The sequence below is a fragment of the Canis lupus genome, chromosome 3 (genome assembly GCF_003254725.2).
Source record: "Canis lupus dingo isolate Sandy chromosome 3, ASM325472v2, whole genome shotgun sequence".
Lineage (NCBI taxonomy): Eukaryota > Metazoa > Chordata > Mammalia > Carnivora > Canidae > Canis > Canis lupus.
In genome coordinates this window covers 43,456,643-43,528,731 of record NC_064245.1, presented here as the reverse complement: position 1 = coordinate 43,528,731, position 72,089 = coordinate 43,456,643, and positions in this window count along the sequence as shown.

Here is a 72,089-nt window from a genome sequence, read left to right as displayed (position 1 = left end):
TGAGAAAGGAGGATTTTATATCACATCTTAGTGCCCAAACCAGATATGTCACCACTTTCCACTGCGGGTGGAAATGTTCTTAGTGGACTCAGAATCTTATGACACACTTTTATTCTTACGTTAATACTGATGAGAGCTGAGGTATAAGCCAGGAACTATTTATTAGTGTCTTAATGCAGATGATATAACCCAAATAATCTCAATATTCAAACACAATTTTAGAAGCTTTAGCTCTGCTTGCCTTATTGAATAATCCTTTTTTTTTTTTTTTATCTATTTTGGTAATCTGCAGAGTTTCTACTGGTTGATGTTGATGATGACATGTCCAGTCTTCCTTGCTTATGTTTTTTGGAGTATAAATAAATAAATAAATAAATAAATAAATAAATAAATAACTAGCCTGGCCTAAGACATAGGAGATACTAGGAGCAAACAATAGGGAGGAGACATTGCTGTAATAAAGGCTTTTAAAATTTTCAGTACAGTATGTGTGTTCACCCCTTCTCCTTATACCACCTACACTTGCTTGCTCTACCTCTTCAGCCATCAAAAACAAAACAAAACACCAAAAACAACTACAAACAACAAGCTTTTGAATATTGAGTGAGAATAATACCCCAAAACCCAGAAATGGCACATGGATCTCACTTGCTTTCAGAACCTGAGAATAAATGGGTACTGAGAACAGAGCTCTGAGAATAAAATAAACCCTGCCCAAAGTCTTACTTAAGTGATTTCTCAGCCTGGGCACTCCTGACATTTGTGCTGGATAATTCTTGTTGCAGGGCTGTCCTGTGCACAGCAGAATATTTAGCAACATCTCTGCCATCTAACCCACCCCCACTACTCCTATTGAGACAACCAAAAATGTCTCCAGAAATTGCCAAATGTCCTCTGAGGAGGAAAACAGCCTTGGGTTGAGAAGCACTGCTTTAGGATCTTTTACTTTCATACTCCACTCAGAATATTGCTCATCTCTTCCCCTCTTCTCCATCCTTCTCACTTAACATCTTTTCTAGCTTCCTGTTTCTCGTCTTTCAGGTCTTAGCTGAGAAGGCAGCTCCTCTGGGAAGTCCTCCTTGACTTGGAAGGATTCAGGTGTCCCCAGACTTAGCATACATCCATTTTTATGACCTTCCACCTAAGCCCCATGGAGTTCTGGCTCTTTTGAGGACAGGAGCTGAGTCTGGCTCCCATGCACTTTTTGCTTCTCACACTTGTGCCCAACATAGTAGAAAAGGCACCCACGAGTGGATGGTGGAGGCTGGACCAGTAAAGGTGGAGGACTGAATTACAGATGTGCTTTGCATATACTAACCCCCTCCTTTTTGACCTGACAAATGCCAAAACAATCTCTCTTTTCTTAGTAAATCTGGGGCCCTTTGGGGGCCACTTTCCACAAGTGATTCCCCAGCAGCATAATGAAGACTGTTATTTTGAAGGTGACTGCCTGCTTTATTTGGCTGTTAACTTCCTGAAGAACTCATTTAGGAATTTGGGCTGATAAAAATGTCAGCTCTGCCTTGTGCCTTTCATTTCAATATGGCATATTTCCCTGGTTCCCAAACCTTGGGGAAAATTCTCCCCTAGAGAGCAGGAGGAAGCGGAAGCAGACCCCTCCTGGTGCCAATGTTTCCTGCCCTGTTCTCCAGGCAGTCTGCTTGCAGAGAAAGAACACTTGGCAGGCAGCAAGGCCTTTCTGTGGGCGTGCGCAGGAGATTTTCAACCACAATGGCAAGCTCGCACCTTGTGTCTGGCTCCTCTCCTACTTCATTAAGATTTTTCTATTCTGTTCCCTTTCTCATTCTTCTTGGGAAGTGGGCCATTTCAAAAGAAGTGCAATGACTCTAATTTTGTGCTTTCAAAAAGCACAGAAGCAAAATTTGGATACATGTGGATGCGTGGACTTCACATATCAGTAGCGTGGACTCACAAACACTTGGAAGAGAATGCTGTCTGAGCAAGATGCTCTCTCCCCACTAGCCCTGGGGCCTCTCCCTCTTCTTGGCCATGTAAATGTCTCAGCAGGGGATGTAGTAGCTTTAAAAAGACTGTAAAGACACACTGGAAATGAGAAGTTTAGGGTAAATAAGGCATAAAATAGGGAGAAAAAGATTTACTGTCTTGCTTCAGTGCCTCCCCCCACTTTGTCTGCTTACCAAAAAAAAGTCAAATGACATGTTCAGAGGAGGAACGTAAGCTGAGACAGAATCTGCTTGGTACTGGTCTTGAGTGAGTGTGATAGTTCAGTCTTCTTGGGCCCAACCTCCCTCCATTTGACAAAAATACAATGAAATGTAAGCTAATGAACCATTTCCAAATTGCAGGCAATCCAGAAGTCCCTATGTTAAGTAGCATAACTAATTAAGCAACAAAAGACCTCATCTACCCTTGAAATACAATGCAGGTTTGTGAATTGATATGTTTCTCTTAATCATTGTTAATGTCATTTATTGAGCATATATTATGTGCTAAACCTCTGAGCTAAGACGGTTATAAGCATAGCCTCATTGTATCAACTTAGTCACCTATGATTATCCCCCACTCACAGGAACAGCAGGATGAAATAGAGTGGCATTTTGCAAGAACCAGACAAACGGACTTCAACTTGATTGCTCAATTTTTTCCAATTAAACTTTAAATTCTGAGATAATTGTAGATACACATGTGGTTATATGGAATAAAAGTTAGAGATTTGTGATCTTGTATACCCTTTGCATGGTTCCCCCCACCCCATCCCATGGTAACATCTTGAAAAAATTGAGCATGATATCATAACCGGGGAATTCATATCAATACAATCCACTAATCTTATCCAGATTTTCCAGCTTTATGTGTTTTTATTTCCACCCCCCTCTGTCTGCTCTCTCACACTGAGGACTGCAGCCTTGGAGCTTACTCAGGTTTGGGTTCAAACCCACACTGCCGAGTGTGGTCCCCAGGATCTTGAGCAATTACTTAGAAGCCACAGGTCTTAGTTTCTTCATCTCTAAAATCTAGCGTGTATGTTTGTGTGTTTTAAGTATTTAGTTCTTTGCCATTTTATCATATGGGTAGGTTCATGTATCAACATCAGAGTCATGATACAGAATGCTTTCATACCCACAGAGATCTCTGTGTTACCACTTTCCTGCTTCTAACCCCTCCTTAAACCCTTGCGACCACTAACCTGTTCTCCATCTCTATAACTCTGTTGTTTTAAGAGTGTTATGTAAATGGAACCACATACTATATAACCTTTTCAGATTGGCTTTGTTCACTCAGCCTCATTCCCATAGGATTCATCCAGTTGTTGAATGTATTTATTATCTCTTCCTTTTCATTGTTGAGTAGTATTCCATGCTGTGGATGGACCACAGTTTGTTCAATCATTCACCCATGGAAGGACCCTGGGGGTGTTTCCAGTTTTTGGCTACAATAAATTAAACTGCTATGAACACTTACATATAGGTTTAACATCAACATGTGTTTTTATTTCTCTGGGATAAATACCAGGATTACGATTGCTGAACCATGTGATAATTACATGTGTAGTTCTATAAGAAAATGCCAAATGCTTTCCAGAGTGGCTTTACAAGTTTACAGTTTTACCAGCAATGTATAAATGATCTGGTTTTTCCACATCCTCACCAGCTTTGGGTGTTGCCACTATTTTTAATTTTAGTCATTCTGATAGGTCTGTAGTGATATCTCATTGTGGTTTTAACTTGAATATTCCCAATGGCAATTGATATTGAACACCGGTTTCATGTTGTCTACTTTGGCATGTAATTTTCAATTTTAAAAATGTTACCTTCTCCCTCTGTTAACTGGGATTTTTAAATAGATAACTATGTATATGAGTCAAGATGTAAGGGAATCTATAATCTGTTATTTGGCAGATGGCACTCTGAAGTAGAAAAATAGGTTGCAGTCAAATGACATTCATAGGAACCAGTACCACATGGTCTTTACTGATCTTTTGCCATGTACAAAGCTGTAATGTAAGTAAGCATTGGGAAAAGTATAAATATATATATACACACATATATATATTTATTCAAATTATATATATATACACACATATATATATATATATACACACACACACAAACACTTTGGACTCTGTAGATTATATTATATATATAATAAGGTGTATATATATACCTTTGACTATATTGTACATATAGTAAAATATTGTATATTAGCTTATATACCATAATTAATATTAAATAAATATATGATATTTATAATGTATAGTATTAATATTATTAAATACAATATACTATATTAGTTAATATATATTGTAAAATAATAATGTATATTGTACATTAATGTATATTGTTAATGTATATTGTAAAATATATACCATGCATTATATATTAGTTATATATACTATTAGAAACATAGATATAAAAACTCAAGAATATTTAGATAAAGAGAAAATTCCTGGTCTATCTTAGCTTTATGTTTAGCTTTAATTTTAATAAAAAGCTGCTTCAAAAGGCTTGTCACCCTATACAGATCTGTGGTGTAATTTAAAGGTTTTTTTTTTTTTTTTTAATTTTTCTCTATGGGGACAGTTCACTGTGGAACTCCAGCCCTTTCACTGTGTCTGGGTGGCTGGAGATGCTGGAGGTGTAGTCAGTCAATAGATTCCAGCAAGCAGTGTGTCTCTGACACAGAGGTTGTCCTAATCTGGCAGATCCCCCCACTATTTTCCTTTATTTCAAAACTGTGCTATGTTCTTGATGTTTTGGGCAATCTTCTAATTACCATCTAGAGAGCTAGGTCAATACTCTGTTGAAATCATGAGCTAAAAATAGCACCTACTTTAGTATAAGGCAAGTCACGGCATGACCTAGAGCTGGTTATTCAACACCTCTGAGCCCATTTTTCTCAACGGAGACTCAGGAATGACATTATGGATTTCATAGCATCGCTGCAAGGAGTAAATGGGATGATGATGTGCAGTATTAGACACAGGCTTCGCTTATGGTAATCACCTCCTTCCTAATAAGGTCCCAGTTTCTACTTTTTCTTACCTCTTGCTCCTAGCTTTACTTACTGTGAGCTCTGGTTCTCCACCCACAACAGTATGAGCTACACCTGTGCAGGATAACCCTACAAATTCACTCAAGCTCATGGGGAGTAAGGAGATAAGTCCCTAGTGGCCTTCACACACCAGTCAACCTTTTCCTCAAATACTTTGAAATTATTGCACAAGTTGGAGGGCATAAAACCATTATTTTGGAAGATTGATCCATCTGTCACAAACCTCTTGTTATTTTCCTTAAAACAGTGAAAAAAAAAATTAAAAACCAGCTATCTCTCTGATACATGCTACAAGATGGATTAACCCCGAAGACATTATGCTTGATGAAGTAAGCCAGACATGGAAGAACAGATACTGTACGATTCAATTCATATAAAGTCCTTAATAATAAAATTTGTAGAGTCAGAAAGTAAAATTATGGTGGCCAGGGGCTGGTGGGAAGAGGAAATAAAGAATTAGTGTTTAATGGGTATAGAGTTTCGGTTTTGTAAGATGGGAAAGATTCTGGAGATGAGATGTTGATCATCAATGTGAATGTAGTTAATGACACTGAACTGTCATTTTTTTAAAGATCTTATTTATTCATTAGAGACACAGAGAGAGAGGCAGAGACATATGCAGAGGGAGAAGCAGGGCTCCTTGCGGGGAGCCTGATGCGGGACTCAATCCCAGGACTCCAGATCATGACCTGAACCAAAGGCAGTTGCTCAACCACTGAGTACCTACGTTCCCCATGAACTGTACAATTAAAAATAATTAAAATGGTAAATTTTATGTAAGGTATATTTTACTGCAGCTTTAAAAAAATTCCAGTATAACTAACATACAGTGTTATAACTCTATACCTTCTCATCTCTCATCACAATAAATGTACTCTTAATCCCCTTTACTTATTCCACCCATCCCCACACCCCACTCCTCTGTGGCAACTACCAGTTTGTTCTCTATATTTAAGAGTCTGTTTTTTGTATGTCTCTTTTTTTCTTTGTTGTGTTTCTTAAATTCCACATTAGTGAAATCATATAGCATTTGTCTTTCGTGGACTGACTTATTTCACTTAACATTATATTATCTAGATCTATCTGTGTTGTTGCAAATGGCAAGATTTCATTCTTTCTTTATGGCTGAGTAGTATTCCAGTGTGTATGTGTGTATACATATATATGTATGTACACTATCTTCCTTATTATTAGTCAATAGACAGATGCTCAGACTGCTTCCATAGTTTGGCTATTGTAAATAATACTGCAGTAAACATGGGGGCACATGTATCTTTTTTGAACTCTTTGGGTAAATACTCAGATGTTATTGATCATATCTATTTTTACCACAACTGGTTTTTTTTTAAGATTTTATTTATTTATTTGAGAGAAAGAGAGAGTACAAGTGGGCAGAGGGATAGAGGTACCAAAAGACTTCCTGCTGAGCATGGAACCCAAAGCAGAACTCCATCCCAGGACCCTGAGATCATGACCTGAGCTGAAGTCAGATGCTTAACGGACTGAGTCACCCAGGTACCCTAATTTTTATCGCAAATTTTAAAAAATAATTAGATTTTTTTTAAATGGCTATCCCTGCTTGAATACCTGCAGTGGCCAAACCTCACTTCTTCACTAGAAAATCCAATTTAATTTTGGGTAGCACTAATTGCCATAAAATTTTCCTTGCGTTGGCCTGAAATTGTTTCTTCTGCACATTTAGCAGTGGCCTTCAGTGTTTTCCCTTTGAGATATGTAGAGCATCTTTCATACAGCAGAGTTTAAATATCCAACAGTGGGTATCCCATTTTCCCTAAGCCTCTTGTTCTAAATAAACAATCCCTTTTTTTCTTTTGCAGTGGCTCTTCCTAGAACAGATGCTTCTGACCTTGCCTTTTCATCAATCTTTGTTTATGTTTTATTTGACTTATATTCCTATTAAAACATTCTGCTTGGAACTGAACACCATTCACTTGAAATGAATGTATAATAACCTTCATGTTTCTGGGCACTGTGTTTCTATTAATGCACCCTAATATGGTATTCTACTTTTAAACTGTTGTGGTAGAGTTTCGTCTAAGTTACAATGCCATATGGCCACTGACAATATCCTCCTCTCATTATATGCCTACTCCTATATCCAGAGTCTATTTGCTGATTCTTAGTTCATTTGTCTACTCCTCCAGTGGTGGTATAAAGCTTTCTTTTTGGGCCAGATGCTGGAAATGCCTTATTCATTCTTGATATCAGAAGCTCATGGTATTCTGTGAGGTGGAAGAGGTAATGGGCAGCATGAAGCTGATGGTTATAGGAGGTAGCAGCAAGATGCAAGCATAGAGTGTGGACTAGATACAAGGATAATTTGGAGCGGCATGTGATGGGTTATGACAGAAAGAAGCGTAGGATAGGCTTCCCTGAAGGGAGTTTAGATAATTTTCTTGTCTTATTTGCTTGATCCTTCAGAGGCTAACCCTTGTCTACTTGGAACCTGCTTCTTTTCCTCCTCCCTGTTGAATATATGGATCTCACCTACTCTGAGTGATCATGTGATTAGCTAGTGGTGGCAAATTATTGCCCATACTGAAACTCAGTACACACCCAATTTTGCATAATGTAACTTCTGGTGCCACTTCTTTGTCTGGCCCTTCTGTCACATTTGTCTATTACTGGCCATTCGTCTTCAAGGAGAACAAAAAAAAATGTTGTTTTCATTTGGAGACCCTCAGGTACCCAATAGGTGATCAGAACGTGCCTGTAGGATGAATGACTAGTGGCTGAATGAACAATCTGTATGCTAATTCAAGGTAATCTAGGGAGTAATAAATTCCTTAATTTTGTTGCCTTGATCTTATCCATAGGGAGCTACTAGGTGAAGTAATGATTATGACCCTTCACAAAAAAATAACTAAAAATGGATTTCAGACCTAAATGTAAAATGTAAAACAATAAAACTATGTGAAGATAACACAGGAGAAAACATACGTGACCTTGGATATGGCCATGACTTTTTAGATAGGACACCAAAGGCATGATCCATGAAAAGAATACTTCATAGACTGAACCTCCTTAAAATTAAAACAAATAAAACCAAACACACAAAGGACTTCTGCTCTTCCAAAGATAATGTCAAGAAAATGAGCATACAATCACATACTGGGAGAAAGCATTTGCAAAAGACACATCTGATAAAGAACTCTTATTCAAATGTACAAAGAATTCTCAAAACTCAACAATGAAATAATAAACAATCTGATGATCTTAACAGACACCTTACCAAAGAAGTTACACAGATGGCAAATAAGCAGAGGAAAAAAATTCTCCATGTATATATAGATCTATCTATCTATCTATCTATCTATCTATCTATCTATCTATCATCTATCATCTATCACCATACATCATCAGGAAAATTCAAATTAAAACAACAATGACATACTACTAACACACCTATTAAAATGGAAAAATCCTGGAACACTGACAACATCCAATGCTGGCAATGATGTGAGACAACAGGAATGCTCATTCTTTGCTGGTGGGGTGCAAAATGGCACAGTCACTTTGGAAGACAGTTTCACAGTTTCTTACAAAACCAAACTTATCCTTACCACATGATCTGGCAACCACACTCCTTGATATTCACCAAGGAAGTTGAAAACTTATGTCTAGACAAAAACCTGCACACAGATGTTTATAATAGCTTCATTTATATTTACCAAAACCTAGAAGTAACCAAAATAACCTTATAGTAGTTAGATGGATAAATTGTGGCACATCCAGACAATGGAATGATATATTGTACTGAAAAAGAAATGAGTTGGGATGCCTAGGTGTCTCAGTGGTTGAGCATCTGCCTTCAGCTCAGGTCACAACCTGAGGGTCTCAGGGTCTTGGGAGGAGTTCCACATCAGGCTCCCTGTGGGGAGCCTGCTTCTCCCTCTGCCTATGTCTCTGCCTCTCTCTCTTTGATTTCATGAATAAATAAATAAAATATTAAAAAAATAAAAAGAAATAAGCTACCAATCCATGAAAAAATAACATAGAGGAAACATAAATGCATATTATTAAGTGAAAGAAGCCCATCTGAAAAGGCTACATACTATGTGATTCCAATATATCACATGAAAAAAGTTAAAACTATGGAGACAGTAAAAAGATCAGTGTTTGCTAAGGGTTAAGAAAGTGGGAAGGAAAAATATGCATAGCATAGAGGATTTTTAGGGCAGTGAAAATACTCTGTATGATACCATAATGATGAATACATATCATTATCAAAACCCATAGAATGTATAACACTAACAGTGAACCCTATATAAACTGTGGACTCTGGGAGATAATAATGTGTCAGTGTGGGTCTATCAGTTGTAACAAATGTATTGCTCTGGTGGGGAATGCTGATGATGGAGTGGAAGCTATTCATACGTGGGCGCAGGGAGGTATACGGGAAATCTCTGTAGCTTTCTGCCAATGTTTCTGTGAGCCTAGAACTACTATTTAAAAAGTCTGTAAAAAATTACAATTGTGGGTTTCTAGAGTTTGGGAACAATTATTGAATTTGAATTTTAACCAGAAACCCAAATATTCATGGTGCTTATATTCTATTAAACAGATAATAAGCCAATACTTAACACCTGTTGGTGTCAGGGGTCACCAGTGCAAAACAAAAAAGTGGGTTGGCAGTGGGGTGGGGTCAAGGGAGGATGATGAGGAAGCTAACGGTGTCAGCACTTCCTGTGAGTGGTCAAGAAGGTCCTCAGAGAATGACAAGTGAGGAAAGACCTCAGTGAAATCTCTGGCCATGTGGCAGAACAATTTAGAAAGAGCAATGTATAGATCTGCAAAATTTCTTTTAGCTTTTGCTTTTTTTTAATCATGCAAAATTTTATAGAATAAGCAGCATTTTGCTTACCTTAGAGCAAATGGATGCTCTAAAATGAAGCAAAAGAGACATAGTGCAGGAAACTGTGTCCTCACTATTCAGTATAAGGCATCGTGGAATTGCCAAGTGATTCTTTACCTTCTCTGTATTTTCCAAACTTTTAAAATATTCCTTTGCTTTTATAATGAACAAGAATTATACTTTTTTAAACAAAGTACTCTATGTAAAATGAAATTTTTCTTAACAGAAAATGTTGATCTCTACTGGCTTAGATTTGAGGGGATCACTAAACACATGGTACACTTTATCACAGAGTCAGCATGCTGGCATGCAGGTGTCCTGTTCAGTCTGGGGAAAAACCCAGGTTGACAGTAGGGCCTGCATTCTGTTAAGTTTCTTTGGAAACTTCTCAATCTTTACCCAAGCCCTGACAAAAAAAGGGTCTACAACATGATTTAAAATGTAGGGGCATCTGTCTTCAGCTCAGATAGTGATCTCAGGGTCCTGGGATAAAGCCCCACGTTGGGCTGTCTGCTCAGCGAGGAGTCTGTTTCTCCCTTTCCCTCTGTGCTCTCTCTCTGTCTCTCAAATAAATAAATAAAATCTTAAAAAAATATAATAGAGAATTGAGGGATGGTCAACCAGCCATCCAAAGCTAAAAGAAATCCAGAGAGAGAGAGGGAGAGAGAGAGAGAGAGGGAGAGGAGAGAAAGAAGAGAAAGAAAGAGGGGAGGAGGGGGAGAAAGAAAGAGAATCATTTCACTGTTTTCAGGTTAAATGAAGTAGGATACACTCCCTTCCATTCTAGAATCATTCTCTCAATGCTCATTCACAAAGTTACCTACTATACAGACGGTGGGGATAAAACAATTCTCCTTAAGTGTTCTTCACCGACATGAGTTTTATAGCTTAGCTGGGAATTGCATAGAGGATGTAAAGCTCTTGGCTTCCAAGCCTAATAGAAACGAGGTAAGAAGTGCTGGTAGCCTTGAAGGAGAATCTTTTCTCTTGACATTTTCTGAAGACTCAAGGGCTGCTTGGAGCTCAATACAAATCTGGTCTTTGAGATATTTAAGATATATCTGCAATGGTTTCAATCTAAGGGTTTCACACCACCCATCCCTGCAGGGAGGGAGGGTCAGAGGCCTCCACTAAGTTCTCTTTAGCCGTTGGGCTGCTCTTTGATTATTTGAGATTTTTATCACTGGAGTAAATTTCATTTTATATTATATTTGAAAATATAGATATTGAATTTTTTTTCTTTTAGGCTTTTAGCTTCCCAATAGACCTTTATTATATTTTTTTCTGTGTGCTGAGATTTTCCAAGTTAATACACTCACTCAGAAATGCTAAGTGTAAAGCAACAGCATGTCAATGAAGCTTAGGGGTGTTTTTAAAGAATCAGTTAGTGGTTGAGGTCTTCCTTTGGATTCAAATGAATCAATATTCATGTGCCTTCTGCCATGAAAACTGATTTTCTTCAGGACTCAGGTAAAAGGCTTTTCTTTGAACATTTAGAATATTTGAATGTTGAACACTAGCTCCTTGCCTGGTTCCTGTTGTTTGGCTAGTGCGATATTGTAGAACACATAATGATACTCTGTATGGATAAAGACAGGATATGGTTTTTCCATACTTTCAGCAAGTGGCACTTAAAGTTTTGTAGATGGAACTGGAGCCAGGGTGTCTAGAGCACCAAGCTTTCTGACAGTCTAGCTTTTAAGTGCAGCAATTGGCTTTTCATAGATGGTGACTCTTGGGACCTGTCCACTAACAGCATTGTCTGACGTTGGTGCTGTGTGTTAGGAATGTCACAGGAAGTCTAAATTAAATGGCAAGTGCCCTCATGTCTTAGGTCTGCTTTTGGGTATCTGCACAGAGATGGGCCCTCCCTGAAGGAGGAGGGAAAAAACCCCCTTGGGTAGCCAGAAGTCAATAAAGTGCAGGATCTGTACCAAATTGATTATGCCCATAGAAAGGCATTGGCTGCATATATCAATTAGAGTTTTATTAATAGGTATAGTTTGGAAGCTTAGGCTGACATTCATTTTAATGAGGGATTTATCAATCAAAAATTAGCCTATAGTCATTTACTATTGATTTCAAAGTAGGCACCTTTAATAAATTACATTAGCAAACTAGCTTTGGTACCTTAGAGGAAAGTTAGTTTTTTGAGTAAAACTATTTTTTGGATTTTGCAATTTGTATTTATATTTGCATGTTATTTATTTATTTATTTATTTATTTATTTTTTTTTTTTTTTTTTTTGCACATATATTCAAGAGACTGAGAGAGTGGACTGGAACCCATCTGGAATAATGACACATCCCAGTAGTGATGTCAACATTATGTCATAAATATATAGCATGAACCAACTTACCATACTATGTGAGCTATACTACCCATGGAGTCTTCTGGGGAAACGATTATTCATAAATGACTTATCATCCAAAACCACAAGGTAGTTTCGAATGCAGAGAAACCCCATGAGGAATCTATGTGCAACGTGAAGGAATTGATTGTAATGTGCTTTACAATCTGCAGACTTGAAAACTCAAATTCTAGATCTAAGAGTTCCTACCCTAATTGTGCACAGCAATGCCCTAATGTGTGTACAGATGTCCCTCCTCCTTACCTATCTATGCGTGACATTCTTATTTTCATATATATAAATATTTATATATTTGCATATATAATAGTCACCTATTTTATATATATATTTCCAGAAGTCAGGATCAGAGTCATTTTGTTCCTGTTTGTAGTTCTGTTGCCTGGGACAGGAGTTACACTCAAGAAGTGTTTTCTTCGAATGAATCAACTGAGATAAGGTGGGTAGGCAGCACCAGTTGTACATTCAACTAAAGCAGGTGATATTTAACAAGTTTTATGGACAAAGTCTTTATTAGCTGTAAGCAGGATGCTTTGACCAGGTGTCTCAGAGGGCAATATTGAAATAGTTAAGAATGAGAAGCTGGAACTCTGGATTTTTTTAAAAGACATGTTTGTTTGTTTGTTTGTTTGTTTGTTTGACAGAAGTAGAGGGTGGGAGGAATGTGCACAAGCATGGGGAGCAGCAGGCAGAGGGAGAGAGAGCAGGCTCCCTGCTGGGCAGGGAGCCCAAACTGGGGCTTGATCCCAGGACCCCAAGATCATGACCTGAGCTGAAGGCAGACTGGCTGGGAACTCTGACTTTGAAGCTTATCTGCTCTGTAGCCTTGGGCAAGTTGCTGTATCTTTGATTTTTGCTTTCTCCATTCATTACAATGGGTTTTATTAATGGGATGGCATTTGGAGTTCTGCAACTATTAAATGAGCACGTATCTACAGAATGTTCCCCAAATGCTTTGCACCAAGTAATAGCATCACAAATGGTAGCTATTATTATTGTTGTTGTTGATTTTTTTCAATATTGACGTTTTAGGCTATTTTACTCACAGTTATTTTATGCTAAAATGCAAATTGAGGCAATTGTTAACACAGAAATGGAGGTAATTCACTACTGCCTTTGCCCATGAGATGTTTAATGACCACCAGTTAGGAGTTCTGCCTTCCTTATATGAGACTTTCACACGCTTCATTTGCAAAATAGGTGCTTACATACACAAGATTTCCCTTTAAAAGTATTTCGTGGCTCAGCTGCTGTTCTTCTGATTAACCAACTCCCTCTTTAAAGACTTGAAGCCATGAAGTTTATTTTTTGTGACATTCACTCGAGTATAGACACAAAAATTGCCAGTGGTTTACAGCAGGCTTTTACGTCCATTCCACCATGCAAACTTGCAGATGTTGTTTGCATGAAAGACACAGTTGTAGGGAGAAGGTAATATTGACAGATAACATCTGCTGTAAGGGACACTTATGAAGAGTGTTGTTATGCCAATTCCATTGTTTTTCTGTAATTTGCTACAAGGTTGGGGCCTTACTCATGAGTATTTAACTCAAATTAGAAAATAATTTTTGGTAAGCTTTATTCTCTTAAACTTGTCTTTCTGGGGTTTAATGCATGCAAGCAGCTAAGCAATCAATAAATCTAAAACTCTAGTATCTTCTAAGTACTTAAAAACCTTTGAAAGATTTCTAATTATACCTAGGAATAAAACCCAAACTCTGTTTATGTTCTATACAGTTCTGTGTGATCAGACACTAGTTACTGCTTTCTTTTCCTTTTTTTAAAATGTTTTATTTATTTATTTATTCATGAGAGACACAGAGAGAGAGGCAGAGATATTGGCAGAGGGAGAAGAAGACTCCCTGCAAGGAGCCCGATGAAGGACTTGATCCCAGGACCCCAGGATCACGACCTGAGCCAAAGGCAGATGCTCAACCACTGAGCCACCCAGGTTCCTCCTACTGCTTTCTTTTTTTGATATACATGCCATCTTTCTTTTCCTCCTCTGCTCCTCTGGCTGGGTGTTTTTGTTTGTTTGTATTTTAATTGAGATATAATTGATATATAACATTATGCAGGTTTAAGGTGTACAACATATTTATTTTATATTTATGTTGTGATACATGGCCACATAGTGTTAGTTGACACCTCTATTGCATTACATGATTATCATTTCTGCCAGTGATAGGAAGAATTGACATAGCTCATTTCCCATCATAGAGGTTTATATTTAGTTTTTATCTGTCTGCATCACTCCAGATTTTCACACGGCTTGTTCCTTCTTATCATTCATGTCCTGACTTAAAAAATAACTTTTTGGATTTTGTATGGATTTCTCCATACAATAAAGTAGTATGCCTCGAATCCAATTTGTAACACATCTCCCTTCATTTTAATCATTGTTCTTAGCAATATTGGAAGCTGTAAATATACAGTTATGTGCTTATGTATTGCAATATGTTTTAAATTATTTATCTGCCTCCCTGATCAAAACTTTAGGTTTCCAAGACCAGGGTTCTTCTCTGCCTTCTTCTCTGATGCCTATCTTGTGCATAGAATCATATTTGTTGGCCAAGTGAATAATCATGTGGATGCTAGTTACTTTGGGGGATACAGAGAAGTTTCAAAGGGGATTTGATCTTCTTAGAAGCCTTCTCTCTAATAAAAGAGTTAAGCCACGGGTGTATGAGAAGATAATTTAACAAGCCAGTATAATTAAGTGATGAAAGCCATAAATACTGGGAGATCTGAATGTGGAGAAATCACTTTATGCTGATCAAGGGTGGATTGATAGTGGAGGTGGGCTTTAAGCTGGGCCATCCTCATAATTCAGTTCTCTATTACACAATCATAAGTGTAAGTCATTTCACTTTAATTGCAACCTACGTATATTCAGTGCAGCCCGCATGAATCAAAGGAAGAAAATATAGGTTGATTTTTATTTTTTGTGTTGCTGGCTTCATAGATGGCACATAAATGAGAACATCTTCCAAATGCACTGCTGCCCACCTTTGAGCTTTAACACATGCCTCTTGCTCCTTACCACACATACTCCAGATGGATTGTTTCTCCACCCCACCGTTTAAAAAAAAAAAAAAACTTTTATTTATTTATGAGAGAGAGAGAGAAAGGGAGGGGAGGGAAGGGGCAGAAGGAGAGGGAGAAAGAATCTGAAGCAGACTGCACTGAGTATGGGGCCTGATGTGGGGCTCAATCCTTCAACCCTGAGATTACGACCTGAGCTGAAACCAAGGGTCAGAAGTTCAACCAACTGTGCCACCTAGGTGCCCCTCCTCCACCCTACCTTCAATTCTCTAGAAAGTGCTCTGTTCATCCTCTCCTTTGGATCTTCATTCAGGCTTTTCACTGGCCCTATACTCTCTTCCAGCTGTGACATTTCATGTGTCCAAGGCCTTCCTATTGTTCACATCACAGTTTACAAATCCACTGTGCAGAAGGCCTTTCCAGATGGGCCTGGGTCTCCTGCCCATTCCTTACCCTTCCCTGTATCCTGCCCCATGCCACTCCTTGTCACTTCATGTAGAATGATTGTGTTTCCCCCAGTCTCTAGACCACATGAGGATGAGGATTCTGTTCCCATCACCCCCCATTGCTTGCCTCCACTGCCACATCACTGTGCTAGCAAGTGCCTAGCACATCAAAGGAGTTAAGCAAATGTTTCCTGAATGGGTGCATGAATGTGGAGGAAACATAGAAAGCAGGAGTCCTTAAGTGGGACTTTGGAATGCTGAGCTTACCTTGAAACCTTTTTGAAACCATCTTGACACCAATCATAGAGTCTCTGTTAATGGAAGCCAACATAAAAATGCCAACACTACCTTATTTACAAGGTGCTTTGTTCACTAGAGCTATTAAAGAGCCTTTTGGATGGGAAGTTACATATAAGTATAGGTATTATGCCAGAGACCGCTTACTGTAAGGCTGCCAGACCAAAGAGGCAGACACTGTACTCTGGAGACCTTCACCCAACAGGATTATTAAAAGAATCTGTAAGGGTTAATAGATGGGTGGTAGCTCATTAAAACCAACTCTAAATGCTTTGACCACAGACTTATAATATGGACCATCCAGGGAGTCTGATGAAGTCTAAAATGCATCCCTCATGCCACATTATTAGGCTTACGAAGAGGGTGGACACTTGGAATAGCAGGTAATAGCAAAAATACCTAATGTTCACTGAGGCTCTCTCCCATTGGCCAGACAGTAGTCTGGGTGCGGTGCTTTATACACATCATTGCCAATCCTTACAGAAAACTCCCAAGGTTTACATTTTATCATCTCCACTTACAGTTAAGGAAACTGAGGCTCAGAAAGACTTTGTGGCCACAGGAAACAATCTACTAGAGACTGCTTTTTCCCCTTAGGCATTGACAATTGACAGAGTCCAAATTGCTTCCAGGGTGCTTCTTATAAGAAAATTTTGTTGGCTGGCGGGGCATATTCATCTCATTCCCTGGAACCTAGGATATGATGCATGGTAGAATGTGATTTCACCTCATGACCTGTTGGGCTATGTGCAGATTCCTTAACCTTTCTGTAAGAAGGGGATTATGATGGGATATATCTCAGAAGCTTGATAGTTAAGAATTCGAAGAGTTGAGACATAAACATGGCAAATGGACCATATCTGGATCTTCATAAGCACACGAGAGACCTTGATTATCATCCTAAGGCATTTGGGGTTTGCTGATCTTCACTCATTCTTTTGGTCCACGAGCACTGATTGAGAACCACTCCATGCCTGGTAGTGTTCTGGTCCTCTAGAACCTGGTGACTTGCTGCATTTCAAGATCTGTGCTCATGCTTCTGTCTACTTTTTGCAAACATTTTTAAGCTGGATAGTGTAATATTTTAGCAAATTGACAAACATCTGGCTTTCATCTAAGTATTTTATATTTTGAAAATAATTAATTTTCTTTTCTCCCTTAACTCCTGCCTTTGGAAGTTTGTTGGCCTTGCTTGAAGGCTGCTTGGGCTCCTCTGGCAGAAATAATGCTTCAGGGAAAACAGTCTTTTCACCAGTCTCTCTAAACTTGGCAAATGTTGGTTTCAGGTATGCTGTCCTAGTTTTGACAGACAATTGTTTGCAGACAAATTACTTCTCTTCTAATATTGCATCTGGGTGCAATATATTTGAAGATGCATGAAACCTCTACCAGATATTTCTATTTTAATTAAAAATTGACTCAGTAAGTTACTATGATGTAAAGCCGTGGGGTGAAAGGATTTCCCTTCTCCCAGGCATGAGGGAAGCAAGCACTAGCCTACTCTTCCTCTTGCTCCATTATACTCTAAGATGCCTTGTTAAGTAACTCAGATGCTATTTTCCACCAACAAAGTCACACACAAGTGAATGGGAGTGATGTAGCTTTCTCAGAACAGATGGGGATCTAAATCTGTACTGTAATAGATAGGATTTATTCTAGACACATTAGAAAAGGAAACTGGAAGGCTGGGGAGAAAGACCCAGCTCTGCTTCATCTTCCTGAGCTTGGAGAACAGTGTTCACCTGGTGCCCCATGCCCACCCTCAGGGATCTGCAGCCACTGAAACCAGGGTTCCCACTTCCTTATTTAGCCTTTCAGAAAAAAGCCAATGCAGGAGAAACGCTTTGGTGTTCAGTGGATTTCCAAGACTGAAAAGGCTGGGGATGGATCCTCACTACAAGGTTATAAAGAGGATATAGCCGAGGCAGAGAAGATGCTATAGTGAGACAGGGCTCTGTATGCAGGGAGCTGAGTTGACAGGGGAAGTGACTTGAGCATCAGGCTGAAACACTGTACTGAAAAGAAGGAACCTCAGATACGCAGAGCTCTGTTGTACTTCTGCTCTGGGTCTGTGACTTTATATGCGTTACACATTGAATATTCTCCACTCCTTGCACTACCTGGGTATTTGGTACTCCCTCTGAGGCACAGACGGGCGTCCTGACAGAGTTCTTACTGGCAGTCCAAAACAATGTACCCCTATAGAAGGAAACAGGGACGACTTGTGGAGGGGAGAGTAGTTTGAGCAGCAGAGGACCATGACCCGAGTGAAAAAATAGTTATAATTTAAGGAATCATTCTCAAGATCTTGTCCACAAAACCAGGACAAAAAAACTAGTCATTAGTTCATTTTCATTTGTTTAAATGTTTTCAGAAGAGGCTAAATATGGTTAATATAAGGTTTGATATATTTGCTTATTAATAAATGAATCCCCAACAAAACTCTAGCTTAATGTGTTACAAGAATCCACAGGGATATAAGAAGGTCAGGACATGATTTAGTTAGATGGGACTAGATTCGTTTTTATGTCACATTCCCTCTATATTGGTATATTACTTTTATGCTAGATTTCTGAGTCCACACCAATCGATAGAATTAGCCCCTGCTTTCCCTTTGTGCCTTCATTTAAACATCAAGGTGAAATTCAAAGGCTCGTTCAGACTACTTGGGTCATTCAAAAGAGCACTGGTCTTCTGGGAATTGTCTTTGTTTCTCCATCTCTGTATTGGCTTTTGCTACCCAGATTTGGGTTGTGTGCTGCCCTCCTCCACCCATGTCGCCCTGCCCACACCCATTCAGGAACTGAGCACAGCACCTGCAGTCTTGTGGTTATGGAACAAGGTGAGAGGATAGAAAACAGGTTTTATTTATTTTTTTATTTTTTTCTGAGTTCTTTAATTGCAGTCCTGGGCAGGAACTCTCGAGAATGACCAGGGATTTTATAAAACCTTGTAGCCTCATTCAACAACAGACTACTAATTAGTTCATTTATTTGGGTACTAAACTCATCTAAGAAGAGGAGTAGAACCTAATTAGAGAAATCTCAGAGGATATTAAACCTCAGTTCTTTAAACTTACATTTTTTTAAACTGCAGATCCACAAAAGCATACATGCTTGCACACATGCACTTACACACACACATACTGAAATCAGCATCTATATGAGCAGTATACACAAGTATTTGATTAGAGCTGTTAATTAGAAAAGACATCAGTGACTGGTATAAAAAAAGACAAAAGTAGCAAAACGTATTCACAAAAGTAACATGAACCATAATCAAACCATGAATTTATTTTCCCTTCGATGTAAACATCATTGAAAGAAATGGTAAAAATTAGGGGATATTCAAAATAAAAAAATACAGAGAAAGAGAGAAAGCTGTTTTGGTGAGCTTTTCTTCCATCATCAGACTTTTTTTTATATATATATATATATTTTATGGAATTTTGTGGGGAGCTCTAATCGTGTTTAGGCTGATGCTTGTGTTCTGTAATCTTTTCATTTACTTGTGTATTAGATATTTTCCCCATGGCAAGTATATTCCAGACATTCTACTGGGCACTTGGGGGATACCCAGGAGCAGAGCTGAATCCTATCATTCCAGCAGCAGCTGTATGTCAGCTCATTCAACAAATGGTCAGTGATTATTTGCAACTGTAAATATTAATGAGGGAAGACCCTTTTAACAAAAAAGAAATAGAACTGTTACATATAAATATGCATATATTTATATTTAATATGCATTAAATTCATATTTAATATATAAACATTTTCAAATATATTTATATCATATATACTTATATATTTATATTTGTAATATATACACACTTATAGAGAATATATTTATTCTTTTTTATATATTTCATTCTGTTATCAAATATTCTACTCAATTATAGTCTAATTAACATTCTATTATATATAAAATGCATATTATATTGAAAAATAATATGCTATTTAATACAATAAAGTATCATATATATAAAAATTAATATATATTTGCAGAAGGGAACTACCAGAAAGAAGGGAGAGAGGCCACCTGGGTGGCCAGTGGTTGAGCATCTGCCTTTGGTTCAGATTGTGATCCCGGGATCCTGGGATCAAGTCCCGCATCATGCTTCCCACGGGGGGCCTGTTTCTCCCTCTGCCTACGTCTCTGCCTCTCTCTCTGTGTCTCTCATGAATAAATAAATAAAATCTTTAAAAAAGAGAGAGAGATGTGGACACTGAGGGAATCAGGGAATCTTTGCTAAGGAGGTGGCTTATGATCAGGGTCAGCAGGGATAAGTGAGAAAATGTCAGGAAAAGGAGAAGGGAGATCAATTTTATGAAAAGGGGGAAAAGATGGCAAATGATAAGGTTAGTGGGAATTAAAAATGCTTTGCTCTGCTGACAGCAGTGTTTGAGACAGGGATTGACTAAGGCCATAATAATAGAGAGAACAACAATGATAACAATGATTGTTAGTATTTTCTAAGATTGATCCATGGGATTTTATTAATAGATGCTGCAGGTCCACCAAATCCTTTTAAAAATCTTTTGCAGAAAAAGAGTGTTTAATGTGACGAGGTCCAAATCCAGTTTTTCCTCATGTGGTTCATGCTTTGAAATCAAGTCTAGGAATTCATTCTGAAGTTTTCTGCCATTTTTTCCCCTAAAACCTCTATTGTTTTCTATTTTATTGCAACCTCTTAATCTAGGGTGGTTTGTTGTTAGTTTTTCAGTGTAGCTCACTCAAAACTTCAGGATTTTTCTTATCTATTTGATTCCATTTGGCACCATATGTTAGTATACCATTTGCTATATTAATAGTGTTTTGAGACAGTTCTATTTGCAGATTTCTTTGAATCTCATTTTTGCCTTTCTCTTCTCTCTCCCTCTTTCTGTCTTTTCCAATACTTACTGAGTGGAAACACTGTTGGTTATTGTATTGGGTGTATGACGAGTGTCCAACTCTTGATTTCAGCTCAGGTAGCTCAGGTCATGATCTCAGGGTAATGGGATTGAGCCCCAAGTCTGTCTCTGTGCCCAGTGGGGAATCTGCTTCTCTTTCTCTCCCTCTGCCACTCTCCCTACTCTCTCTCAAATAAATAAATAAATCTTAAAAAACAAAACAAACAAACAAAAACTAGCAAGTGGTGAAGGCAAGAAACAAATTCATACAGTCTGACTTCCTTACCCTGTACTGAATTGGGATGCATAGCTATCTACAATAAGACAAATTACACATATCAGTCAAATGTGTATATAAAGCATTACTGCACCAAATATGAACAGAAGAGGCTGATCATAAGGTATTATCACCTTAGTGATTTTTCAGATTACTTTTTCTTCCTGTTTACTAAAGTTGATTGCAGCCACAGGAAGACACAGAGACATAGGGAAGGTATGTGAAGATGGAAGAGGGATTGGAAGGACACATCTCCAAGCCAAGGAAGGCCAAGAACGGCTGGCTGTCACCAGAAGCTAGGAGTGAGGAATGGAATAAACACTCAGGGGAACCCTGGGTGGCGCAGCAGTTTAGCGCCTGCCTTTGGCCCAGGGCGCGATCCTGGAGACCCGGGATCGAATCCCACGTCGGGCTCCCGGTGCATGGAGCCTGCTTCTCCCTCTGCCTGTGTCTCTGCCTCTCTCTCTCTCTATGTGTGACTATAATAAATAAAAATTAAAAAAAAAAAAAAAACACTCAGAAAGAACCAAACAACTAACACCTTGATTTCAGACTTTCAGCCCAAGAACTGTGAGACAATGTATTTCTGTTTTTTGTGTTTTTTTGTTTTGTTTTGTTTTGTTTTGTTTTGTTTTGTTTTGTTTTGTTTTAAGCCACCTAGTTGGGCAGCCCCGGTAGCTCAGTGGTTTAGCGCCGCCTTCAGCCCAGGGTGTGATCCTGGAGACCCAGGATGGAGTCCCATGTTGGACTCCCTGCACGGAGCCTGCTTCTCCCTCTACCTGTGTCTCTGCCTCTCTCTCTGTGTCTCTCAAGAATAAATAGATTAAATCTTAAAAAAATAAATAAAAGCTACCAAGTCTGTTTTAATTTATTATGGCAGCCCTCAGCAGCTAAGCCATGGTTAGGTCTTTTTTCCCTTTATTATACATTACATCATATACAATATCACTGATTTGCATTATGGGTTTTTAAATATGAATTTCCTTTACTGGGTGTCAGCTCTGAAAAGCAAGTAGGTAATAAGCAGGAGCAAAGGCACATTTTGGATATTAAATAGTATCTTGATAAATCTGAACATCTTTTTGAGTTAGTTTAAAGGCTGCTCTAGACCTGTGTATGAAATGGCACATGCTAAATTCATCAGCTGCTCACACTGTTAATCAAAGAGGGGGCCAGGGATCATAATCATCAGCTGCACAGGGAAGATCCATTCCCCTTCCCCACATCCTGAGAACGGACTTCCTGGCCTACAGCCAAAGCCAATGTTAAGATGTGAATGGTATTTTTTTTTTTTTTTTGCCCATGTGGAAAGAATTATTATTTCTGATTATAAGAAGCAAGGCCCACTTTCTGCAAGAAATTCAGAAATAATACAATAAATACATATAAAAGAAAGTAAAAATCACCTGTAATCCCACCATCCAGAGATACTAAAGTCAAATGTGTATACACATATACTAGGTGTGGTGGAGAATAAGATCATTCCATATATATAAGTACATATACATGTATATGTATTACAGGGATTGTTCTCTGCAATAAACTAAATTTAGATCATTTTGTTTTAATGTCTGTATGGCATGCCAATGGATGGATATAGCATAATTCATTTAACTATTCCTCTGTTGATGAATATTTAAGTTGCTCTAATAATTTTTGATACTTTGAACCATATGTTAATCAATGTTATGCTGATATATTTGTAAATCTAATTACTTCCTTAGAATCTATATTTTTGTAGGGAGCTGCAAAAGTTTTAGGGTCCCTCATTAAATGACAGGTATGCTATACAAGAGATGAAATGTTAATTCTAAAGGACATGGGCTGTATTTAATCTGTTTCTCAAACCAGAATGGCTTCATTAGGTCTGCCTCACTCTAGAGGGTATTATTCATGAGCACTGAACTCTTCAGGGATAAGTAATAATAGAAAAATCGTATAGCTCAACTATAGCATGTGCAATGAGTGAGTGATTTTGCAAATGTTCACACAGTGTAGACATAATGAGTAGGTGTGTGTGTGTGTGTGTGTGTGTGTGTGTGTGTCTGCCTGTCTAGTGGAAGGTCCAGGTGGCTGAGGAGTAACTGTACTAAGGTCAGTGTGGATGGGATCAAGTGTGAACATACCAGGATGGAATTGAAAGACATGACACATCTGACACAGATCAGTAAGAGTCATAGGGATGGAAGTGAGAGGGAGCAATCATGGAGGGGGTATCATGGCTTGGATACATACATGGTTCAGCCACCATGTCTTTCCTTCTGAGAAACCTTCCTCAACCACAACATTGGTTTCCAAAGTGGTTGTAAAATTTATTTTGCCACCAGAAGTATATGAGAGTTCCAATTTCTTCAACTTTTTAGCAGCACTTGTTCTAATAGGTATATAACAGTTTCTTGTGGTTTTAATTTGCACCTCCCTAGTGACTAGCGATGTTGAGCATTTTTTCAAGGGCTTATGTGCTATCTTTATGTCTTCTTTGATGAAATGTTTGTCCAAATCATTTGCCCATTTTATTGGGTTGGGGTTGTTTGTTTCCTTATTATGGTATTTTGAGAGTTCCTTATATATTTGGATATGTTTTTTTATCAGATATATAAATTGCAAATATCATCTAAAAGTATAAGTTTTTTTCATTCTTTTTTAAATTTTTTATTGGAGTTCAATTTGCATAACACCCAGTGCTCATCCCGCCAAGTGCCCCCCTCAGTGCCCATCACCCAGTCACCCCAAACCCCTGCCCACCTCCCTTTTCACTACCCCTTGTTCATTTCCCAGAGTTAGGTGTCTCTCATGTTTTGTCACCCTCATTGATATTTTCACTCATTTTCTTTCTTTTCCCTTTATTCCCTTTCACTAATTTTTACATTCTCCAAATGAATGAGACCATATAATGTTTATCCTTTTCCAATTGACTTATTTCACTCAGCATAATACCCTCCAGTTCCATCCACATCGAAGCAAATGGTGGGTATTTGTCGTTTCTAATGGCTGAGGAATATTCCATTGTATTCATTCTCTTAATAATTTTTTGAGAAGCTGAGGTTTGTACTTTTAACGAAGTTTAACTTTTTTTTTTATTTAATGGATAGGGCTTTAAGTGTTGTATGTAAAATATTTTTTACCAAACTTACGATTAACTCCAGAATTTTCTTAGTCTTACTCTATAAATGTTATAGCTTCATGTTTCACCTTTTTATGTATGGCCCATTTTGAGTTAATTTTTATATATGGTATAAGGTATGCATTGAAGTATTTTTTGTTATTTGCTATTTTATTTTTTTTATTTTTCTCTCAGCTATGCAATTGTTCTGACACCATTTACTGAAAAGACTCTTTTCGCCAATGAATTGCTTTTGTGTGTTAGTCAAAAATTAGTTGTTCATATATGTGTGGATTCATATATGGACTCTCTACTCTTTTCCACAAATCTATTTATCAATCTTGACATCAACATTACATTGTCTTGATAGTTAGCTACAGTTTTTAAACTTTCTTCTTCTTTTTTAAAGCTGTCATGGCTATTGAAGATCCTTTGAATTTCATAAGTATTTTAGAATCGACTTGTCAGTTTCTACAAAATAAATGGCATTTTCAGGGCATCTGGGTGGCTCAGCCAGTTAAGCATCTGCCTTGGGCTCACATCATGATCCCAAGGTCCTGGGATCGAGTTCCATGTCAGGCTCCCTGTTCAGCCAGGGAACCTGCTTCTTCCTCTTCCTCTGTCCCTCCCCTGCTTGTGTTCTGTCTCTCTCAAGAGCTCTCTCTCTCAAATAAATGAATAAATAAAATCTTTTTAAAAACGGCATTTTCATTTAGACTGTTTGGAGCCCAAGATAACTTAGGGAGATAAATGAAATGTGGCATATTCACACAATGGAATATCATTCAGCTATAAAATGGAATGGGGCACTGTGACATGCATAATGGGGATAAGCCTTGAAAAGGTACTAAGTGCAATGTTATATGATTGGAGGGAAGAAAGGAGTGATTGCAAATGAGCAGAGTTTCTTTTGGTGGGTTGCAATATTTAGAAATTAGATTGTGATGATGGTGGTAAAATCTATAAATATACTAAAACCATTTAATTGTACAATGTAATGGGTAGATGGTGTATACATGAATTCTATCTCCATAAAACGCTTTTTGTTAAAAAGACCAATTTGAGGAGTATTGACATCTTAACAATCTTGAGTCTTTGACTCATGAACGCAGTGTATATTTTGTTTCATTTAGGTCTTCTTTAGTTTCTCGCAGCAATATTTTGTGATTTTTAGGTCTTATCCATATTTTTTTTCTTTCAGATTGCTTCCCAAATATTTTATATTTTGATAATATTTTAAATTATATTTTTTATTTCTTTTTCTTTTCTTTCTTTTTTTTTTTTCTTTTTGCAAACACACAAGGGTTTATTTACAAGCTTGAGCTTGGGTCAAAGTGTACCCAACACAGTGGAGCAGGGACTTAGACCCTGAGGTGGGTTTCAGCTTAGTTTTAAGGGCTGGTCTAGGGGACCTCCAGAAGGGGTGGAGCAATTCCTCAAGTTCTGTTTACATTCTGATATGGGGCTTTCAAGGGCATTGAGCTCTGTTCTTATTGTAATAGGGGCTTCCTGCCACTGGCTTGGGCTCTGTTCTTATTTTAATATGGGGCTTTCTAGGAGGATAAGCTATAAGCTGTTTTTTTTTTCTCCTGTAACTGAAGTAATGTAAATTTCAGCTCTAATTCACAGGGCCCTGGGATAGCTGTATTTGTGTTAACGCTGAACTTAAAGTGGAATGGCCTTAATTTTCTCGGCCTCCACATTTCCCCCTCTCAGAGGAACCTAAGGAAGGACCCAATCATGGGTCCAGGTTGCTCTCAGAGTGAGCCAGGGGGAATGATTAAACCAGGGTTTTAACCAACCTTGTTGCTCCCATTTACATTCCAGCGAAGAACCAACATCCTACGTTTAAGGCAGCACATAAACCCCCCCCCCCCCACCCTTTGTTGTAAGAAGACTAAGTCTCATCCCTTTCTATTTTGAAGGACAACCTCAGACTAGGGAGTCTTGGAGGTGGGAAATAAGTGAGCACGGCGCAGTCAGGCTCCGCCAATACCCCATGCTCTCGTCTCCCTAACCCAGACTGGGACCCCCCTCTGCATGACTGTCAAGAAATTTTGGCACAGGTGCACGGAGTCAGAGCTGACCTCCAGGACCAGCCACTGCCCAATGCGGACGCCACCCGGTACACGGACGGCAGCAGTTTCGTCTGAGAAGGAATCGATACACGGGGGCGGCTGTAACCATGGAAATGGAGACCCCGGGGGGCACCGCCGCTGCCGGACACCCCCAACTATACTGCTGCTGACGTACACTGGATCAAACGCTTGCCTGTGACCCAGCGCTTGCGTGGCTGGGGGAGGGCCGCGGACTCCAGCATCATCCCGCCAGAGGAACTGGGACGGCGAGTCCTATCCAAAATGCATCGGGGCACTCACCTGGGAACGAGGAAGATGGGAGACCTCATAGGACATGCAAAGCTCACTATTAAAGACTCTGGAGCAAAAATGGAGCAGATTGTGGTGAGCTGCCACCCATGCCAGTTAACTAAGGCCACCGCCCACGGATCTAACCGGGCACCCGGCGCGGGGTGGGGCGGGGGGGGGGGCGCCCAGGAGCCTACTGGGAAGTGGACTTCACTGAGGGAAAACCTGGAAAATACGGGTACAAGTATTTACTAGTGTTTGTAGATACTTTTTCAGGATGGACAGAGGCATTTCCCACCAAACGTGAAACGGCACAGACCGTGACCAAGAAACTGCTGGAAGACATCGCACCGAGGTATGGTTTTCCTGTTAGGATTGGGTGAGACAACGGCCCAGGATTCGTCTCTAAGGTAACACGGGGAGTGGCCCTAGTACTTGGGGCAGATTGGAAATTACATTGTGCACATAGGCCCCAGAGCTTAGGACAGGTAGAGAGGATGAGCAGAACATTAAAGGAGACCTTAACTAAATTAGCCCTGGAGACTGGTGGGGACTGGGTGACTCTCCTCCCCTTCGCCCTATATAGAGTGAGGAACTCCCCATATAAGATGGGAGTGACCCCCTACGAGATCATGTTCGGTCTTCCTCCACCTGTTATCCCCAACTTAAAACCTAAGGTGCTTGCTGAATTTAATGATCACCGACTTCTTTTCTCCCTCCAAATGTTAGAACGAACCCATGAGCAGGTGTAGCCTAAGCTGAGGGTCCTCTACGAGACTCGGCCACCCCTGGACCCCCATCGATATTGGCCAGGTGACTGGGTGTACGTGCGGAGATACCAACACCAGACACTTCAACCTCGCTGGAAGGGAACCTTACATCCTTACATCGTGATCCTGACCACTCCCACCACTCTCAAGGTCGACGGGATTACTCCCTGGGTCCACTACACCCACGTACGGCCAGCTGACCCACACGCCGTTCTCAAGGACTTTGTTCCAGAATGGAAAAGCCAACTGGACAAGGACAATCCCCTATTTTTTATTTCAAATGTTGGTGTTCAAATTTTGGTTGCTAGTGTGTAGACATATAATTGATTTTTCTATATTGATTTTGCATGCCATGCCTTTGTCTAATGCACTTATTAATTCTAGCAATTTCTGGTAGATTCTATAGAAACAGACAATCTCATGATCTTCAAATAAATCTCTCTTGCTAACACATATTTCTAATGATGACTATGTCCTGGATCCCTATCTTGCTACCTCTTTTTGCTTCACTGTGATATCACTGAGAATGATTCCCAGATGTTGACTACCAATGGAGGCTGTTCTGAACATTGGGCATTATACTTTCCTAATTGCCATGGATTTAGGAAAAATGAATTCCCAGATCAAGTAGTTGATTCCATTCATGAGCAATTAACCAACTCTGTAAGAACATTTAGTTCTCAAGTCCTGAAGTCTCCATGTCTTACCCACGTCGTTATTTTCTGATGGATCTAACATCTTACTCTGATAGAGAAACACAGCCAAAGTTCATACTAGGATTTTCTTGTGAAAGTTTTTTCTTTTTTCCACCTGGGAAAATGTGGGCCATTATATATAAAATAGGATAAATTTCCAATATTTCACAAAACTGGTTGATTGCAAATAAAAATACAAATTTCTGCTTTATCTTGAAAAGTGGGGATCCCTGAGTAGCTCAGCAGCTTACGGCCTGCCTTTGACCCAGGGCATGATCCTGGAGTGCTGGAATCGAGTTCCACATCAGGCTCCCTGCATGGAGCCTGTTTCTCCCTCAGCCTGTGTCTCTGCCTCTCTCTCTCTCTATGTCTCCCTTGAATAAATAAATAAAATCTTTAAAAAATAAAAAAAAGAAAAGAAAAGTGGAAGGCTCTACAACACTGGGTATGTGTTATCCCATATATATTATCTCACTTTATCAAGATAAATGCTACTCCTGAGTCACTCTACTGATTTAGGTCGTTTACCTGGCTCTTCTGTGCCAGATTTCAAAATTCAAATTCCAAATTTCAAATTCCACTTTAGGCTGGTGGATTTGCCTAGCAAGACATTTCAGTGCACTCATTCATTTGTCTATCATTACTTATTAAGTATAGTGATTATATGCCAAACACTATGATAGTTGTTCTTTAAAGACAATGATATAACACACTCCCAACTCCCAGAGATCTCCCAGTTTAGAAGAACTGAGATGCTGTTGTGTAGCTGCATTTCAGCACATGTTCCTAAATGAAGATAGAACAGGGTGTGGCGTTCATAAAGTGCTTTCCAGAGGAAGTAACATTTGTTCGGAGTCTCCAGAGTATACAGAATTGCCAGGTAGAGAAGGAGGAGGGAGTGGTGTGCTAGGTGTAGGGAATAGCATGTGGGAGGGCACTGTGGCATGAACAGAAAAAAGGTTTTGCACTGTATAATGAAGTCACTGTGCTTGGGACTAAACAATGGAGAGGAATTGAAGCTAGAGATAACAGCCCCCAAACAGAAGGGCCTATGAGAAGAAAATATGGCTTACTGTTCAATAGCTTGCCCCCAGTAAGCACAAATAACTTACTTAATCCAAGTCCAAGTGGACTCTCCAACCAGAAAGTTGCTCCCTGGATGCTCTAGAGAATCCACAAGACCCTTCTCCACCACTCTATGCCTCTTCTGAAGATTTCTGTCATAACGTAGTGTGGATGTGGCTGTGTGTTCAGGTGTTAGTCACACATTCCAAATTCACTTTATTTTTTCACAAGCTGATTTGTTTTCCTTTTGTAGAAATGATTCTCTTATAACCTCTTTATGTAAGTTAAAGGTATGGAATTCTTAGGACGAAAGCAATGTTTTGATACCTCAGTAACCCTGTGAAATAGTTGAACTTGCAAACTTCATATTTTAAACATGGCGTTCCAACAGTGAGATATCTTTCAATGCTTAATTGGTACTGGTTTCATCATCAGTGAAGTCATTTCCCACCTTATTCCCTTCAAACTCAAAATTTCTTGGCAATATCCAAGTGAAATACAATGCCCATTAACCCTCATTAACCCGGTAGCATCTTCTGTTAAGGGGTGCTGTTTCCCAGTCCGATGAGAAGGACTTCAGTGGTGATTATACAATTTCTGTTGGAAAGTCTCATATAAAATGTGAGATGGGGCAGAGACAGACACAGGAAGGGAAAAGAAGTATCAAAGGCAGTGGGAATGATAACGTTGCAACAAATGTGAATCTATCATTGTTTACCTTCAGGAAAAGAGGAAAACTGTTCTTATCATTCTTCTTTAATTGCTTGGTTGACCTCAGGGAGGAAAAAGAAAGAGAGAGAGAAGTCTAAGTTACATGCACAACATTGCTTATGACCATGTTCATGCCCTGCCCCCAGTTTCCTTGTGGCTGAGTACCCATGTGGTTTCTGCATTTCTGAGCAGAGAGAGGCAGAGTTGCTTTAATAGCCCTTGAGAAAGTGCTTCAGGAGGTATTTGCAGAGAGCAGGGTGCCAGGCCACAGCCTTGTCTCCTCGACATGCCCCAGATATTGAACCTTCCAGTAACTACAATTACAACCCCAACCACAAAATGTAGATTTACAGATTGTTTTCAGCAACACCCATTCAAATTTACTTATATTTACACTAGAAAAATTAGGGTAAGTGCTATTGTGACCAGAGACACAGACCAGGATCAATAACCAACCAATTCTTGGCTAATAAAGCACTTCTCTAAGGTCTACGGTTGCTCGATTCTGACTTTGAGGTTGGCCTCTAATGCCTTACCCATTGACTTTTCCCGTAAATATGTCTAATCGAGGCCATGTAGGATTCTAAAGAGAAATGATATACTCAGTTTGGTAAGAATTGCTAATTAACCAAGTATGTAAAACCTGTAGCTGCTCTGGTTCATAGTATTTCTCTTGTGGTGAAAATTTATACATGAAAAGGAACTAAAAGTAAAATCTCAATTTCCATTTTTCAGGTGTGTACATGCTTGTGTGCACGCTTTGATTCTCCCTCTTCCAAACCCTAATGGTTCCAAAATCACCTTTAAAAATGGAAATAAAAAAAATGTCTGTAGTAGTATTTCCTAAATCATAAAAACTTTAACCAGGAAAATAATGTGCAGGATAGTTTCACTTTACACAGAAATTCTTTAATCATGCTTAACCTCAGTTTATATGAAGTTCTCTTTTTCACAGCCACAAAAGATTACACTTCATATTAGAAAGGTCAAGAGAGATTAATTTGGTTGCTTGTACACTTGAATCATTAATTTTGTTCTGGTAACAGAGCAGGGCATTTAATCAAACCTAAAGGAAACAAAATAATGAATGACAGGAGAGAGAAAACAGGGAGAGACCTCGAGAGGCTTTCTGAGTATACATTTCCAGTTGGGAGTGTCAAGCCATGATGTCTACTCACGCATGGGCTTTCTGAAAAAGCCAACACTGCTTGGAGAGCTTGCTCAGTCTATCAAGAATATCCTTATCCTTAATATCTCTGTTCCTTAGGCCAGAGGAAATAGTTCCTGCACTTGGTTGATTACAGTCTGGGGCAATGGGGTAAAGGTTGTGATTTCAATGACCAGAGGGCCTGTTAGTGTGGCTCTGTTCTGAGTTCATAAACCTGCCCCATTCCCACTTGTCAGACCTTAGATTACAGGGAGAAGGAAGAGTAGTATGACTCTTTTAGGATAAAGCTATCACTGGCACTAGGGGAGAATGTATATAGAAATGCATGCCTGGAAGACTAACACCCAGTTTTATTGGCACCCCAGGACTCTCTTTTTCCATCATATTTCTTGCTGTCTTCCAATTTTCATGGAAAGGGCATATCACAGCATGTGGGTTAAAAAAAGAAAGACTTGGTTTATTTAGGTAGAAACCAAATATAAGTTATGCCTGGGGTCGTGGTATGAAGACTCTTGGGTGGTTTGAACCATGATAATGGCCAAAGGATAGATTCCATAATCTATGTGTACCTTTTCCTGGTTGGACCAATCTGGCATTGTTAGACAATTATATTCTAAATGTGGTAAAATCATCTTTAATACATCTTTATAAAGCAAACCAACACAATATGTTCACAACTAATTATTCATTTGATCCTGGGTGAACTTGAGAGAAGAATTATTTTTATTACGATATTACAGATGAAGAAATTGCAAGCTTCCATTCTTAATGAGTTCATAGTCAAATTGAGGTAACACTGAGTCATATTAATTTATGAGAAGAACTGCCATACGGGTGTTCGGACAGGTGTTAAGGGAGCACTGCTTCAACCAGGGTCAAATTTAAGGGGTACACTGATGGAACAGAAGTCCTTTAGAGAAATAGGGAGCCCTCCATTATGAGGTGTCATTGATGAGTCCTCAGACATTTGATCCTGAAAATTAAAAACTTCTCTGCATTAAAGAACCATTAAAAAAAATCAAAAGGATAAGTCAGAAACCAGAAAGATTTCCAATCCATATAATGGGCAAAGATTAGAATTTAAAATATGTAAAGAACTCCTACAAATAAAAGGAAAAGATAAATATACCTAATTAATAAATAGACAAAAGATCTGACTAGGAATTTTAGAGCAAACACATTACTATTAAATATGTGAAATGTTCATCTTAGCTTTACCAGTAGTCATGTAAATGTTAATCAAGACCACAAAGAGATATCATTTTATATCACTACATTGGGCAAAAATCAAATTGAAATAAAAGTCGAAATAAAACACTTACATACTGCTAGTGGGAGTATTAATTAGTACAACTACCTTGAAAACAATATAGAATTATCTTGTAAGGTTAAACATTCACATATCCTGAGATCTAGCATAAGTGCCTCATGGAGATATGTGCATGAATCTTTATAGCAGCATGGCTCACAAGAGCAAAATCCTGGACACAACCCAAATGCCCATCAACAGGAGACTGGATAAATAATTTGTGGTATAGTAAAAATGATGATATATTTTCAGTAGCATGAATAAACTATAACTACAAGTAGCAACATGAATGTATTTTAGAAATATAATTCTGTAAATAAAATATCGAACAAATAGGAACACACAGAAGACTTCATAGAGTAGGATACTTTTATAGTAAATCTCAAAATTAATGAAAGGCAATGAATCAAGGTATTTTTCAAGAACAATTCACAAGTGATAAATGCATTCCAAATAAGTCAAGAAAAAATAAACACAAATTTGGGGATGATGAGCACTTATGGAAGAAGCATGGGTTGGAGCACATCAATGCGAGGTATTGGTCATAAAATCTCATTGGCAATCATATTAGAATCTCATACATTGACTGGGTAGGAAGAGTGTAAAATTAAATTATAATTATGACTTTCTTTTCTAAATTATTTTTCAAAATGAATCAAAATGCTGTTTGCAAAAAATAATGAAAACCAAAAAATAGGCAAGGTATATCCTTTCACCATGGGAAAGTAACTCTGGAAAATATATTAAATAGAAATCAGCTAAACTCCCTAAAAACCATGATTTTTGAATTGATTGAAGAGCACAAGAGTGAAACCCTCAACACCAGGCTTTTCATAAGCCAATAATGCTATAATGACATAGTCAAACTTAATACATGTGGCAAAAAATAGTGTTAAATGATAAATTTACAATCACCTTGGGTGCTGTATAGATATAAATCCAACTACTCCTTTTATTTAAATAATTATTAAATTTTTCCCTAAGGTTATCTGCAGCTGAATATAGTAAATATTGAAGGAGAAAACAATGGATGATACATAGGAAGAAGTAAAATGTATTAGTACAAAATCTAGCTCTTTAGGGAACAACAAAAAATAATTCCAAATAAATTCAATAAAAAAGACTGAAAGCAAACAAACACTTAGATGACTAGAAAGAGAAAAGGATAAACTGAAACAAAATTAACATTAGTCAGAGGTGATTTATTACTACTGCTTTAGGACCAAACTGCCTTTATACTCTTTTCTTGCTCTTCTTGATAAGCAATTAGAAGGAACATGCAGTGGCTGCTCTAGTCTTTATTTTCATCTTTTTATTGATTTGATTACAAGATAATGTAGCTAAAGGCACCTTATTCTTTGGATAGTCATTGGAATACTGGGAGGTATTATGAATATTTAAAGACCTGATTGTGAGTCATTTCCCGGTGATGGACAATCCCCATGGCACAGAGCACTGGGGCAGTCAAAGTGAAGAAGCAGAGGAAGGAAGGAGGTTGTAGCACCTGCCTTCAAGAAGCTGACTAGCTCAGGGCTCTTCCCACAATGTTATTCCCAGTCAAATCTTGTCTCTGGCAGATTGATTCTCCTGGTAAGATGAGAAGGGAGAACCAGGAAAGAAAAAATGGAAGTTCCTGATGGCCAGTGACTGGGGCTTTTGGAGAGCCAGAGTCCCCTCCTTTCCCACTTCCAAAGCTGGAATGACAGAGTAATCTATAGTCAGGGAGTTTCAAGATAATTTATTAAATTATCACTTGATAATCATAACAGATACTTTAAAAAACGAAGATAAAAAAACAAAGAGCAAGTTATAATGAATCCATGTATCCATGTAAATAAAGGCTATAGAAAAAACAATTTAGCAATAATTATCTCTGGATAATTATAATTTTCTTCTTTTCTGATCTTCCAAATCTCTGCCATAGAAATTTCTGAAGTTTATGTCTGGAAAAATAATTCCAACACTATTTAATTGTCTCATTGATTTTTCATTTGTATAAATTATTTAATTTTTTTCAGCCACACCTTCCCAGGACCTGGCTCTCCCATTTACAGTGTGTACATGTGACCAAAACCCTGTAACCTCTGATTAGAGGAGGATTTGGGCTTAAGAAAATATCCTCAGCCAAGGGTGTTGGCCATAGAAATGAGGGAGAGGGAGGATGGGAGAGAAATAATAGCATCACTTATAGCTGTGTTCATATGAGCAGAGTGAACAAGGGTACAATTGCCCAGTGAAATTTATTGCCATAAGGATGGGATCTGTAGAGTCAAAGACTGAACAAATTGAGTGTTTTGTTCTTGTTGCTATCTTCTGAAGCAGTGATCCCCAAATTTATCTCCATATTAGAATCACCTGGGACCTCCCTCGAATGTTTTCTTCCTTTTGCTCGCTACATGCCACCTAATCTCCTGAATAAAAGACAGAAACAAACAAACTAAAACAAACATGATGTTGCCTTTTTTCCTTTTGTTTTAAGATAGATTTGTTTGTTTGTTTGTTTACTTATCTATTTATTTAAGAGAGAGAGAGAGTATGAGAGAGAGAGTGAGAGAAGGGAAAGGCAGAGGGAGAAGCAGATTCTCTGCTGAGCAGGGACCCCAACGTGGGACTGGATCCCAGGACCCTAGGATCATGACCTGAGCCAAAGGCAAATGCTTAACTAACTAAGCCACTCAGGCACCCTGATGTTGCCTTTTTTCCCAAAGGCAAGATATATTCTTGTGTGGCTCTGGCATGTTCTCACTTCCTCTTTCTTCTTCTCTATGCCATAGTCCAGGTGTGGAGACCACAGCCCCGGCTCACCATTTAAGGGGCACAGAAACACCTTCCATCATCAGCCCCCAGCCCAACCCATACTTCATGCTCTATGGAGAGTCATAAAAAGGCAGATGATTCATGCTCACATCCACTGTCTGCAGTTGTGGGAATAGAAATTATGTTAAAAAGATAAATCCAGAAAAAGTCACAATTATTTTGTTTTGTTTTGCTTTGTAAGAGCTGCATTTTTTCAATGTAGTCTATCTTATCATTGGCAGATTCATTAATATGTTTGAATCAGTAATGAAAAATGAGAAGAAGTAGAACCTAAGCACTCTTTCACATACCAACTGTGTGCCCATGAACAACTTAAATTTTGTCTTTAAAAAATTGGCCTACTAATAGCTAGGGTTTGGCATGGCAAAGTTATGAGAAAATAGCCCTTGTGGTAGAAATACCATTCCCAAGGCAACACTTGACCTGAAAGGTGAAGAACTCAATATCTACACAGAAGTGAGGACAAGTTTTGACCACCAGTGATGTGTAAAACTCTGAGAAGGGTATGAGGATGACAATTGTACATTGTCATTTACCTAGGATAACTGGTTTACCTCCAAAAACTAGTTTGCACCTTTTGTCCCAGCATCCAATTGGCTTATCACTTGCCCATCCCTGATAGGGATTTCATTTTTATAGTATTATTTTTCATCACGGCACTATGGTCATGACCCAGGCTGTGTGAGATACACTTGCACTGAATGAAGTTCTTGCTCTCATAGGTAGTCAAATCTGAAAGATAATTGAAAACTTTCTTCTGACACTAACAGCTAACACCTTCTTTTCAGGGACAAGATACAGGAAGCTCCCTGATAAAATAAAATGCACTGGGCATGGGCAGCTGGAGACAGCTAAGGCCTTGTAACCGTAAGTTCTGGAGGAGAAACATTCAACACTACTGACCCCATCACCTTTTGACAATACATGATGCCTCAAAAATTCTAGTTGATAAGGCTCTATGGGAAATTTGAAAAATTATACGTTAGTTATGTAGGAAGTCTATGTGAAAAGAGGAACTAAGAAATACTGCGATAAAGCATAGTAGTTTGAATTCTCACAATTGTGGCTTTATCATTTAGAGTATGGTAGACATTTACAACTATTTCTTTTTTTTTAATTTTTATTTATTTATGATAGTCACACACAGAGAGAGAGAGAGAGGCAGAGACACAGGCAGAGGGAGAAGCAGGCTCCATGCACTGGGAGCCCGACGTGGGATTCGATCCTGGGTCTCCAGGATCGTGCCCTGGGCCAAAGGCAGGCGCTAAACCGCTGCGCCACCCAGGGATCCCTACAACTATTTCTTTATTGTATTATGGATATTATCCTTTCTTTGGACAATAGACCCTTGCAAGAACCAATGGATTTAAAAACAGGAAGTAGATATTGAAGAAAAAATCAGGTTCATGTTTCTGAATTTCTGTTGGAAACCTGGTGATACAAAACCTGGTGATACACTGATGAATAATTGATTTGACAGAGTGTCAATGTTTGTCATCCCTCATGGGGGCCATGGGGACTGCATGAAAACCAGAAGACACAAATCTGCTCCAAAACATCAACATCCAACCTAAACAGTTGGTAGTGATATTAAGAAGATACCCAAAGATGCCCAAAGATGGCCCAAAGATGATGCCCAAAGATGATGATTTAATAAATGCATCTACAGAAGTTAAGTTTATGGATCATTCTGCGGCATGTGACTTTCATTTGAACCAAGTAACTACTCTCCACTGAATTTGCTCATTTTCAATTACAGGGTATGTAATCAAGACTCTTGTACACATACAAAAATTCAAGAGAGAGAGTTGTTAATGTGTCAGCCCCATTAGTAAAGGAGGAAAATAGCAATTAATGAAAGTATACCAGTTTTGTATCAGTGTTGTAAGATGTTTTAAGTAGAAGTTAGTTAATTCCAATAATAGTTTATTTTTTAAACCAATTTTTAGAGTCAAAATGAAGCTTTTGAAATATATTTTATCAGAGATGAAACATTTGATACTACTATGAATGTTATAGTTTATTCAGCCAGGAAATTCAACAAAGGAGACAAACTTCTTGTTGTTTTGGGCTGACAAAATACGTACAAATTTGGGGCAATGTGATATAGTAAAAGCAATATTCTACTAATTAAATATGTGAGGGAATGTACTTATTGAATTATGTATGATACATATAAGGCTTAAAATTCATCAAAACAACACTTTCATAATATCCCAAAAAAGCAGCTATTCTTAGAATTAACAAATATTTTTACATGTAACACAAAGTAAGTGAACTACAATTTCTGAATATGGGACAAAATTGGTGTTGAATTTTTTTTTAAAAAAGCACTTTCTATGATAGTATGTGATTTTTCTCTTTGCTGCCTCCATGTCCTGGGTTTTAACATGTTTGAAATTCAGAGAAAGTTAGTTGTAATATAAGTGATGAACAAAGATAATATTTTTAGAGAAGCTTTGTTTGCATTTTGTTCAATATCGGTTGAAACCGTTAATCAAAAATTCAATAAATAGAGCACCCCAATCTTTATTAATAACAAAGTGAAAGGAAAACAATGGTGATAGGGTAGGATTACCCACAAAAGCAAGGGTGAAACTGAACAAAATAAGCAATGGGAGCTGAAAAAGACATGGTTTAATTTTGAAATCTGTAACTATACTTTGGAATACCTTGATTTGGGGAAAGCATTTCCAATTCAGTTCTTATATTCAATTGAATCCATTTCTATTCTGTGTTGAAATGGAATGGAATTGAAAAGGACTATCATTTCACAGTATCTAAATTTGGTAAAACATTCAAAAGAATCATAAATGGAGACAATTTATTTGATGAGAAATGTCTTTGAAAAATAGTTCTAAAACTGAGAAGGGAAGCAAGATGACAGTGTCTGTAAAAATATTTTAGCCTAACTATTTACATATTTTCATACAAAACAAATTAGAAATGAAAATTTTCCTCCTCTAACAGAATTTGCTCTTAACTTACCAGGTACATCTGCACCTGTAAGAAAATACTTCTTAATTAAAAATGGCATGTTCTGTATAGGAGCAATGATAGAATGTGTCAACAATTAAAATTATTAACATACAGTTCAGCTTTGTAGAAGACTGGAGGCAATTTTATGAAAAAGTTAAAAATAATAGAACAATATATAAAACACATTTTATTTAAAAAAATCCACCACTGAAATGATATTGGAGACAGCTAAAAATCAGAATAAAAAATCTGCACATGTAACAAGAATAATTACTGTTTGCTATTTTTAATGTGCAGATAATTAATTTAATACATTTTTAATGTTTTTTTAAATAATAAATTTATTTTTTATTGGTGTTCAATTTGCCAACATACAGAATAACACCCAGTGCTCATCCCATCAAGCGCCCCCCTCAGTGCCCATCACCCATTCACCCCCACCCCCCGCCCTCCTCCCTTTCCACCACCCCTAGTTCGTTTTTAAAATATACACAGCTCAGTATTGTTTTCATATTTCAACATATTTTTTTCAAGTAGTTTCTGAATAGGAATCTATGAAAGACCCACCAATATGGTGAAGCCAATCATTGCCAACTAATAAATATTAAAATATATCATTTAAATTATGTTTGACATTTCCCTGATACTCAAAGCTCTCCTTCTAGGACACTGGAGCAAGTACATGGTCATCCTATGCTTTGAGGTTTCCCGAGGACCTCCATCTAGCTCAGTGGGTTGGGCATGCATACTGGAGGTATTGAAATAGCCAGGTAAGGCCACAGTGGGAAAGACAGAGAATGATTAGTTACTAAGAGAATGATTCAGACGGTGAGCTAGAAGCTCACAGCAAGAGTGGTCACTCTTGCCTGGAGTAGATTTGGAATGTTCTACAGAGGTTTATCTTGAGTTAGGACAAGGAAGTGTTGGGGGTCTGAAGAAACCCAGGAAAACAGGACACAGTTGGAGAGAGAGAGCTTTGTGAATAACCACAGTAATAATGGTAGTCAGGCCACTAACTAGGACATGGAGGAAGAAAATCATCCGGACACATTCGGAAAGAAAACATGTGCAGGTTGTTGACCCCTTTTGAAGGCAAGCTTTTAAAAAAAAATCAACTCCGTGATATTTAGGATATTCCAAGTAATGTTCTAAATGAATCTCCAAATTAATTAGTGAGATGTTGCATATTTTTCTTAACAAATGTTACTATTTTCCAGAACATTTCAGATATACGTAAGAAAGTTTGAGAAGAAAAAAAAAAGTTTGAGAGGGATCAGGAAGATAAAAAAAAAAAAAAAAATCTTTCAATTTTACCCAAGCATGCTGATAACTCAGTTATGCTGATTTCCAGCAGGGCAATTTAGGGAATTCTGATTTATCGAAATATAGATGTGCTGTTCTTTTTTTTTTTTTTAAGAGATTTTATTTATTTATTAATGAGAGACACAGAGAGAGAGAGAGGCAGAGCCATAGGCAGAGGGAGAAGCAGGCTCCACGCAAGGATCCCGATGTGGGACACAATCTTGGGACTCCGGGATCACGCCCTGAGCCGAAGACAGATGCTCAATCGCTGAGCCACCCAGGCGTCTCAGATGTGCTGTTCTGTACACATTAATTCCAATAACTAATTGTATGCACATATCCATGTCTTTTGCAGATTATATTTTTTCTTTAACTTTTTAAGGGGTTTTTTGTTTGTTTGTTTTTGTTTTATAAGTCTCACTTAGGATTTGTGAGGAAGTAGTATGGACCCATTGAAAAGAACCAGAGACTTAAAGCTTTTGTTTGCAGTTCTAACAAAGTCTCAGTTTTCCCCATCTGTAAAGTGGGGATTAGTTAACCTCACTCAGCCACACAGTAATCTTCTGTTAAAATCTATTACATATTAGACACTGAATGCAGCAGAGTTCAAAGAAAAGTCATATGGAACAGACACAGCATTACAGGTGGCTGGTGCAATGTGGCCTGTGTTATGGCAGACGTTGGTTTAAGGAACTCCAGGAGGTAATAGAAAGCTTTATTGGAAAAAGAGAAGTAACATGTGAACTGACTCTTGAAGTTTGAGTTGGATTTCGGCAGAAATATAAGGGGAGTGTTTCTATGAAGATGACAAAGCATATACAAAACATGGAAATGCAACAATATTCTAGATTGTTGTGTGCTCTAAAATATATCAGCTGGCAAATCGTAGGGGAAAGTACAGTCTTCTTCATTATATTAGTCATTTAGATAGAGACATGCCTTAATGCACTTTTGGCTGCCTGTTTTTCGGGAGTTGCAATGTGGGAGTACACTTTCAGTACCATGTTTCGGCAAAGATTGCCCCTCACTCATCCCGATCTCGGTGCAGTCGAAGATGGTACCTGACCTATGAATTTCCTTACTGTGCAGATGCTGTATAAAATGCGGCTGATCACCTCACAAGGCTAGGGCACCTCCTCCACTGAATCATTTAAAAATACAATGAATGTCTCTTTTGTCAGGAATTTCCCAGTCTTGCTTGAAGTGGAGAACAGAACAGGAGGCCTCCTGAGATTCCCACCAATTCCATGCTCCCAAACTGAGAGGCAAAATGCAAATTAATTAAGACGAAATTTTTGAAAAAATGTTATGCTGTCAAAATCTTTTTACAAAATATCCTTGCTAATTTGTCCTCAGTCCTCTTTAATATATCTCTGTCTTAATCTGGGCTACTAAAACAAAAACACCCCAGACTGGGTGGCTTAAACAGCACATATATATTTCTCAGAGTTCTGGTGGCTGAAAGGCTCAGGTCTTCTCCCTGTGTCCTTGAATGGTGGAAAGAGAAGAGAGCTCTCTAAGACCTCTTTTATAAGGGCATGAATCCCATTGATGAGGCCCCACCTCCTAATAGCACCTCGTCCAGAATTAGCTTTCAACAAATGAATTTGAGGGAATGCACACATTCAGTTTATAGCAATCTCTATTACCCCAAGATTGTATAAAATGTGCCTTAGCTCCACTTATCATGAAGACCCTCTCCTCGTCTAACCCTAGCACCCCTCAGTACAAGAAGACTTGGCTTCAATCAGGCTAATTTATCATTTACCTTCCGTTCCATTTCCCTGCCTTCGTATCAATCTCCCCATTTCAAATGGACTTTGCTTTCCTTTTTTTTTTTTAAACCTTCTTAGGACTCCACTCAAATCCCATCAATATTATAGGAGTTAAACCAATATAATCTCTCTGAGATTATACTTTTACTTTCAGTACACATTGCACTGTGTCAAGAAAAACAGTTCTTTTGAACGCAACCAGTTCTTCCCAGAATGTATATTACTACAAATAGGCTATTTTTTCATTTTTGATTGATTTGTCTTCCCTTGGCCAGGGAATACAACCAAGATTGGATAATTCACCACTTAGGGAGGGTGGCAACATTTTGAATTTTTAGCATTTGTTTGTTCACCGAGTACTTTTAAATCCTGAATTATTTACAGGCTAAGGGGATTATCCTGCATAAATATTACATACAACATTGACAATAGGACTCGCACTTTCCTCATACAATCATTCCTTTTGGCAGGAGGTGGACATAATGCTTGGACCTTAAAGAGCCACTGTGGTTTTTAAAAGGTCATATTTGGCCAGCCATAATTTATTCTGTGTGTCTTTCAGGAACAGATAAGAGTGATTCAGTTGACAGAACCTGATTATTTTTTCCCATAAAAGATTTCACAGATCTTCATAAGGAGATATAATTTCCAAATTGCCCAGATGTGGAAGAAAAAAAAATCAATATCATGGATTGGAAAACGAAAGTAACAAATTTGAGAAACTAAACCAGATCAGAAGATAATGACCAAACAGAAGTAAATATATACCCAATTCTCAGTTCAAATGTCTTAAGGGTTTGAAAAATATGCGATATTTTTCCCTACCTTTGTGTTCATAAACTAATAACCTGAGGAAGTAGAATTTTAATTAATAAGACATTTAAGGATAACGTGATACTGAACAGCTTTATTTTTTCATATATTTGATCTAACTCAATTATTTTAAGATAGAAAATTAATATTCTTTTCCTTCCACTGAAAATAGTTTAGAATAACAAAGAAAATTTTTTCTGAGAAATGAAATTAAGTTGGCTCTTATTTACTCTATTATATATGTATATTCAATCTTTTTGCTTTTCTTTGCTACTCACATTTCAGTTTTCCCAGACCTTGATTTAGTGTCTCTAAAGCATATTAGGGAGGCTTTTGGCTTGTTGAAAACGCAGGAGTTTTCCTAAACCTCTTTCTAGAAGTTTATGTAATCCATCTTTTGAGCATTTCCTGGCTTTGAAAATATGGGGATATTTATACTATGTTATCTTTATGAAGACCAAGAGTTATATTTATGGTTTCAGTTAATAATATTTCTTTTACATTCCCAAATAACTCAGATTGCCTTTAAAAAATGAAAATACAGTACAAATACAGAAAATCTCATACTCATATTGAATAAATGACTGGATTTTCACAAACTGGGCATAGGTATGTAACCAGTACCCATCTGGGGAATAGCTGGACTGCTATGGAAATATCATAATAAATGTGATCACTTTGATATGCTGAAATATCTGAATCTGAGGAGATCAGGAAACAGTGAGTAAATTTATTAAATATGGTGAATTAGTATATTTAAGGATTCAGAGTCAGATTTTTCATTAAACACCATATGTGAAATAAGAACGTGCATTATTTTTCATGCATTATTGTTAAAGGCAGTTATGCAATTGCTTTCAGCCCAATGTCTCCAAATAATAGAATCAGAGCTTTATAGAAGCTTTTCTAAATGGGTATACTCACCTCTGATTTTCATTTAGAACACTGAAGTACAGCCAGGATCAGGTTTTGTAGATGAAGAACCAGAATAGATTCTTAGCACCACATATGGTTTCAAATATGTCCGTGGATGTTGCCATCCTTATGTTAAACCCATGGAGGTCCTTAACCTCCTACTGTTAACTCTAACACCCCTAAGGAGTTTGAAAGTTCTGTTGGTTAGGCAGTCCATTTGTTACTCAGATTTATTTCCACCAAATCTGGGAGGCAAAGGCAATTTATTTGAGTGTCCTTTCTACTCTCATTTCCCTTCAACTTGGACAAGATGGCTGTTATCAGCTTTCCTAGAACCCATGGGTTCCCACGAGGAACTTTGGTTTGAGGAAGGACCTAAACTTCTTTTGCCACTGCCTCTAGGCTGACCTTGCACAGTGCACTCAGGCTCATTCTGACCTTTCTCTGGGCAAGACAGCATTGCTTTGCTTTTCCAACTGTTTTGAAATTGATGTTCAATTCAGAGGCCTGAATATATAGTGATAATGGTGGTGATGATACCATTCTATGACCAAAATCTTTTTGAATGTTTGCTTTAGCCAATAAAAATGAAGGGGCATCACGTTATAGTTCCCAAAGGCCAGGATCAAACCCCAGCAACCTCAGGAAACCTGCCTTCTCTAGGAACTGAATACCAAGAATGTGTTTTTTAATTCCCTTTAAAATAACTTTATTCTGATGGCAAAAAATTTTTTTTCGTTGTACAAATTCAAATGATAAAAAGGTAACTATTGTTACCACTTTGGTAACTCTTGTTAACCATCCTTCCAAACATTTCTCTAAGTGTGTCTACACCTGTGTGCATATGTCCTTTATATGAGTAGGATCATGCTATGCATTTGTTTTGTAATTTGCCTTTCCCCTCAACAATACTTATTTATTTATTTTTAAAATTTTATTTATTCATGAGTGACCAGAGAGAAAGAGAGAGAGAGGCAGAGACACAGGCAGAGGGAGAAGCAGGCTTCATGCAGGGAGCCCGATGTGGGACGCCCTGGGCTGAAGGTGGCGCTAAACCACTGAGCCACCCGGGCTGCCCACCTCAACAATATTTAATGGAATTCCCTCTCTGTTAATAAATATGGCTGCATATTTTTGTTATAGGATCTACATTTGGTGTGTGTACCACGTTTGACTAAATGCTTTATAAAAGAGTATCCATTCACTCTTTTTTAAAAATATTTTATTTATTTATTTTGAGAGAGAGAGAAAAATTGCAGGCAGGAGCAGGGGGGAAGAGCAGAGGAAGATGGAGAGGGAGAAGTAGACTCTCTGCTGAACAGGGAGCCTGATGCAGGACTCAATCCCAGGACCCTGGGATCATGACCTGAGCCAAAGGCAGACACTGAACCAACTGAGCCACCCAGGCACCATAAAGGAGTATCCATTTTTCTTATGAATAATCTGTAATAAGTCTTGTGCAGTTATCTTTTCCAGTTTGTATGACTATATCTTAATTTAAAATATTAAGGTGGGCTAGAAGGGTTAGGGCATCTATGCATATGATATTGGATACACGTTGTCAAACTGCCCTCTAGGAAGATTGTTCTATTTGTCTCATGTACACTTCAAGTGAAAGCACATGTTTCCACACATACAAAGCAAACAGTGAATTTTAATAACGCTCTAAGTCTTCGTCTCTATCACTGAAAAAATAGTATTGTGTTCTTGCTTGAATGTCAATGAGGTTGAACATATTTGTATCTCTTCATTCATAAATTGCCCCTTTACCCATCTTCCTCTTGGACCCTTCTTTTTCCTCTATTGTTATTTATTACACATATCATTCAAATTTTGTGGCTTGTGCATAAATTTTTATTTTGTTTTATTTTGTTATAAAGAAGTCTTTGCTTTGGTTTTAATTTGAAGTAGTCAAATGTATCAGTGGTTTCTTTTTGTGTTTTTTGGTATTTATAATATACTTCAGAAGGTCTGGTCCACCATATTAGTAAACTTGAAACTTTTGCTTTTAATCAAATTCTGCCTGAAATTATTTGTTATTTTTTTATTTTTTATTTTCCTCATGGCCCCAAGTAGATCACTGATCAAGGAATTGATATTGTTTCCTCTCCTCTGAGTATTTTGTTATATTGTTTCTTCATTGCCTATCTTTTACTCTGAAACTCCTATTTCATAGTGATGGGAGCAGATGGGTAGAGCTTCAATTTTCATAGTAATGGAAACTTTATTATTTTTCAATTCTCTAAGTCAGACTTTAGTCAGGTCTATTTTTATAAAACCTATCCAGTGAATTTTGGCAGGAAGGGCATACTTTGTTTCTAAGATTTCTTGTCATTTGCTGACTTTAGCCACTCCTTCTTGCTTTACATCTGCAGGACCTAAACTGAGAAGATGGTCCAGGACTGGAAAAGAGTAGGGTAAATGACATCTCTACAGGGAGGGTCAACCCAGTGGTGTCTGGATATGGGACTCCAAGAAGAGAGGGCACTCTAGTTTCTTGTCCAAGTTCAGTGAGAGCTCTGGCTTTTCACATGTGTACAGGACCCAGGCTCACTAGGTTTGGATTCTGTAGAGTGTGGCTTAGGGCCTGATGATCTGTAGGATGCAATAAAAGGTAGTATTTGGAAAACACTAGAAAAGTACAGGGAAGAATGATGCAGAGGAGGGATACTTCCTATCTGGAAGTGGAAGTGTTTTAATAAGGTGGGTATTTTGGGAAGATAAGGAAATGATATTTTAGAAGGAGACAGAAAACATATGGAGATGGAAACCTAGGAGAAATGTTTGTGAATAATGATGATGGTAGTGGTGATAGTGGCAGGGGGTGGGTAGTGATAACTACTCTTATTTACCAAACATATGCCACATGCCAGCATGGAGAACCAAATATTTGTCATATGCCCAGGGCATAAGTAGATATTTATATCTGATTCTAGTCTCACATCATTCCTGGTAGACATTATTTTTCTCATGTATTGATAAAATAAAACCAAGGGTTAGAAAGCAAACACATATAAGAAAGATGAGATTCAAACTTAGCTCTTCCTAGTGCCAATGTCTCTTGACTGCTACTGTATTTTCTCAAGTCACTCAGCATATCTGGAAAAAAGCAAAAGATGCCAGGGTATGGTTTCATCGGGAATCTAGCTTGGGGGAAGAATAGTAAAGGGCTTTGTAGGCGATGCTGAGGCATGGGGATTTTATTTTTCAGGCACTGGGGAGTCCCTACAGGTTCTTGAGCAGAGAAATGTTATACACATGTATTACCAGACTCTCTCTCTCTCTCTCTCTCTCTCTCTATATATATATATATATATATGTTAGCAGATTGGTTTTGGTATAATGGAAAACAGGCAGGCCTATTAGAATTTGTCGCGTGGCTGACAGAGAAATCGTGAGGTTTAAGGTTGGACTAGTGATAGCAGAAAGAGAGGTAAGGAAATTGGATGCAAGAAGTCAGTGGAGAAGTTGGAAGGCTTGACTGTTTGGGGTGTCATAGAGAAGCAAAAGTGACCTAGAGCCTAGGATAGGTTTGGGAATTCTGTGTAATAGCTATTGCCACATTGAGAAGGGTCCAGAAGGGTCACTGGCCTGAGCACTTTTAGGTTGACTGTCTGTCAATATCTGTAAAGTCTACCTTGCTAGGCTTAGTAGACATATTCAATGTGCAATTTTCTAGAACATTCACATGCAGTGATTCCTTAGCAAGTAAAACAGGTAAAAAGCTCAAAATGGGGTTTTATACCTCAACAGATTGCATACAAATGGAACATACCTTAACATAATAAGGCCATATATGATAAACCCACAGCTAACTCAATGATGGAAAATTGAAAGCTTTTCCTCTATGATCAGGAACAAGGCAAGGGTGCCCACTCTCACCACTCTTTTTTTTTTAATTTTTTAAATTTTTTGTATATTTTTTATCAGAGTTCAATTTGCCAACATATAGTATAACACCCAGTGCTCATCCCGCCAAGTGCCCCCCCCCCAGTGCCCGTCACCCAGTCACCCCATCCCCCCCGCCCACCTCCCTTTCTACCACCCCTTGTTCATTACCCAGAGTTAGGAGTCTCTCATGTTCTGTCACCCTCTCTGATATTTTCCACTCATTTTCTCTCCTTTCCCCTTTAATCCCTTTCACTATTTTTTATATTCCCCAAATGAATGAAACCATATGTTTGTCCTTCTCCAACTGACTTACTTCACTCAGTGTAATACCCTCCAATTCTATCCACGTTGAAGCAAATGGTGGGTCTTTGTCATTTCTAATGGCTGAGTAACTCTCACCACTCTTATTCAATATAGTACCGGAAGCCCTAGCCAGAGCAATTAGATAAGACAAAGAAGTAAAAGGCATACAATTTGGGAAGGAAGAAGAAAAATTGTCATTATTTGCAGATGACACGATTTTATGTAGAAAATCCCAAAGACTCAACCAAAAAACTGTGAGAACTAATCAATGAATTCAATAAATTTACAGGTTATAAAATCAACATATGAAAATTGGTTACATTTCCATACTGTAACTATGATGCATCTGAAAAAAGAATAAAGAAAACCATTCCATCCATGAGTATCAAAAACAATGAAATACCTGGGAACAAATTTAACCAAGGAAGTGAAAGATCGGTACAATGAAAACTACAGGGCTCTGTTGAATACAGAGAGACAAAATGAAGAAGACACACAGAAATGGAAATATATTCTGGTTCCATAGATCTGGAGAATTAATATTGTTAGCATGTCCATACTGCCCAAAGCTATCTATAGATTTAATGCAAATCCTATCAACATTCCAATGGCATTTTTCACAGACAGAAAAAGCAACCTTCAAATTTGTTTAAAACCACAAAGATCCCAAATAGCTAAAGCAATCATGAGAAAGTTCAAAGCCAGAGGCTTTGACCTCAAACTATACTATAAAGCAGTAATAGTTAAAACAATAGGATGTATCATATATATATTTCAATTAAATAATAACAAGAAACCTCCCAAAAAATTCACAAGGTTATAGAGTGTTTGTGTAATAAATTAGTATATTTTTCTCTCTCTAAGGTATAATTTTACCCTAATTGTATAGCTCATGTGCTGTGGTTCTTTTTTTTTTTTTTTTTTTTTAAGATTTAGTTATTTATTATTTGAGAGAGACAGAGTAAGAGTGCACACATGTGTGCACTACTGGGAGGAGGGGCAGAGGGAGAGAATCTTCAAGCAGACTCCTCTCTAGTGGGGAGCCCATAGGGAGCTCGATCTCATGAGGTGAAACCAAGAGTTACAGGCTTAACCAACTTAGCCTCTCAGGAGAACTTGCTGTGGTTCTTTACGGGACCACTGTGCTGATGATCTGTTTGGTATATTCCAGTAAAATATGGGGGAATATGAGTATTTTACCTCTCTATGCAGGTCCCTCAAAAGACGTTGGTTGTGGATTTCTTAAATATAACTCTTGACACAATAAAATGTCATCAAGCTCAACAATACCTACTGCATTCAAAAACCCTAGGGACCAGCCAGACACTCAATCCACGTTCTGTTTTTATCTTTTTTGTATATTGCAGCTGGCTAGCAATTCCTCTCCTCCTTTAATTCTGGCAAGATGGTTATAAAAGCTGAGAAATAGAAATGGCCAGTTGTGGCTTATTGGAGAAGTCAATGCAGGAGCACATGCATAGGCATACAGTAGAAGGGAAGAACACAATTATGCGACTACTTTATTACCAAGGAGAGGATGACAATGGACAACGGCTGGGTGGCAAGAAAAACCAACCAACCGAAAGCCATCTCTGGTGAATCTGGGCTCTTTGGTTTCTTCTCCTCTCTCTTGTCTGCTGCAGGTCAGGCTTCCAGCCAATCGTGGTTATGAGACTTTGTCCGTCAGTCCCTCACTCGCATACACCATCCACACTGACATGGTTGGTACTCACGGGAATGGTTTTTGACAGCAGTAGAGTAAGATGCACCTAGAAATTCAGCTCTCATTGGCATTTTCTTATCAGGATTTTTCCCCACTCTCCTGAATGTGGGTTGCCAATCTGAGGATCGTGTGGTTTTCAGGTAAAGTGAAGTAAAGCTTTCATAAAGGTGACCCATATATGCAGCAGAACACTTTCTTGAGATATTAAGGACTTTGAACTGGATTTTGCCCCTGTAAAATTGGTAATGCTTGCAACTACGCAGAGATCTTTTACCACAATAAACAAAGCAATTAATGTGCCTTTAATTTGCACCTAACCAAACAGAAAGGGTGCCTTTATTCTATGTGACATGTAGACGAATTTTTCTTTAAAAACAAAGTTTCATGCTGTGACTACAATTAGTGTAATTGTCAGCTCTTCTCTAAAAACAAATATGTATTAAGAGAAACGCCAGCATTGTGCCCTCCTCTGGTGTGAAAATGAGACAATCAAAATCTATTGTAATTACCTCAGTGATATTATAATTAGCAACGATTAAGTAATTCCATGCTGCTTTTTTCCTCTTGGCTACAATTAAAAAAGTATATATCTTTCTGCTGCACATTACTGCTGATCATTTTACCTCAATACATGTCTGGTAAGTGGATAAATTAGAAGTAATTTTAAAGCACAACTCCGTTAAAACATATATCTTTCTATTTAACTGCCTTAACCCTATAGATGCATCTGTGCTCCTTGCTGCTTGGTGAAAAAAGTGCTCTACCCCTGGTTTCTTTACCCCTGCACTGTACCCATCCCCCCTTCAGAAATCAAACATTTACATTTTTTTTTTAAAGATTTCATTTATTTAACAGAAAGAGTGAGCACAAGCAGGGGGAGTGGCAAAGGGAGAGGAAGAAGCAGACTCCCACTGAGCTGGGAGCCCCCGGGTCCTCTATCCCAGGACCCTGGGATCATAACCCAAACGGAAGGCAGATTCTTAACTGACTGAGCCACCCAGGTGCCTCAAACATATTTTTAAATAGACAGTTCTAGAAAATGGATTTTTTGTTTGCTCCTTAATTACAGATATCCAAATGATATGATTAATCATTCAGTTCTTGCCAGGCAGACCCACCTAGCTCCAAATCCTTGAGCTGGGCAATAACTAGTTTTTAAAATAAATTGATGAAAAGCCAAACAGCTGTATCATCATAGCAAGTAAAGGCCTTGGATAGATGGGTTAGGAGAAAAAGTGAATCAGGACATAATTACAAATTTGTCTTTTATTTATCACACATACCGTTCCTATTTAATTTCTCATGGATACTTGCATGCCATCTCTTCCTACATGGAATTTATGGAGAAAAAGGAATTCATGAGAAAATAAAGATTTGATTACAATTTGAAGCTTGATTTGCTCTGTGAGGCAAGAGGTGGTTAATGATCTGGGCTTATAATTTCAAACATTTAAAACATTAGACCCTGGTGCCCATATATCTTATTACCAGGGTTTCTGGTTTTCTCTATGATTTTTGATTAACAGAGACAATTGCCCGAAGTTTCATTTTCCTTGAAACATTTATAACAACCTTGCTTACAATAACCAGAAAAGACAAACTCTACCTTATGACGGAAACACATTTCCCCCTGTTTTACATTGCTACTGCTAACCAGTTCCTTGGATATCTTGGTTAATTTTTTTTCCTCCAAATTACATATGTATAATTTTTATAACAGCAGCATCTACAACAAACCTTTTGGATATCCAAGCATACTGACAAGACAGATCCTGTGCAGCAGTTTTCCCTCCAGATCACAGTGAGCAATCATGAGGTTTTAGGCATGGCCAGTGATTTTGCTAAGCATTTGCCATTCCCTGAGGCTGAGGGCAGAAAGAAGAGAAGAAAGAAGATTCATTTTCACTGTTTCACAGGGAAGATAACTGAAGCAGGAATACACATTGATTCAGTAAAGAAAGAAGCATGTAGGCCTTTCCAGAATGCTCTTCTCAGGCGACAGGGGATTTATAAAAGGAGGGGAAATGGAGGGAGGGCAGTGGGAAGTGGGGGAGGTGCCCTCATGGAGCTCCAAAGGGGCCACACCCACTTGTGAAACCATTCATCCTAAGGCACCATTGATTTACACAAGATGCCATTTTGAAAAGGAAAACTAATTTTTAAGGCTTGAGGGCACAATGGAGATACAAAATAATGTGTGCAGATATGCGAAGTTGTACAAAAAAATTGTATGCAGTTGTTTTGTAGGAGTTCCAGCCCTTGGACCCTTTCTACAGGGCCAGTTTCATAGGTGTTGCTCGTCTGCACTCCCATGGAAGGGGACCATGTTTGTTCTGCAGTAGCTGTCTTGAAATTCTTAATTAATTTTTTGAAAAAAGGGCCAGATGCTTTCATTTTGCCTTAGGTACAAATTATGAAGCCCATGGTGACTTCCTACTTCTCTGCCCCTGGGGCAGCAGAATCAAGTTCAGTGGTCAGTAGCCACACTGCCTTCCATCTGGAGGTGGTTTGAGTGACAGAACTATGGTGCTATATTCACCTCCCCAGATTATATGGACATGCTAGATTTCCATATTTCAGATACACCAGAAGGATATTTTTGCAGGGATCAGAGTATGTGTAAATGAAGAATTTTACTTACTCTAAACACTGTTTTACACTATTTTTTTTCAGGCATTCTACTTGTGCACACAGGCTGATTAAACAAAAGTTAAAGAGCCCCATGGAGTGCTATAGTCACACACACACACGTACACACACACCCCAGCTGTGAACAGAGTTTCTTCGGTCCCAGACACTGCAATCTCTCCCATAACACTAATGACGAGCTTGTTTAACTCTCATAGTGATATAAAGCGCCATTCCCATTAATATCCATCGTCACTTGTTGATGGCATGTGGGAATTGGAAAGCCCCGCACTCACTCGGGGACACCCATCAGTGCCTCTGTGTATGAAGTGGCGCCCTCAGGTGTGAGCTGCTGGGACGCTTGACTGGCTCTGAATGCCTTGTCACCCCGCACAGGTCCTTTAGTGTGAGGTTTGTTTAATACTTCTTATTTATTAGCAAGTTGACAGCTATTTTAGTTCACTGAATATTGCTTTGCTGGAAGAAATGAAGTCAGAGCACGGGAAAGAAGACAACTCTGCCTTCTAGTGTTTTTGCGGGAACGTGAGAGGAGAGGAAAGGCCCTGGTCCTGCCAGGACAGGACACACAAAGGGTGCCTAATTGGTGTGGTGGAATTTAGTGTATCTGGATCCAGACATTAGGGGTTATGGAGTGAACACATCAGGCACCATCTTTCTGAAACTTCCAGGAAGTATTTCTCCTCCTTCCAGAACTTTCTGATGCCTTCTTTTCACTTCAGGAATTCCCAGGGAATGTCCGTATTCCCAGGTTCTGTATCCATTCACCTCTCTCTCTCTCCGCAAAAACCTATCTGGCTTCTCTTCTCTGTGCTTTGTTAGGAGGTAAGAACACTAGGCAACGCTCAACTATATTGAACTGAAGCATCTCATCTGGGGACTCAAGAGTTTACTGAAACAGTAGTTGTTTTGTCGTTCTAAAGTAAATACAGATGATTGAAGTCTTCTCTCCTCCATGACACAGGTTTTCTTTGCTTTCTTTGCTCTGGTCTGTGTGTCTGTGTCCTCTCAGTATTCATAAGTTGAAACCTAACCCCCGGGAGATGGTAATAGGAGTTGAACTTTGAGGGAATGACTAGGTCATAGGATAAAGCACTCATGAATGGGATTAGTGCCCCTGGAAAACAGACCCCAGGGAACTTCCTCACCCCTTCCGCCATTGGGGACAGAGTGAGATAAGGTCTCCTGGGAGGAAACAGATCTCACCAGACAGGAAATCTGCTGGTGCCATAATCTTGAACTTCCCAACCCCCAGAAGTGTGAGATACAGGTATTTTTGTTTATAAACCAAACACTTTTGTATGATTTTGTTATAACAGCCCAAGTTTTACATATAATATGATCAAGGACTGCCTAGATTTTAATCCCAACTTTACCTTTTATTGCCATGTATGCCTTAGGTGTCCTCAATGATAGAGATGATGATGATGATAGTCATCTCATTGGGATGATTTGGAAACAACTTAGTTAATGCGCATAAACATTTGAATGGTGCCTGTCACATGGATATTGTTCAATAAATATCAGCTACTAATGTTGTCCCAAGTTATTATTTTTTTCTTGGTTTTGTACTGTTTTGCTATTCAAACATCATTTTGTCTTGGTAAATTCAGCCTACTACTTAGCTCATTACTACTTTTTGGATACTGATTGTCACACAATCCCTTAGTTATCTGAACCCCAGCTTTGGTTAACCCGAAATTTGAGTTAGTGTTAAGTGTATTTTTTTCATTCCCCTTAAATTCTTATGTTTTTGCATGTGCTCACCTTATTAAGTTATTAATAGCTTAATAATCATTAACATTGCTTTTTGCTGTTGTCACTGAGTTTCATTTATCTACCTATAAGCCTCCAGACTGCAGAGAACCTGGAAAATTCTTTGTCTTACCTTCCCCACTTGAGGCATGTTTCATATGGTTAAGTTTTCATTAAATTTATGTAGAACTAATGGACATAAATCCACTTTTATTTTTCCAAGTCATTCATTCATTCTTGAATTTATTTATCCCTTTTTTAAAAGATTTTATTTATTTATATTAGAAAGAGAGAGAGAGAGCTTGTACAAGTAGAGGGAGAAGCAGAAGGGGAGGGCAATAGAGGGGGAAAGAATCTCAAGCAGATTTTAGGCAGAGCACAGACATCTATGTGGGCTCGATCTCACAACCCTGAGATCATGAACTGCGCCGAAATCAAGATTCAGATGCTTGACCGACTGAACCACCCAGCTACCCCTGAATTTATTATTCTAAGATATATCCCATGAGAAAATTTTGAGGTGTTGCCCATTTATGTGGTTATTTAATCTGGAAGAGAGACCCAAACATGAGAAAGTACGTTATTAAAATGTTCACCATCTTATCCTTCCAGCAGATACAGAACATATCTTATAATTTAAAGTATCTCAGCTCAATCATAATAGGTATTCAGTAAATACTGGTTGAATAACACATAAGCATTAATAAAAATTAGTGTTTATTTCACAAAATAGGATGAAAAGGTGAAAACATTCAGATGAATTTGTAAATATTTCAGTATTCATGCTCTGTACATGCAACACTAGCCTTGTGATGAAAGACTATTTCTTGTTTATGTGACCGTGAAGAATCTTTCTCATGTTGCATTCTACCTTCAACCTATTTGAACTGGCTTCCTTACTTCACCATTCTCCCAAATTACTCTTTCCAGACTCACCAATGAACACAAACTCTTCATTTCATACTCCACTCACTTTATAACATCTCCTGGTCTCTCTCATTTCAGTAAATGTCACCAATGTCTATGCAATCGCTCAAGTCCAAATTCTAGAAAGTCATCCATTTTTCTTCTTGGTCTTTCACTTCAGCCCATCAGAAAGTCCTTTTTTGCTCAAATTCTGAAGCACATTCCTAATATACCTACTCCTCCTCACTTCCCCTGTACCCTTTTCTGACCGCAACCACCTTTCATTGGTTCTCCCAACAGTAGCCTTTCATTTTATCTCTGCTTCTACCCTCATCTGCCATAGGACAGCAGCAAATGCAATGACTGACTGGAGTCAGTCCTCTTAACACTCTTTAGCAAGGACTTGTCCATCGTAGAATAGAGTCCAGAGTCCACAGCCTGGCCTTCCTGGACTTCTGCTGACCTTCTTGAGCTTTACTTTTTCTGCTCCTCAACACCCCCAATGTACCCATTACTCTTGAGACAGAGATTCTATGCCCAAGTATTTCTCAACCCCAACTTCCTATCACTTCCCTCTTCATGCCATCCTTCACATTCACAGGGACAGCCCAGCTGCCCTTCATGTCACATGTACCTCTTTCATGTTTTCCTTGTCACTTCTCGACAGCTTATCATTCCTTCCTTTGAACCTCTTCCCGCCTCTGCATGTGTGTCTTTCATGATGCTCATTAAACTCCATCATGGTTACTTCTTTCCTTTTCTTATAATCTAAAGTATCCCAGCTCAATCATAATAGGTATTCGGTAAATACTGGTTGAATAAAAATTAGTGTTTATTTCACAAAATAGGAAAACATTCAGATGAATTTGTAAATATTTCTACTTGGAGTTGCTTGAGAAAGGCACTGTGTCCCATTCATCTGAATAGGCAGTGGCTGGGACATCTGGGTGACTCAGCAGTTGAGCACCTGCCTTTGGCTCAGGGCTGATCCCAGGATCCGGGGTCGTGTCCCACATTGGGTTCCTCTCAGGAAGCCTGCTTCTCTCTCTCTCTCTGCCTGTGTCTCTGCCCCCCCCCCATGAATAATAAATAAATAAAATCTTTTAAAAAATGAATAGGCAGTGACATATGTCCTGTAGCTTCCACATAGGAAATGTTCAGTAGGGCTTGCTCTTTTTCTTTGTTTCCCTGGTTTAGTGGGGGGGGGGGGGGGGGGCGGGGTGCATAGTTTACTGGTGGTCATAGCATCAAATTAAATGTGTATTTGCAAGGAAAATTATCACTTGAGTTTTTGGCAATAGCAGCTGTATGTGTTATGAATATGAAAATATTTCAGAATTAAATAGTATTCATCCCAATGTTCACTTAAAACTCCCAATTTTCCCACTTACCACCTTTTAGATACTGTCTTGCTCTCATCACAGTCTGTCCCCAGACCCTATCATTCCACCCTAATCCACGGCTACTTACAGATCAGTTATCCTGAATGACTCACAGTCTCCTTTCTAACGTTTGTGGTTTTTTTCATTTTCATTTTTAATTGAAGTATAGTTGATGTACAATGTTAAATCAGTTTCAGGTGTAAAACTCTGTGATTTGACAATTCTGTATATTCCTTAGTGCTTACCATGATGCATGTAGTTACTTCCATCTGTCACTATGCAAGATTATTACTATATTGACTATATTCCCTATGCTGTACTTTCCATCACTCTGACTTATTCATTTATAACTGGAAGTTTGTACCTCTTAATCTTTGCTCACTGTATTCCCTCTTTCTATATTGACTATATTCCCTATGCTATACTTTTCATCCTTGTGACTTATCTGTTTTAAAATTGGAAGTTTGTTCATGCAATTCCCTCATTCTGAAATGTCTAGTCTTCCCTTCTCTGATTGAACTTTCCTCTTTTTACAAAGTATATCACAGTTGCAATTTCCCCTGTGGAGCCTCTCCATTTGTTACTGGACAAACTTAACCACTCTGTCCGCAGTAAGCCTTTCTGGCATCTATCTACCTATATTGTAAGCTTGTAAGCCTGTAAGCCCGGTCCTGTCTGAGGTAGCTGTGCTTGACCACTGGATGATGGGCTCCAAGGGCAAGACTGTCCTATTTCATGTGTGGGTCACTGGAACCTGGAGCATTGCCTTTGCAAATTATGCTTCATCTTCACCTGTCATGGAATTCATGTTTGGGCTGGTCAGTGGGCTCACTTTGGCCTTGCCATCGCTCCAGAGATGTCAGTGGGTTGGCTTCTATCTTCCAATGGATCTTAACTTTCACTCTAAGCAATTTTTTAAATGAATTATTTCTCCCTAGCTCCAGTTAGTCATCATGGTCCTCAAAACCTTTCCTTAGAGTGTGAGCAGAGTAACTCTGAACAAATTCTCATTATAAATTGAAAAGAGAAAGAAAGAAGGAAGGAAGGAAGGAAGGAAGGAAGGAAGGAAGGAAGGAAGGAAGGAAGAAAGGAGAAGAAGAAGAAGAAGAAGAAGAAGAAGAAGAAGAAGAAGAAGAAGAAGAAGAAGAAAGAAAGAGAGAGAGAAAGAAAGAAGGAGAAAGAAAGAAAGAAGGAAAGAAAGAAGAAAGAAAGAAAGAAAGAAAGAAAGAAAGAAAGAAAGAAAGAAAGAAAGAAAGAAACAAGAAACGCAAAGAGAAAGAGAGGGGGAGGGAGGGAGTAAGGGAAGGAGGAAAAAGGAAGGAAGAAAAGAAGGGAGGAAGGAAGGGGAGAGACAGAAAAATCGAAATGTAAGGGCAGACAACAATTGTGTCACCTCTAGATCTTACTTGCTTGGTAACAGTACATTTACGACCCTTTATAGTTTAGTACTTGAAATATTCAGGCTGAATGACCTTGAGTTAAATTTAAACGGATTTTCCTATATGGGATGAAGTTGAAGGCTTGACTGTAATTTGTAATAATAAGGTATTTGGTTGCAATTCTTGGGACTTTGCACTGGCATCTTTATTATTATTTAAACTGAATTCTGTAATCTGAGTGAAATACTTTCTAACACTTATATAAATGTGTAAGATAAATATCAGTTTGGCTGGTACTCATTTCACTCAAAAGAAGAAAAAAGAACAAAGAGAGGTATAAGTAAAAGTGCGAAAATTATTCCAATGTGTCATTGCTACCTAGATTTCGGACAAACTCTTCCTGTGTCTGTGAGAACACAAAATACAGTTGGAAGTAATAATCAGAAAAATAAGTCCCTTGTGATTAAGATAAGAAAACTTTATTAAGTGGCCCAGGTTTTGCTGCTTTTTTTTGTTCATAAGAAAGAGTAATCCCATTAAAAGTAATGGCTGGAGATTGCTCACTCCAAGGACTGCGAATCAGTTAAGTTTGTTCTGGGTGTAATGAGGCTTCTGCTTTCTCTGCTTCCTTATAAGTTGATGACATGGGTTGAGGAGAGAGTTGCTATGAATTTAATTCTGACACTCAAAACTTAAAAAAATTAATCTTAAATATCTTCAGGTATAGGGATGCATGCGATTAAACATGGAGTTAAATGGCCCTCAGGCCATTTTAAAAGTATTTTATTTATTATTCATGAATGACACAGAGAGAGGCAGAGACACAGGCAGAGGGAGAAGTAGACACCTTACAGGGACCCTGATGTGAGACTCGATCCTGGAACTCCGGGATCATGCCCTGAGCCAAAGGCAGACACTCAGCCACTGAACCACCCAGGTATCCTTTGGCCCTCATGCTTTAAGGAATAGTTTCTAAATTCAAATGACTACAGGTTTTATGACATGACCTCCTTTAATTTTCTCCATGAGGTTGAGTTTTCATATTTCCCCAAGTGAAGATACAGTGTTTAACCTACTAATCCAAAGTCATATCAACAGGCATTTGTTAAACAGGTTTTTGGATCCAGCTTTTGGCAGGCTCCAGAGCCCACGTTTCAGTATTAGAAACAACCAGAAATTCTTGATGACCAAGTTTTAGGGAGATGGTATAGGATCACACCCACTGCTATGGGTTTAATAGTGCCTTTTACCTGTTTGAATTCATATACTGAAGTCTTTAACCTCCAGGACATCTAATAGTGACCTTCTGTGCAAAGAGGGTCATTGCAGATGTAGTTAGGGTAAGGTCATACCGAAGTGGGGGGGGGGACCCTGACCCATATGACTTGTGTCCTTATAAGAAGAGGTAATTTGAACATCGACAAACACACAGGGAGAACGCTATATGAAGATGAAGGCAGAGGTGAGGCTGATGTTTCAAGAGGTCAGAAGCACCAAATATGGCCAACAAACCATCAGCGGCCAGAGAGAGGCCTGGAACAGGTTCTCCCTCACAGCTCCCAGAAGGAACTCACACTTCCAACACCTTGATCTCAGATGTCCCGCCTCCAGAACTGTGAAACAATAATTCTTCATCATTTACACCACTCGTTTGTGCTACGCTCTTACAGCAGCCCCAGAAAATTAATATACCAGATAATAATACTTTGTGACAAAAACAGTGATATTAGAAACTAGCCAGACTGATATTCAATTACATCTCAGAAACAAATTCTGGGAATTATATGCTTATTTTATATGTAACTGTAGAAACAGATATGCCTTTGTACGGAAAAAAAAATGATGTCTGTTATAAAAAATATTTTCAGTGAAAAATTATCTTTATGATTCTATCCTGATAGACTCCAGAATAGCTTTATCTCAAACACATTCTAAATAGAATATATAGCTCCCAATTAGAAATCCTCCCTTTCATATTGTTGTGCAGACTGTCCATAGCCCTGACCTTACAGATTTCCCAAAATAGGTTATTCTGCAAGGAAGAGACTGGGGAATTCAAGTCTCTTTTTTTGCTAATAAGACTTATGAGTAATAACCATAGTTCTCAGTTCAAAAGTTGTTAGCCAAATCCGCCTACAGCATAAATCAATGTGAATAGCGTGGAAGAAAAAAGGAAAGGAAAAAAAATAGCAACGTTTTCTTGTTCTGGCTCTCAGAGTGGGCACACACTTGTTTTTTCCTTCTTTCTTTTACCCCAGGACCATATTGTGTTTCTTCTAATCAAGTTTTATGTTGCAAATTGTTTTTCAATCTTTAAAGAAACTCAACTGAAGGAGAATATTCTTTCTACTTTCAAGCCTTGAAGCACATATACTTCCCTCGTTAGTTAAAAAATACAAAGTGTAAATAGGAGTGTCTCATGACTATAGGTTTGCAATTACTGGTATGGTGCACAGGGTATTTGTACCTCTCTCTGTGATAACACCTCCTGTATTGCACTGCAAATTTACTTACTGTCTGCATCACCATTATCAGCTCCACAACAGCAAGGACCATACATTTTGTTTATATATATATATATATATATATATATATATATATTTTTTTTTTTTTTTTTTTTACTTTTGGGGGTGTGGCCCTGGATTAACGGCCTCAGCATCAACTGGGAACTTGTTGGAAATACCGAATCTTGGGCTCTGTCTCAAGCCTACCGGTTCACAAGACTCCAAGGGATTCCTATGCAAGGAGCATACTTTGAGAGCACTGCTCTGATTCCATACCCAGTTGTTGTCATATGCAAAGTGTTCACTAAGCATTTATTGTGCAACTTAATTTATATGTCAATGGACCTAAGGTATATAACCTGTTGGTGTAGGCTCACTGGGAAAGCTTTATCTTACTCTTCTCTGCATTTTAGAAAGCTCAGGTAGCATCTTGATGCCATCTTAAGTGCTTGAGAAATGAAAAGAAACAGAGAGAACTTGAACTTCTTTGAGAATGGAGGTGCATCCCCAGGGTTGTATGAACACTCCCCATCCCCCACTGCCACCACACACTGGTGTGACTTTCAAGCCTGCTGACTGGGACCCTACAGAGCTCTTGCCACAAAGGCCTGTGCTTATTTCTCTTTTTCATCCATGGGCCCGGGCTGGTGGAGACTGGCCACAGGAATCATCACTCATGACCCAGATGAGGTAGAGATAATCCCCATTCCCCTAGCATGGGGAATAAAGGTAGTGTTTCTCTTTTAAATCCTTCAGTGTGTGCCAGCTACCTCCAGAGATGGGTAGCAATAACTTTCCCCAATCTGGACCATCCTGATCTTGAATTTTCACTCCTCTTTCCATTTCCAGCCACCACCTCTGTTCCATCTACTTCACATTGCTTACAGAAGCTCCAGCACTCTGTGGCCCTCCAGACCTCTCCAGCTGCTCCAGGTCAACTTCTATACCTGCTAGGGGGACTGTTCTAATATCACTTCCTAGGGCAGGATTTACTGGTTGTTTTTTAATGCCCCACAACATGTGGTACCTCTTTAGCCATTACTCAAGGATTTGACAACTCTCTTACCTGCCTTCCTTCCCTATTGAACTCTTTGAAGGAAGCTGTTACGTCGTATTTATGTCTTGGTCATTTGGGAGCCATTCAATCAATGTGTGTTGATAAACGAGTCAATCAATGCTTCTCTCAACTGTCTTTCCTGAAGTCAGTGTCATCTGCTGCTTCTTTGACCATGGCTGCTGCCACTACCACTACTTTACAACTCTAGTGATAAAAATAGCTGAGCCTTCCCTTAATGGCAGGGACTATGTAACATTCATATCTTCACCTTTGTACCTAGTAGAGAATCTGGGGCATAGAAGATGCTCAATAAAGGTTCATTGAATTTACATTGTAAAATAATAATGTAAAAAAATTAATTGAATAAAATGGGTGACATGTAGGCTTCCATAGGCACAGTCCATACCACAACCCAATGAAAGAAATGTAATTATTTTCATGTTCTTTTAGAGATTTACTTTACCAGTTGTTTGTTTTGTTTGGTTTCATTTTTACAAAATATAATAATTAGTAAAGTGCTTTAAGCAGGCTATTTAATTGAATTGCACCCCCTTCTATCATATCTGATTATCCCACATATGTTCCTTTATCTCAGTGGTCACCAGCCATTCTAAATGTAAACATGGACACACATGATAGATGTTTCATGGTATGTTTGCTACGAAATCAATCTTTCTCTTCTTTCCTGGGACTTAAATCAATAGATATGATCATGTGAGGATATACAGCTATACAAATGCTTAAGAAACTCAATCTATTCATTGATAGAGCAAAAATTTTATGTTATTTCTTCAAAGATGTATTTGTATTTGTGATTAAGAAAGTAAAGAAAACAAGATTATGAAGAAAAATCCTATTCACTGCATGTCCAATAAAAGATAGCTTGCCAGAAGTGATGATGCTGGGCTGTTATGCTTTAATTTGGAATGAAATGTGGGACAGTCAAATGAGATTTTTTTCCCTACCAATTAGAAAAAAATTAACCTTGTGTTGATGGAGAACATATTTGTTCTGTTTCCTTTTTGTTACACATGCTGGGAACTCCAATGGAGATGAAATTGCACTGCCTTGAAATTCTATCATGGGAAGAATTTACCCACTCCCCATATTTTGACTTGCAAAAAAAAAAAAAAATGTTAAGCCAGTATCTGACCAAGGCTCTGATCTTTTCTAGGATTATAATAATCTCAGTACAACAGACAATGTTATGACTGAGGATGGCAACGTTTTATTTCTGATACTTGGGAAAGTATTATATTGAAATGGGAGAAAAAGAATTAAACTAGTCTGGGCAGCCCTGGTGGTGCAGAGGTTTAGCGCCTCCTGCATCCTGCAGCCTGGGGTGTGATCCTGGAGACCCGGGATCGAGTCCCACATCGGGCTTCCAGCATGGGGCCTGCTTCTCCCTCTGCCTCTCTCTCGCGCTCTCTGAATGAATAAATAAATAAATCTTTAAAAAAAATTAAACTAGTCATAAGGCAAAGTTTCACCGATGGCAGCATTCAGTGATAGAGAAGGTGAATAGGGTCATTACCCAGCTTGAGACCTTTTTGAGAATCTACATTATTGTCTCCATTATTTACATTTTTACCTGTACTAAAAGAAGACATGGACACTGAAGTGTCTCATTCCATTGTGATTTTATGAACACTTTGAAAATATTATCATTAAAGTGAAAAGAATCAATTGTTCATTATAAATCATGTTGTTAGGTCACTAAAAAGTAGATTCCTAATTGTTTCTGGAGACTAATAAAGAATGGATATGTTCTAAAGAGGAAAATAAAACTTTTTAAGAATATTTGCAGAATTGGTGATCTCATTTATGTTCTGGCTTTTATTCTGTTTGATATTTGTCAGAACCCAGAGAAAAATGTCAGCAAAAAAAACCATACATTTGGAGAAGTAGAAAAACCATTCTTTGGGTAACTACTGCCATATACGATTTTTTAAAATTCTTCACATTACTATTATTTTTCATTCTCCACATTTTTATATTGTTTTAGGGAATCTACATCATTGATCTACCTATACCAAAGTATTGTTTTATAAGAAGTTAGGAGAGAAAAAGCAGATTCTTCTATGGGAACTGATCATAAGGATTTATTTAAATCTGTGTTCTTCAATGAGGGATACACATACATCAGGGGTGCCAAGAAGATCTATTGAAGTGCAGGAAAATACATCCAAATGTGTGATTATTTTCATTCAATAAAAAAGAAAATTAAAGGTTATTAATATTTTCTATGTGGATTAGCACCAGGGTTCTTACCATTTATCAATATGTCAGATATTCACTCACGAGGCAAGGTAGGTCTTTAGGAGGAACTCTGACTTGGATTCATTTTTAGCATACCATGAGATACTGCAATTTGTATGCTCTTGGTTATGTTCATGTGTAACGTACATAAATTTGGCTTTAGCTAACATAACTAACTTTTATAAAATAGACAAGTGTTTTAAAAAGCAATTCCTAAAAGAAACACATCTGATACTGAAAAATAATAATGTAAATGTACAAGAAAATGACCTCAAAAGACACAGTTTGAGGTAAGGACGAGATGTATTTTGAAAAAAGAACACTAGGAAAAGTTTTCACTGTTATATAATGTGTACCAAATGTTTGTCAAATGATTAGTGTACATATATGAATTTTCATATGTGCACACCTCCCACATAGACACAAAATCTTGGAAACATAATTTTTCTAAGTGCCTGAAAACATTCAAATTACAGTCTCAGTGGGTTTAAGCCCGTTTATTAAGCATAATTAATTGTAACACCTTTTGATAAATCTGCACGAAGAACTGCTTGACAAGAGAGAGAATACATCTGTTGGATTTTAATACCAACTTTTGTATAATTGGTGAATGATATTGACAGAATGTGGCAAGCTTCGGTGAGATTTTTTTTTTCAACTATGACAACCATTGTACCTGATTAATTAGAATAAACTGAACTTGGAGAGAGACCTTCAAATTTCTGCAGACTTTGGAAGAGAAAGACTATTTCTGTTTTAGATATTCTGTTAGTAATCTTAGTGCTAAATAACTTTTAGTAAGTTATTTAGACTGTTAATAAACAAAATTAATTCTCTGTCTAATGCTTTTTTTTCTCTTAGTCCTCTATTGGTTCTATTGTTTTCATTACATGCATATAGTCCTGCAGTTTTGTAATCTATAAAAAAATTTCTATGCATATGTTGAAATCTGCAAACTGGTGAATAAGTCTGAGTTCTTAGGCCACCAGAAAGTCTCATTGGCATCAGTATCTGACTCTTCCTTGGTCTTGTCTCTCCTTATGTGATAGCATGTGATTACACCTTCATGGAATTGTGGCAAATTACTGTAAAAGATGATTTATTGACAGCATTAACAAAAAGGTTAATATGAAAGCATTTGGTCCTGGAAGAGTATCATGATTGTGTGTGCGTGTGTGTAGATTTATGCTATTAATTTGCTTAGGGAATAGTATATTATCAATACAAAATATTATAAAACTAGACTGATTTGGATTAATTAGGAAGAAAAGCCTATCTGCTTTAATAATTACATCAGAGTTACAAAATTTATTTTCAAAGCAAGGCAGGGTCTGCTATTTTCCAATACACATAATGCCTTCTCTGGAAAGAGGGGCAGCTTTCATGATCCTCAGTTTGCATATACAAATAATTCCATTATTATATGCAAATACATGCCTCTCAAGTGTTTGAAATTTTCCCCTTAAATAAATATTCTTCCCTACTCTTTTGTGTACATTTATAATTTGTCCAGCGAATTATTTTAGGCAAAGATTTGTTTCAGTCCAACCTCTGTCTTATTTATTATAAATTCTAGATTAGCAAGGTACGGATTACTTAGACTTTGTGGAACTTTTTTCTTTAGTCCAATAATTGGAGGATTGAAATCTTGACTTTCTGTTTCCAAGAATCTCCGTCTCCTTCAAGAATGTGGCCTCTTTTTCCATACCCATTACTCTTACCATTATAAAAGTGCAGAACTCCAGTTTTTTTTTATTTTTCAACTAAACTGTCTCTTTTTTCACCTTAGTAGATTGGTAGCCATGAAGTCACGAAGTGTAGATCTTAAAAGGTCTCTGACAGCAATAGGTGTTGAATAAGCGTTAAACAAGAGCATTGGGAGTCTTTGTCATCATTCTAGGAGCAGCATTGATTGATGTGAGCAGGGCTCAGTATTGGTTTTAGATAAACAAGATAAAGGCAAAGATCAAGAGTAACTGTTGAGGCTAAGGTTTAGAAAAGGTGATTTAAGGAAAAATGCCAACAAAATAACAAGGAAATTTGTTATCTCATGACTGCCTTTCCTTATGATCAGGATCACATCAAACAACTTATGCATTGAGCTATCTGCTTCACATTGGTGGTCCAATCCTGCACGTGTGTGGTGTGCATTTACCTTCCCCATAAGATAGAAGGAGGAAAACATATTCACACCCCTGAGAGGGTTGTGGGATGTACAGGAAACCAAGCAAGCTATGGGCTGGGTGGCCCAGCTGATTAAGCATCTGATTTCAGCTCAAGTCATGATCTCAGAGTCCTGGGAATAAGCCCCATATTGGATTCCCTACTCAGTTTGGAGTCTGCTTCTCTCTTGCTCTGCCACTCCCTCTGCTTGTGCACACACACTCTCTCTGTCAAATAAATAAATAAAATCTTTAAAAAATAATTTTCCCCCACTGGTTATAAAGCTAGCAGGTCCCTGGAAAGAAGGTAAGTTCATCTCTGTGACAGTCCATGGGAAGAGGTATTAGAATCACTGACAAATCATTGCTAGGATACATAAAGAAGCTCTTAGTTCATACATCAGAGTATTCATATTACAAAAACCTTTATTTGTATTTGGTATAATTTGACCTGTCACAGTACAATTTGTGGCCCTCCATGCCTCTTTTTGGAGAAGAGGTAAATGGAAGTAGGATCACTCAATTTATTTTTTTTTTTTTTTAAAATACCCAACCCTCCTAGTCAGGTTTTTTTTTTTTTTTTTTTTTTTTTTTAAATTTTTATTTATTTATGATAGTCACAGAGAGAGAGAGAGAGAGAGAGGCAGAGACACAGTCAGAGGGAGAAGCAGGCTCCATGTACCAGGAGCCCGATGTGGGATTCGATCCCTGGTCTCCAGGATCACGCCCTGGGCCAAAGGCAGGCGCCAAACCGCTGCGCCACCCAGGGATCCCAGGATCACTCAATTTAAAAAAATGGCTCAAAGTGGCTAAGTTTGCAGTCAGCCCAAGACCGGAAAAATCATTCTTCACTTTTAGATGCTCATCCCAACTTTCCCTAGATGTTTGATACAATGAATGATTGGTCCTTTACCTGGGGAAGCCTGCCCTGGGATGGCTGATAAAACATCCCAGGTTTGGTGAGGCCATCATCTCTGTTCAGATGCATTCTTAACTACAACACTGCTGAGTATCATCCCTTGGACCTGTATCTGCAGGAAATTGTCTTCCCATCAAACATCATGAATACACCTAAGTGTGTGGACTATCCCACTGGCAGCAGAAACACATTTGGCTTCCCATCTCTTCCTCCACCAAACTTGAGTGTGATCTCACTTCACTCTTATTTGGAGCACACACTTACCCTTGAAATTTCTAGTCGGAAAATACAGTCTACAAGTCAAAAAGTAACCACATGCATTTTAAACATTATATAGTAGGCATGAAATACCACTACTGATTGACAGGAATATGGTTAAATTCCAGATTAATATTTATTTATAGTACATCTTGTCTTTCATACTGTTAAACTGAGTAAAGTTAATCAGCAAGAAATGTCATCTTCTTGAAGCTGGGGAATAAAGCCCAAGTCAGTGCTGATGTTTCCATCCCTGAATGCTTTTAAAAAATTCTGAAGAGAAAGCAGTCAATATCCTGCCCTATTTATTCCCTTTGGCATTTTCCCCAGTGCCTTCACCTTCTGACCTAACTTTCTGCCCTTCTTCCTTCATGCTACCAGGATTCCACTGAGACTTCTTCACAAACCAAGTACTAACATCCACTGGAGCCTAAAATAGTGGTTTGTTGGAATTCAGTGTTTTGCTTCTCTACCAAACTAAATAAAAAGGTCAGTTCAAAATTACTGAATGTGCTGTAGAGTTATGTCAAAAATTAAATTTGGAGGCTTCTTAAAATGTTACATTTAGAGTCACTTTTACTCTATATTCATGATTCAATGTATGTGTTGGTAAGGTACACAGGCTGTAGCTCTCATAGGATTTGACCTAGGAAATAACATACAGTAATAGCTTTGTGGGTTTTAGACTCAGATTTGTATTTAAATCATGGTGTTATACAACTGATAAATGTGTGATCTTGAGCAAATCATGTATGCTCTTTAAACCTTAGATCTCTTACTTATAAAATGAGGGTAACATACTTTCCTGGTAGAGTTGATGTGAAGATTAATTAGTATACATAGTGTAAAACAATCAGCATATTTCCTGGCACTGAGTACAATTATTTTGAGGCCCTGGGAAAGTACCTTTGGAGAAGATCAGAAATAGTCCTTCTAGTCATTGATGCATTCATAGCTCTATCCATTCATTCTTTTATGCATATGTCCATATATTCCAACATTCACCCAATAAAAACATTTTATTGTAAATATCGTAAGCCTAGCCCTTCATGGTACCAGGACAAAAATATCTAGAAGAGTTCTGTGAACTTAATTGTGTCCCACAAAATTCATATGTTGAAGGTCTAAACCCCTCAGCATGACTATATTTGAGTTATAGTTTTCAGGAGATTACTAAGGTTAAATAAGGACATAAGGATGGAGTGCTAATCTCTCCCTCCCCCCCTCTCTCTCCCCCCCATCTCCTTTCCCAGTGTATGCATTCACAACAAGATAGACATACAGACTGAGAGAATGGAAAGGAGAAGTAAATAAGCCTTTACATTTATAAATAAATAAAGTCATGTAAATAAATAAAGTCAGTCTTCTATCTCACACCTTATATAAAATTAATACAAAATGGATTGTAGACATAAATGTAAGAGCCAAAATGATAAAACTCTTAAAATAAAGCATGTGAGAAAATCTTTGAATCAGTGAATAGGTGATAGTTTCATACATAAGATGTCAAATAACAAGCAACAACAAATTTAGATAATTTGACTTCATGAAAATTAAAGACTTCTGTGCTTCAAAGACATTATCAAGAAAGTGAACAGATAATTTAATAGGGGAATATTTGAAAATTATTATATCTGAAAAGGGACTTCTATTAAAAAATACAAAGAACATACAAATCATCACTAAAAAACCAATAAGAAAATTTAAAAATGGGCAAAGAATTTGAATAACTATTCCTTCAAGGAAGTTATACAAATGTTAAATGCATGAAAAAAATCTTCAATCTTTGTTGGCATTAGGGAAATATAAATCAAAACCAAAATGAGATAGTATTATACACTTTTAAGATAGCTATAATAAAAAGTGAGACAACAACAAGTGTTGGCATGGATGTGGAGGAATTGGAACTCTCCAACATTGCTGGTGAGACTGCAAAACTGGAACCACTCTCAAAAACAATCTGACAGTTCCTCAAAATGTTAAACATTGAGTTACCATAGAATGTAGCAATCCACTCTTTAGTATAAAAACAAGAGAATGAAAAACATATACCCATGCATATGTAAATTTTTTAAAAAGTAAATTAGTAGGGGGTGCCTTAGTGGTTCAGTCAGTTAAATGTCTGACCTTAATTTTGGCTCAGGTCATGATCTCAGGGTCGTGAGATGGAGTCCCATGTCAGGCTCTGGAGGGGTGTGGAGCCTGCTTAAGATTCTCTCTCTTCCTTTTCCTTTAATCTTCACTCACCCTCTCTCTCTCTGTGAGAAAAAAAGAAAAAGAAAGAAAGAAAGAGAAAGAAAGAAAGAAAGAAAGAAAGAAAGAAAGAAAGAAAGAAAAGAAGAAGGAAGGGCAGCCCAGATGGCTCAGCAGTTTAGCACCATCTTTGGCCCAGGGCATGATCCTAGAGACCCAGGATCGAGTCCCATGTCGGGCTCCCTGCATGGAGCCTGCTTCTCCCTCTGCCTCTTTCTCTCTCTCTCTCTGTCTGTCTCCCCTGAATAAATAAGTAAAATCTTAAAAAAAAAAAAAGAAGGAAAGCGAAAGAAAGAGAAAGAAAGAAAGAAAAAAGAAAGAAATACAAAACATATATGAGTCAAACTTAAGGAAACTAAAGACACAGATGAGATCTCAAAAGAAAGAATAAGGAAACAAACCCTCACCTATGGGAAAAAATAACTCAGATAATCCTTAGCTTCTCATCAGAAATCATAGAAGCCAATAAGTAGTGCCATAATATTTTTTAAGGGGTGAAAGAAAGTAACACTCAATTCATATTTCTATAAATAAAATATTCTTCAGTAATGAAAGGGAAATCAGACATTCTCAGCTGAAGGAAAACTAAGAAAAACTGTTGCCAGCAGACCTACTCTTAAATAATTAGCAAAAGAGAGTTCTCTACATAGAAAATAAATGAAATAAAACCAAACAATCTTCGAACATCAGTGTATTAGTCAGGTTTCCACCAGTGATATAGAACCTGTAGGAGATGTAATAGATATATCTCTAGGAATTGGATTACATTACTTTGAGGAATGGCAAGGCTAGTCTGAAATTCACAGGGCAGGAAAATCTTAGGCAGGAGCTCATATTGCTGTCATAGTTACAATTTCGTTTTCTTCAGAACTATCCCAATTCTACTCCTAAGACCTTTCAACTAATTGGATAAGGCTCACCCATATTATTAGAGATAATCTCCTTCCCTTAAAGTCAACTAAATGGAGATAATCATAATATCTGCAAAAATACCTTCACAGCAGCAACTAGATTCATGTTTGAATAACTGGGGATGATAGTTTAGCCAAGTTGACACATAAAATTGAGCATCACAGTTGACAATTTGTCAACTTGGCACAAATACACATCTTCTGAAACCATTCTTAGTCTACTAATAGAGATAACAGAATCATACTTCCACCTAACATGACAGGACTATCCTGTGTACATCTGAAAATGCACTAACTCCTTCTTCAGAAGAAGATTCAAAGTCCTTGGAGGTTTCTCACTCTTCTCTTTGATATCATATAATTTAATTACTGAGATGTAAAGTTAACTATTATTAAACCATTCTCTGTCAGGTAACAATAGGAGAAGAAAACAGAGATTCACTCTCCTTGCCACCATAGCCATTTTGTTTATGAGCCCATAGGATAATAACAAGAGTGGATGGGGAAAGAGGTTGACTGGAATCCCCAGAGTAGATTGTCTTATATATTTGATTGTTAAACTAACGTCACTCTTTAGTGAACATTCACAATCATGATCTTTTTAGAGTCTCAACCATCCAACCAAACCACTGACCACAGATCATGTATCAGTATAGGCTCATACCCCTGCCCATTTCTTTTTTTGCAAGCAAAATATACAACCAGGTACAATGATCCAAGTACTTCCTACCAGGTGGATTGTTCTTCACTATCATCTTTGAGAGATGTCCCAGAATGGTGCAATAGTGCTGTAGCTTCCAACTTCAGCATAAGGACCTTCATTTCTAGTAGAGAACTATTAGTAAATCAGGCCTAAAATTTATCTTCCTCAGTCAACTGATTGTAAGGAATGGCTCACAAAGCCATACATATAGCAGAGAGAGAAGATAATGCAGCAAAAGTAGCTTTCCTGAATATTTGGACCACTTTCTCATGAAACTTACATATGGCTTTAAGGCCTAGTTGAGTTCAGTCTCATATTCCACTTCCATTTCATAACAGAGTGCTATTGTGCATACCAAAATTTATGGCTTGATGGATCAGACAACAACCAGTTTATGGTAGATAGCTGAAGCCACAATAAAGTGGGCTATGGCTAAAATTTTAGTATATGTGGGCCAATGCGAACACTAAAATTTTAATTAATACTAAGGACTAGTAGCAAGTCAAAAGCTGTTTCTCCAAAGGAGATTATTTATCTTAAATGGAAAGCAAGATTTTGATCCAAATCCTAGGGGCTTCCTGTAATTCACCTTAATTGTAGCCTATGAAGGTTCCAAACAGATTTCTGTGTGCCACTGTCAGTTCAGATCTGCTGGATCTCATGGTCCCAGGTGTCAAAGTATCATGGACAACATCCTGGACCTATTGAAGAGCCTTTTCTTGTTCCTCTGAGCCCCACTGAGAACTAGCATATTTGGAAATAACTTGGTAAATGGACTGGAGGAGCACACATACCCAAATGAAAAAGATGTTGCTTCCAAACTCCAAAAGTACCCACTATATATGGTGCCTCTTTTTTTAGTTGTAAGGATTACGCCCAACTGTTTTCACCTTACAAGGGATATCTTGACGTTGTCCAGGCCACAGAAGCCTTAGAAATTTCAGTGAGGTTAAAAGGCCCCTGCATTTTTATCAGGTTTTTTCCCATCCTCTGGCACACAAATGCCTTAGGAATATAGTTAGAGAAATTGTTACTTTTTGCTCAGTATTTCCAGTTATCTTAATTTCTTCAATGTAATGGATCAGTGTGATGCCTCAGAGAAGGGAAAGGTGAGCACACTAAATTATAGCAAGACTAGAGAGTTGATGTACCCCTGAGAGAGAATGAGTAGAGAAATCAAATAAAGGGAAGGTGTATTATTGGCTTTGCCAGATGAAAGCAAATTGCTCTTGATGGTCTATTCCAACAAGTATTGAAAAAGAAAAAAAAAGCATTTGCCAGATTAATAGCTGAATACCGGCGGCTACCCGGCTACCGAAGGATGTGTTTGTTTGCTCAAGCAACAAAATTACATCTAGAAACAGCAACTGTAACTGTAGTTACCACCTAGTTACTTTCACAATAATCCACTGTCATTCTCCAAGTTCCATTTGTTTTCTGCTTAAGCCAAATAGGTGAGTTTGAATGAAGATGTGGTGGGATTTACCACACCACATCTTTTAAATCCTCAGTGGAAGCATTCATCTCTGTAACCCCTCCAGAAATGCAGTATTGATTTTAGTTTGTTATTTTTCTAGGTAGAGGCAGTTTTAGTGTCTTTCACTTGGTCTTTCCTACCATAATAGAATTTCTCCCGTGGGTCAGGGAACCAGTGTGGGAATTTTGCCAGTTTCAGGGTTGCCTATTAGGTATTCTGGAACTATGGAAATAACTACAGGATGGGAACTGACACTCAAGTTCCAAAATCCATAGGGCAGGCCATTGATAAGGGCAGTCTGGAAGCTCTCAGACAAGAGCTGATGCTGTAGTTTATAGGTAGAATTGCTTCTTCTTTAAGCAAATCTCATTTCTGCTTTTTAGGTCATTCAAATGATTAGATCAAGTCTGCTCAAATTATCAAAAACAATCTCCTTAAAATTACATGCCACATTGGGGCAAACAAAACAAAACAATCACAAGCTAAAGAATTACCATTCTACAGAAGTGATTCTTAAACTTATACAATAAAATTAGAAATTATTAGCAGAAATGTAACAGGAAATTATCCACATACAC